This window comes from Lucilia sericata, unplaced genomic scaffold (genome assembly GCF_015586225.1).
Source record: "Lucilia sericata isolate MDLA Ls3-8-SP2 unplaced genomic scaffold, ASM1558622v1 Contig000330F_arrow, whole genome shotgun sequence".
NCBI lineage: Eukaryota > Metazoa > Arthropoda > Insecta > Diptera > Calliphoridae > Lucilia > Lucilia sericata.
This window is the reverse complement of record NW_023994351.1, coordinates 161,107-233,195: the sequence shown is the minus strand read 5'-3', so window position 1 is coordinate 233,195 and position 72,089 is coordinate 161,107. Positions and strand designations below refer to the sequence as shown.

Sequence of the window (72,089 nt, the reverse complement as noted above, 5' to 3'; positions counted from 1 at the left end):
GAAAACTTTTTCTATTGAATATTTCCAAACTATTTTAATTTAAATTCCATTTTTTATTTGACCCACTGCATAATATTTTTTCTCAAACAACATCATGTTTAGTAATCACGATTTTGATTTGTTGCTAAATTTGTACACATTAAATTGTAGAAAATGAAAAAAAAAGTTGGTGAAGCAAATAGAAAATTGAAAACGTTGCAAGTGAACGTGGTGTGATTTTTCAGTGAAAATTTATTTTTGTTATTTTTGTTTTTTGCAAATAATGGAAAATCAATCATTTGAAAGTGTCAACTAAATGAAAAACAGTGCAAATATTGATAAAAAAAGGTAAATTGAAAATAAAAAACTCAATATTCAGCTGCAAGAGATTTTAGATTTAAAAGGTTTTCTATTTAATTGATAAAAATATATATTAAATTTATTTTTATATAATATAAAGCAAAACTATTTTAAAATTGATTAATTAATAGGTAAATAATACTGAAATTCTGTTTTTTTTTTTTTTTGATTTTTAACAAATTAATAGAAAACTTTGCCATTCAATATTTTATAACAGTTATAAGTTTTCCTTTAAATTACCCATTCACACCAGATAAATTTCAACATTTTTATCATAAATTAAAAATAGTTTTTCCAAATAATTTATTTTATTTACCCCCTCTAATGTCATTGGAAAACAATCAATTTCCATTACTTACTACAAATAGAAATAAAGCAAATACCACCAAACTAACGTATAGATAACTCAGACTATAGAGTCATTTAATTTTAGCCTTGAATATTTATAAGATGCTAAACTAACTCTGATGTCTGCATCAGAAATTTTATAAACTATAAATTTACAGTCTTTGTCTTCTGTTTGTTAGTTTTGGAATAAATAAGTAGTAGGCTAGTTCAAAAAATTTAAAAATCATCAAAAAAAAATTTAAATTATTTAAAACTCAGTCAACCAGATCGGCTAAAGACTGATGATGGTTACTGGTTTTACTTAGATAGGAACTTCGATTCCTGTCTAGAATTACAAAACATTACAATGGCTGTTAAAATAACAATTTTGTTACAATTTATTTATTAAGATTTTTTGTATTAGTCTAATTTAGAATTTTCATGGTCTGTTTTATTGTAGTGTTTTTGATATTGTAAAGAGGCAAAATTAATTAAATCAATAAAATATAATAAAATTTATGGAAAACCATAAATTGTTGCTCAAATAATTGTGCAAAAACATATGCCAACGTTTAAAACTTAAACTATAAATATCGTCACCTGAAATTAAATAGGGAGTAATAAACCAAAAAAAAAAGAAAATTCTTGATTGAAAATGTATGTTGTAAACAGTGATGCCAAGTGTAGGGATTTTTCCCTTTTTGTAGGGATTTTTTTCAAAAATTTCACGTGTAGGGAAAAAGGGAAAGATTTCTTACTATTGTCAAATTGTAGGGATTTTTCAATTTCATAGTTTTTAACAACTAAAAATATACTCTTTCATGTATTAAACTTTTAAATTAAAAATGAAATCAGTTTTAAGTGTATCGTTAGTAAAAATTCCGCTTGTAATTTCTACAATATATGTATGTACCTACATATCGCTACAAGACTGGCATAATCCAAAATTCGGCTTTCTTGAACTAAGGTCTTTAAAACATGCGACATACTAAAATCTTTCATATAGATTTATGAAATTTCAAATATGTCTATTATTTTCGATGTGAAATCGATTTTTTGTAAACGTAAAAACTAAAACCCACGTTTTTGTGAATATTAGACAACTAAAAATTTAATTTCAATTTAGATGAGAAACATATTAACCTCAACTATCTGAATCTGAATTTTTAAAACCCCTTGATTTGTTTAAAAGTTATTAAAAAAATAGTTAAATGTCATTAAATATTCATATCCATTTTTCTTGAAACGACTTTTTGGATTATGCCAATCCTGTAGGGCGGTATATTCTGACTCCTTATAGATAGAGTAGTCGGGGGCTTAATGCAGTAACTCAGGATTGAAAAAATGAATTTAATGTTCTGAAAATTGATAAAAGTAAACCGCAAAAAGTAAACGCAAAAGTAAACCTTATTTAAAATAATTATTTTATGAAAATTTTTTTGTTGGAGGCACATAAAATACATTTTTATCACGATTCGATATACTGCCATAAATCTTTCAATTGTTTTTTTTTTTTAATCTTAACTGAAGAGTCGGGGTTGGAAGATTTGTATGATGTAAAATTGAAAGAAAAAAAAATTAAAATTTAAATTCTAGAAATTTCATTCCTAAAAATTAAAAAAAAAAAAATACATACATATATGTATATTATAAAACGGAGCTAATATTTTAGTTTTTGATGTTATTTTTTTAAGATAAACTTTGAAAAAAATGGAAGAAAGTAGTGTAGGGAAAATAAAAAGTGTGTGTAGGGAAAAAAGGGATTTTTTCTCATAAGCGTAGGGATTTCTGAAAAAAATCTCCTGGCATCACTGGTTGTAAACAATATTTAGAACCTTATTTATATGTAATTCAAAAGCATGTAACAACAAATTACTTATTTCCCCAAGCCAAAAGTACAAAAAAGCTAAATATAAAATATAATAATTTTATACCATACATCGATATAGTGGGGTCCTATGCCCACCTGTCTGTAGGACCCCACTGTCTGTCTGTCTGTGTGTCCACGTGTGTCCTTTTGCGTACGCTGTCGCAGTTCTCAAGATATTTAAATGGAATTTAGCACAATCTTTTCTTGTGACCTAAGGACGAATCCTGTTGAAAATTAAGAAAAAAATTCATTTTTAAACACCAGTAACACGATGAAATTCTAGTTATTTAGTTAGTTAGTTAGTTAGTTAGTAGTTAGTTAGTTAGTTAGTTAGTTAGTTAGTTAGTTAGTTAGTTAGTTAGTTAGTTAGTTAGTTAGTTAGTTAGTTAGTTAGTTAGTTAGTTAGTTAGTTAGTTAGTTAGTTAGTTAGTTAGTTAGTAGTTAGTTAGTTAGTTAGTAGTTAGTTAGTTAGTTAGTTAGTTAGTTAGTTAGTAGTAGTTAGTTAGTTAGTTAGTTAGTTAGTTAGTTAGTTAGTTAGTTAGTTAGTTAGTTAGTTAGTTAGTTAGTTAGTTAGTTAGTAGTTAGTTAGTTAGTATTAGTTAGTTAGTTAGTAGTTAGTTAGTAGTTAGTAGTTAGTTAGTTAGTTAGTTAGTTAGTTAGTTAGTTAGTTAGTTAGTTAGTTAGTTAGTTAGTTAGTAGTTAGTTAGTTAGTTAGTTAGTTAGTTAGTTAGTTAGTAGTTAGTTAGTTAGTTAGTAGTTAGTTAGTTAGTTAGTTAGTTAGTTAGTTAGTTAGTTAGTTAGTTAGTTAGTAGTTAGTAGTTAGTTAGTTAGTTAGTTAGTAGTTAGTTAGTTAGTTAGTTAGTAGTTAGTAGTTAGTTAGTTAGTTAGTTAGTTAGTTAGTTAGTTAGTTAGTTAGTTAGTTAGTTAGTTAGTTAGTTAGTTAGTTAGTTAGTAGTTAGTTAGTTAGTTAGTTAGTTAGTTAGTTAGTTAGTAGTTAGTTAGTAGTAGTTAGTTAGTTAGTTAGGTTAGTTAGTTAGTTAGTTAGTTAGTTAGTTAGTTAGTTAGTTAGTTAGTTAGTTAGTTAGTTAGTTAGTTAGTAGTAGTTAGTTAGTTAGTTAGTTAGTTAGTTAGTTAGTTAGTAGTTAGTTAGTTAGTTAGTTAGTAGTTAGTTAGTTAGTTAGTAGTTAGTTAGTTAGTTAGTTAGTTAGTTAGTTAGTTAGTTAGTTAGTTAGTTAGTTAGTTAGTTAGTTAGTTAGTAGTTAGTTAGTTAGTTAGTTAGTTAGTTAGTTAGTTAGTTAGTTAGTTAGTTAGTTAGTAGTTAGTTAGTTAGTTAGTTAGTTAGTTAGTTAGTTAGGTTAGTTAGTTAGTTAGTTAGTTAGTAGTTAGTAGTTAGTTAGTAGTTAGTTAGTTAGTAGTTAGTTAGTAGTTAGTTAGTTAGTTAGTTAGTTAGTTAGTTAGTTAGTTAGTTAGTTAGTTAGTTAGTTAGTTAGTAGTTAGTTAGTTAGTTAGTTAGTTAGTTAGTTAGTTAGTTAGTTAGTTAGTTAGTTAGTTAGTTAGTTAGTTAGTAGTTAGTTAGTTAGTTAGTTAGTTAGTTAGTTAGTTAGTTAGTTAGTTAGTTAGTAGTTAGTTAGTTAGTTAGTTAGTTAGTTAGTTAGTTAGTTAGTTAGTTAGTTAGTTAGTAGTAGTTAGTAGTTAGTTAGTTAGTTAGTTAGTTAGTTAGTTAGTTAGTTAGTTAGTTAGTTAGTTAGTTAGTTAGTTAGTAGTTAGTTAGTTAGTTAGTTAGTGTTAGTTAGTTAGTTAGTTAGTTAGTTAGTTAGTTAGTTAGTTAGTTAGTTAGTTAGTAGTTAGTTAGTAGTTAGTTAGTTAGTTAGTTAGTTAGTTAGTTAGTAGTTAGTTAGTTAGTTAGTTAGTTAGTTAGTTAGTTAGTAGTTAGTTAGTTAGTTAGTTAGTTAGTTAGTTAGTTAGTTAGTTAGTTAGTTAGTTAGTTAATTAGTTAGTTAGTTAGTTAGTTAGTTAGTTAGTTAGTTAGTTAGTTAGTTAGTTAGTTAGTTAGTTAGTTAGTTAGTTAGTTAGTTAGTTAGTTAGTTAGTTAGTTAGTTAGTTAGTTAGTTAGTTAGTTAGTTAGTTAGTTAGTTAGTTAGTTAGTTAGTTAGTTAGTTATGGTCGCCTAGAATGCTCAGATTACCTTGGGTCAACTTCGACTGTTCCGATTTCTTAGGGGATATCACAACATTTTCCATAATTCCAAAGCTAAAAATATCGATTCATCAAATTATCCTTAAAATTGTGGCTTACAAGGTTCACAAGGACAAGATGTGGATGTACAACATTAAATCCTCTTGGAAAATTATTCCACACCTATTATTATACTTTATGATGGTTGCAAGACCAATATTTGTTGTTCCTGAGTAAGGATGCAAATAAAGAAATAGGAACTTAAAATATTTTGATATTAAATACATATTTGTAATTTTTATCTTCTCAAACTATAGATAACAATAAGGAACTGTATTTTCCTTTTCTTTTTTAAAAACATTGATTTTAAAATTCCGTTTTTAACATATTACAATATTGATTGTAAGACACAGAGATATTAAGTAGTGTTTAGTTTAAAAGGGTTGTTTACCAAGGTATATGTATATCCACTCGGAAGCCAAAGGATCCATTGTGATTAAAGTCTTAAAAGTAACTTGTGCAACATTTTTCAAATATTACTCGGGTAATTCTAAATATTTGATATTCAATATGGAAAAAATTATTTTTATTTAATTAGTTATTTAAAGACAATTGTAAAATTGGTTGTTATGATAAAATGAATCTAATAAAATCGAATGTAAAATTTTTAGAAATTAGATGAACTAAATAAAAGTTTACTTGAATAGAAAAATCGGTAACCGTATTAAAATTGATGCTTATTTCTAAGACGTGACACATGTTACTGTGGGTTATATAAAATTCGTCACAACCAAATCAAAAATTCTTATTTTTTTTTACATTTTAAATGTCTACCAATATTTTCTTTTATATTTAAAAAATCTTTAGTACTATAGTCTTTACGATTTCTTCTATTTTTTTTTGTTGCTCTTGTTGTTTTATTGCTGTTTTTGTCATTTTTTTGGTATTTTCAATATCATTGTTTTGTCTTGTCTACATAGTTATATGAGTAGAAGTACTATTATTGGAAAAATGTTTGAATGAGTTGTTTGTTATTTATTTAGGTATTTGCATGACTGAATATAAAATATTGAAAATGAATTTGAAAAAAAATGTGTTCATCTTCTTTTTTTGTTTTTATGTCATTTTCTTACTCTTTGCCTATTTACATTACCGAAGACAGCTGTGACCCAAAGTTAGTAATTTGAAGTATGCTGGTAAAGGGGAAAAGGGGGCAGCCTAGAATGATAAAACATATTTATTTATATTATTGTTATTTGTGAAAATATATTGAAGCAGAATAATTTATTGTATGTAGTTTTTATTTAAAGGGCTAAATAACGTTTTTCTTACGAAGTTTGGGAAACATTTTATGTAAAAATTAATTCATAATGAATTCTTTAAGATTCTAACAATATTGAAATACTGGTGTTGACATTTCAAATATATAATTTCAAAAACAGTTTTATATGATTTTCAAAGGTGTTCTGCAGTTGAAAATGTAAATTTTATAATTTTTAAAATTAAAAACACAACTATTTATTAAATCTGTTTAAAGTTAAATGCAAATTAAATTTTGTTAATCGTTTACATTAAGGTTTTAAACTTTAATAAAACGTGCTAAAATGTTTGTTTCCTTGTGCTGCATTTACAAACACAAATATTTGTTAATTTAATTAGAAATTATAAGAAATCTTTATAATTACAAATGAGGTCATGGCACTTTCAAAACTCGTAATATTTGCAAAAACAAAACAAACATTTATAGTCTTTAGCAACCATTTTGTTTGCTGGCATTTTGTTTAGAAGTTTTACTTCTTCTGTGTGAGTGTGTGTGTGTTTTGTTATAATTATCTAAATTCCACGTTTAACATTATTTGAGGTCTTTTTTTGTGTTGTTTCATACAAAATACATATAATCACAATTTCGACCCTAATTTTAAATGACCCCCAAAGTTCAAACAAAAGTATGAATGTACCAGTATGACTTTTTCCCCCCTTCTTACTGTCCGAATTAAAATAAATAAAGATGTTTTTGTTTTCTTTCGGATTTACACCCAAAATGTAGGTACAAGATACAACAGTGAAAAACGAATTAAACTTTAAAGGCTTAAAACACGTTCTATATTTTCTTTTTGTGTTAGCCAACTCTCATGTTGGCCAAACACGTGCAAAGATTTTTGTTACTTAAAAAAAAATATTAAAAAACAAACAAGAGGAAATTACTTTAAACTGGAAATAGTTTTTTATTCGGATGTTCCGTTATTTAAAAAAATATTATATTTAATTTTTTAAATAAAAAATTTTATATTTAATTTTTTAATAAATATTATGTCTTTTTCAAAATTTGCGAATTTTTTAAAATTGTGTTTTTAGTTAATTTTTTTTAATTTAAAAATTTTATCTATTAGTTGTGACAAATCTTATAAATATATAGTAAAAACTAAACAATAAAAACAAATGCTATATTGTTGTAGTTTTCAGCCATTAACTGTAACTGGGTATAAAACTGTATCAACAACATATAACAATTTGTTGTGCAATGTATATGTATTTTATGATAATATTTATACCCGTTTATAAAACAACAAATTATTCCACTAAGAATCATAAAAGTATATATCCTGGATCTAGCCATGTCCGTATGTCTGTCTGTCTGTCTGTCTGTCTGTCTGTCTGTCTGTTAACAACACGATAGAATACAAATACAAGCAGCTAGCGAGCAGAAATTTTGCATAGATATTTTGTATTGATACAGTTTGTTTGGTATTGAAAATGAGCCACGATTCGCCTGGCCCCCATATAAGGTCCCCTTAAGAAAATGACTTTAAGGCTCATAACTGTCTAAAAGAAGCATATATAGCGATGAAATTCGACATGAACATATTCTATAGAAACCTTAATCGCCTTGTAAAATTTTATACGGATCGGTCCATAATTGATCCTATCACCCATATAACGTCTCTTCAGAAAATGACTTTAAGGCTCATAACTGTTTAAAAAAAGTATCTATAGCGATAAATTCGACATAAACATATTGTAAAATTGTAAAATTTTATAAGGATCGGTCCACAATTGACCCTAACCCCCATATAAGGTCCCCTTCAGAAAATTACTTTAACGCTCATAACTGTATAAAAGAAGCATATATAGCGATCAAATTCGACATGAACATATTCTATAGAAACCTAAATCGCCTTGTAAAATTTTATAAGGATCGGTCCATAATTGACCCTATCCCCCATATAAGGTCCCCTTCAGAAAATGGCTTTAACGCTCATAACTGTTTAAAAAAAAGCATCTATAGCAATGAAGTTCGACTTGAACATATTTCATAGGAACCTTGATTTTGTAAGGATCGATCAATAATAATAAATGAGAAAATTGAAAATGACAGAAGCATCGATTCTTAAATAGAACGGCACATCCGAATATAACACTCTTACTTGTTTATATATTGTTTCGGAAGTTATTTATAATCCGATTTTGCTGAATTGAGATTTCGGTCCCGAAGATATAATTTGGGTATTTAGAAACATAATTTCAGCAGACATACAGACATACAGACAGACAGACAGACAGATAGATAGAACTCCGCTATCTAAAGGATTTGCATTTTGTCATTGAAAATCGTGTCCGAATATATTTGGATAGTAAATTTATTCTGCTATAGGTACTATAACTGGACTAGATAATGTGTAAATATTTTTGTACATTTCCTATGGCACTTTAAAGACAATAAATAGTTTTTCAGTTTAGTGAAAAACTTCATTTTTGTTGGTTACCTTTATACTCCTGTTATTGTGTGTGTTTTTTTTTTTTTTTTTTCATTTCCTAAATATTGTGTAATTTTCTTTTTATTTTTATCCTACTTTGTTTCTACTTACAGCTGCAGGTATCAACTTCTTTAGTTAAAGTTTATTTTAAAACAAAAAGGAAAAAATCTTTTACACAAATGTATAAAATTTTTCAGGTTTTTCATCTACTAGTTAAATAAAAACTTTTATTGTTGCTGCTGCTGATGCTGTTGTTTTTGCTGTTTTTTATGGTCAGTATAAATGCTGCAAAAAGCAGACAACATCAACACGAATAACAACAAACCCAACAAATTTTGATGTGCGGTCAAGATAAGCATCACACGAACAATGTTTATGTCACTTAAAATGTTTTCAAAATATGTTTGTATGTATGTATGCTTGCCTGCCTTTACGCTATTTAAATTAGTGTGTGTATAGGTATTTATGTATGTGTTTGAGGAGAATTATATGGAAGTGTGTAAAACTATTAGGGTGTACTTACGAGTTAACGTTTCGAGTTCGATACTCATTTAGTGATCTGCGAACCCTCAGAGGTCCGTAGTAACATTCCAGGGGATTCCAGGTATATCATAATATTGATGAAAATGTTCACTCAAAAATATGTCTTAAAATGGATACAAGTATTTTCCTTCACTTATTTGAAATTTGTGGCAAAAGTCGAAGAATGTGTAATTACCCTAATCTATGTATATGTTAAGTTCATTATGTTGGTATTTTGTGCATGCAGTATCTTGATTTTTTTCTTCTCTGAATGTATATGTTTGTTTGTAAGTGAGTGTAGCTGAACTTTTAACCTCACGGGCACCGTAGTATATGAAAGTTAAATAAAGTTAAAGTTTTTCCCATTTTTTTTTGGTTAATTTTTTATTTAGTTAAATATTTATATATTGTTATGCTTTAAGTAAAAATTCTTTGTGAAAACCCATGTAAAAATATTTAAACTAAAATTAAAATATTTTGTAAATTTACTAAAGTTTTTATCCAACTTAATTTAACTAAGAAATTTGTCTTTTATAAATGTTAGAGATAAAGTTTAGGCTCATTATATATAAGACAGGATAATTTCTATTTTTGTTGAATTTAGTTTAAGTAATTTTTAAAAGATAAAAAAATAAATATTTTGCTTTTTGACATTATTAATCAAATGCAGGGAAATATTGTTAAGTTAAAAGATGTGTAATGCTAGTTACTCTAAAATTTATATACATGCATACATATTCTTGTAAAAAGCTCTTAACAGCAAAAGGTGGTAAGGTTAGCAATAGCAACTTTATATTAAAGCAAACACATTAAGTTGTTTTTCTTTTCTAATGAATCTAAATACTTCATTTACTCTTACTTGATTTCAAAAACTAACAAGAATTTTTAAATGCTTTCTTTTTAGGGCTATTTTTACATATCAATTTACACACATAAGATTCATACATAGCAGCTATTTATATCAATTGCCTGAATTCTTTTCTTTCAAAAAAACATTTTGAATAACCTCAAGCATTTGCTAAATGCAACACATTAATGTTTATAAACATTTACAGTTCATTTTGCAACACACACACACAAATACATTAAATAATCTAGCAAACGCAATTAATGGAACATTTACACTCTTAACATTCTTTTTGGTATATTCCTTGCACATCCTAGTTGTAACCACATTTCATACTAATGCAATATATCATGTTATATAGGCATGCCTTTACGAGACATTTGATGTTTTACTCTGTGTTCTGTTTTAAAGAAAACTATCATTATTAGCCTTTTAAATTGAAAACTGTATGCTTATGGTTGTGAGGAATTCTCCTATTGAAATTTTGCATATTTTGTGTAAAATAAAAATAAATAAAAAAAGGAAAATATCCTTGCTATAATTTTAGGAACAATTTTGGTATGTTCTTACTTAATGTGTGCATGTGAGAAATGCTGAAATTATGGGTAGTTTTGCAGCGAAGTGAGAAAAATTGTACAATTATGATATGTTTAGGTTAGGTATCGAGGTCAGCTGCTTCATAAGCAGTACACTTGAGTCCATTTAAGTTGGATTCATTTATGAAGCATAGGATATTCTTCAGACCTATCCCGGAAAGCTCCTCCATGCTTGACAAAAAGGGAGCACAAAAGCGATGATCCCTGCTTTCAGTGAACGCAACAAATATGCTCATCTTTTATGACAACTTCTTCAGTAGTCATTATATCCAAGGCCTAGTCTCCTGGCATGGATGCCTATTGCACAGTGTCCTGTAATTACTGATACAAACCTTCTTATCTGCTCTCTACGAAAGCTCATTATCAGTCTTGATCTGAGAGCATCATATAGAGTCCAGATAGACCTCGAGATCGGACAGGAGGTTTCACTGAACTACCTGATTTGAGCTTTCTAATATAGTTCATTAAGAACAAGTTTCCTGCAACTTTCCGCGATATAACATCGCGCTTTTTAGGCCTAATTCATTAGCTATACTGTTACCCTGACATTTATCGTGAGCAGACACCAATATTAGCGTTATCCTAGTATGTCTCGCTATCTCATTTAGAGATATCCGGCATTCTATGATTAACCTTGATGTCGTGAAGATACCCGCTAGATTTTTGATAGCAGATTTGCCGTCAGTATATATACCTTCATCCCCTGATATGTGATAGTACCTTCGCCAATTTGCTGCTTACAGTTAGAAGAAATAGATTTCATGAGTAGCATGTGTTTATTCTTATAGATAGATACATTAAATATTTGCGTATACTTGATATTAAATAATCATTTTAATAAATATTAATCATACGCACCCAAATCGTTTGAATACCTCAGAGAATGGAATACTGACATATTATGATAAAACTCTATAACATTATTATCATATTTATTATCAAACCGATAACAAAGGTCCATAAGTCTACAAGATATCCATAAAATACATATAAAAAATAGTTTAATTTTGAAGTAAAAAGTTCTTTACAAATAACAATACAAAAAAGGAAAGAAAAAGGAATAAAACTGTCGATACAAACGCATTTAAAATCTTAATGTTTCCGCGTAACACAACTTCAATAAATCCTTGATTAAATACAGCCACTTAAACAAAAATTAGCCACATATATATGAAACACCCCAATTGTAGTGATTGTAGATGTGTAAAGTAAATAAGTGTGTATGTTTCTTTTTGGAAAATTTTTATAGTTCAGAATCGATTTTGATGCGTTCATGCCTTTGCATTGACATCTTTTGTATTTTTTTCTATGTTTTTTTTTTGGTTTATCCTGAAAATGCCGTTAGGCCATTTTAGTACAAACATATAACCATCCATAAGTTCCATTATTTGTTCTCAGTGCTTTATGGTTTGTTGGTTTAACCCTTAAAAATCGTATACACTACCCAATAACCACATAAATATTCTTATGGTCTTTGGAAAGGATAGATGGATGTATGCATGAGTGTTGTATGTGTGAATAGGAGAATGTAGTTGATGTTTTTTATTTATTCTTTTGTTTGTTTGAGTGTGAGAGAGTATATATTTTTTATATATCTTTATTACTTCGTTATTTTCCTTTTTTTTGTAGTAGTAGTAGTGGTGGCAGTTGTTTATACCCTGCAAGTTGTGGTAATTGTCTCTATTTAAGAATCTTCGTGCTAGATATATAATAGGAAGACGGACGCATTTTTTTGATCATGTGTCTGTTTTTTGAGGAAATCAAGAGATAATTTTCGCATCTATTACAAAGGGGCAATTGACCTTGTACTTAATTTTCCTCTTCTCTGTAATATTTTATTTGGTAATTTGGGAAAGTTCATTATAAACGGGTTAACTGGAAGTACCAGTAACACTGCTGAGTATGTATGAGTTTATATTTTGGTTGTTTTTATTTGTTCCGTTGTGTTGTGTCTATATTTTTGTGTTGTATTACTGTTTTTTCAGACTTATTTTTAGTTATTTTAACCGATAGCAGCAATTTCTTTGTTAACAATAACATTTTCTTTTCACACATCATAACATTTTTTTGTTGCGAATCTTCTTGCTTATTTCTTTTTTTTTTTTCATTTTCAATACTTTCATTTTATTTATTCCAATATATTTTGCAAATGTAGTGATTTTATGTACGAATTTATTTTGTGTACAATTTTTTTTTTATATTTTCTTGCTTCTTTTAACAATGTGTTAAAAAATTGTGCTGTGTAGTATAGTTTATATTCTTTTTGTTTCATTTATGGCCAAGTATTGCTGTTATCTTGGGATAAAAATTGTTGACAACTAAATTTTTTTCCTAGCTGTTGCCAGCAATTGTTTGTTTAATAATGGAAAAAACAACTCCACAAAAAACCAAAGATCAACAATTTTGCCTTTGCAGTTAAAATTTTGTCATTAGTACTTAGTAGTATTGTTAAATTAAGGAGCACATGTAGTAAATGGTTTTGTTACAATATTAAAATACTAAAAATATGATAAGTATAGTAATATATAGTTACTCCAAAAGAATCTTTTGTAATCTATAAACAATTTGTAATAATATTTTGCTGATAAATAGATTTATACAATGCAATATGGGCCGAATAAACAGTATTTAACCCTTTTTTAAGAAAATGAAAGATCATCGAAAAGTAACATATAGCCTAAATAAATGCAGTTTAGGTTTATAGCATTCAGGCATAGCCACGAACCTATTTTTAAAGGAACTTTAGCTGATTTTAGATACATACATAATTATCAAATATTGTAATTTTTCTCCCAATTAGAGCCTTATATATGCAAGCATCTCTAAAGTAACAACCAAAATTAAAAAAGTTTTAACTTCAAAAGCTACTAACTAATTTTAAAACATGCATTCAGACAACTTAAAAATAGCATAAAACTTAATTTTGTCAATAAACTTTTCGAAAATAAACACAGACACTTTAAATCAAACACAAAATCCATTAACATTGGCATATTAAAACAGACACACACAGTCAACGAGCAGCACAAATAAAACTCGACAAAAACAAGCCCAACTTTATGAAAATGAAAACAAGTATGAAAGTAAAATTGGCTATTAACACTGCTACTTAACGAGTATTTATTTTTTTCGTTACTAGTTTTTATTTTTTTTTTCAATAAAATTTCGTTTGGACCAATGTGTGTTTTTTGTTTAATTTAAAAGCTCATGCTTCGACAACAACAGCCTACTGTGATGATGCTACAACCAATGAAAACATATTGCAACATCAACACAACTGCCACTGTTGGCATCGACTCTATATAAAATTTGGGCTAAAGAATTGCATTTGTTTCATTTTGAAATATGTTGAGTGTATTAATGTGGACATGTGTTGCATAAAAGAAAAATAATATACTCGTATGTTGCAAATATGTGGAAAATGCATTCAAACATCAACAATAATGGTAGCCAGTACAATGACAACAACAATTTTATAAAATGAAAAGAAAAAAAAAAACGATTCATACATAAAACACAATTGTGAATGTGTGTTGGAACATCAAACAAAAGTACCAAATATAGGAACAGTGGTTTGTAGTATTTTTGATATCAAAACATTAGTCAATAGGTTAGTCCATAGACTTGTTCATAAGCAGTTCAATAGACTAGTTCATAGATCGACAATACTAGTCTATAGTCAATAAACTAGCAAAGTGGTTAGTCAAAGTGATTAGTATACTAGTCCTTTGACCATCCCAACGACTACTCCATAGACTAGACAACAGACTAATCTATACACCACTTGATGGTCATGTCAACAGATTAGTCCAAGTTCTAGTCAATGTATTAGTCCAAAGACTAAGTAATACACTAGTTTTTGAACTGTGGATGTGCCAATATATAGGCTAGCCAATAGACTAGTCCAAAGTTTAGTAAAACTACTATTGACTAGTATAGACTAATGAATATACTAGTACATGGATTAAACAACAAACTTCACCATAGACTAGTCAATATATTAGCCATAGACTAGTAAATGGATATGTTAATAGATGTGTCCAAAGAGTAATCAATTACTGACTTACTGATTCATCATCCCACAGCCCAAACGGCAGAACCTGGAATCATGAAATTTTGACAGTAGATGTGTTTTTGGTTAAGTAGATCCACTAATGAGGGATTTTTGGAAATTTGTACATGTAGGGGTAAAAAAGGGAAAAAACGGGTAAATCAGGTTTTCTTAATTATCTTACCTAATATTAGTGATACAAGAAAAATTTTAAATGCACCTGTATCTACTCTTAAAATAAGCAGATGGGTGTCTGGTACTTTTTTGAAAATCGTACTTTTTAGGGTTGAAAATGTGTAATAAAGGTGATTTGGGTACCTTTTTTGACCCTTTATAATCATTTAACTAATAAACAAAATACAACTTTTTAAATATTTTGAATATATCTCTCAAAATGAGGAGACACCTGTTTCGTACTTTTTTAAAATTCAGTCCTTTTTGTAAAAGGGAGAAAACTGTATTTTTGGTCCTTTTTTTGTACATTAAGAAAATTTTTTCGTTTTATTGAAGTATTCCTATTAAATTATGGACCAACTCTGTAATATTTATTGAAACAACATTTTTGCTATTTCACTGGAGAAAAAAGTACCAGAAAAGGGGAAAAACGGGAAATTTAATTTTATTCAAACTCATTGAGCCTATTTTTTAAAATTTGAAAAAGTTACTTACACAAAATAAGCTATTGGTATAGTATTTTGGAATTCGAGTACTAAGGCCTATATAGGATCAAATTCGAGTAAATTGTTTGGTACTTTTTGAAAGCACAATTTTTCTGGAACAAATGAATGTAGATTTGAATCGTTTGAGTTTTATCTGTGATATAAATACGGAACATTTTGTAAACTTAATCCTTAAAAAAGTATATTTCTAAGCGAAAAGGGGAAAATTTGTATTATTTTTATTAGTGCTTTCACTAAGGTAGAATTTATTCCACGTTTGCTACCTTTTTATACCCTCCACCACCATCAGTGGTGATAGAGGGTATATATAACTTTGTCATTCCGTGTGTAACACCAAGAAATATTCATCTGAGACCCAACAAAGTATATATATTCTGGGTCCTTATCAAATTCTGAGTCGATTTAGCTATGTCCGTCTGTCCGTCCGTCCGTCCGTCCGTCCGTCTGTCTGTCTGTCTGTGTAAAACACGCTCACGTTAAAACGAAGCAATATAATTTAACCAAATTCACCCAAAATATTCACTATTATCCGGTACAGTTTGGTATTGAAAATGAGCAAAATCGGTTCACATCGGGAAAAGTTATGAATCAAAATTTAAAACAACTCCGAAAAAAATAAGCATTTTTTACACATTCTGATGTAATTTTCTCGAAAACTATGCAAGGTAATTCCATGAAAATCACCATACATTCGTTTCTACACAAGAGCTTGATCCCTGCTGAAAATAGCCAGAATCGGACCACAATTTCATATACCTTCCATACAAAAGTACATATTCCCGGAAAATGGGTTTTTTGTTAATAACTTCCGTCAGAATGTTGATATCTTCACAAAATTTTGCAAATTGAAATCTTATGTCAATAGAAATCATTCAGAGAAAAAATTTTCTGGCTCGGTCCATAATTGGACATAGCTCCCATACAAGGTTCCCTCCCGAAAATCACTTAAACGCGCATAGCTCATTACTAAATTAAGATATCCATATAAAATTTGGTATAAGTAATACTCATATACACAAAAATGTTACTGTGAAATTTTTTCCCGATCGGTTCATAATTGTTCATAGCTCCCATACAAGGTCCCCTCCCGAAAATCATTTAAACGCGCATAACTCATTACTAAATTAAGATATCCATATAAAATTTGGTATAAGTAATACTCATATACACAAAAATGTTACTGTGAAATTTTTTCCCGATCGGTTCATAATTGTTCATAGCTCCCATACAAGGTCCCCTCCCGAAAATCATTTAAACGCGCATAACTCATTACTAAATTAAGATATTCATATAAAATTTGGTATAAGTATTACTCATATGCACAGAAATGTTACTGTGAAATTTTTTCCCGATCGGTCCATAATTGGTCGTAGCTCCCATACAAGGTCCCCTCCCGAAAATCACTTAAACGCGCATAACTCATTACTAAATTAAGATATCCATATAAAATTTGGTATAAGTATTGCCCATATGCATAGAAATATTACTCTGAAATCTTTTCCGATCGGTCCATATTTGGTCATAGCTCTCATACAAGGTCCCCTCCCGAAAATCACTTAAACGCGCATAACTCATTACTTAATTAAGATATCCATATAAAATTTGGTATAAGTATTACTCATATGCATAGAAATATTACTCTGAAAGTTTTTTCCGATCGGTCCATAATTGGTCATAGCTCCCATACAAGGTCCCCTCCCGAAAATCACTTAAACGCGCATAACTCATTACTAAATTAAGATATCCATATAAAATTTGGTATTAGTATTGCCCATATGTAAAGAAATATTACTCTGAAAGTTTTTTTCGATCGGTCCATAATTGGTCATAGCTCCCATACAAGGTCCCCTCCCGAAAATCACTTAAACGCGCATAACTCATTACTAAATTAAGATATCCATATAAAATTTGGTATAAGTATTACTCATATGCATAGAAATATTACTCTGAAAGTTTTTTCCGATCGGTCCATAATTGGTCATAGCTCCCATACAAGGTCCCCTCCCGAAAATCACTTAAACGCGATTAACTCATTACTAAATTAAGATATCTATATAAAATTTGGTACAAGTATTGCCCATATGCATAGAAATATTACTGTGATTTTTTCCCGATCGGTCCATATTTGGTCATAGCTCTAGGTCCCCTCCAGAAAATCACTTAGATGAACAATATTCATTACCAAATAATGATATAGATACAGAATTTTGAAATTTTGTGTTTATATACACAATTGGTAATAGCCCCCATACAACGTCCTTTTACGAAAATCTCTTAAAGGCACATTACTCATTACCAAATAAAGCTATACTAAATTACGATATAGATACAAAATTTGATTGAAATATAGCTTTTATGTACAGAAATTTTGCTTAAAGAATTTTTTACGATCGGTCTATAATTGATCTTATCTCCCATACTAGGAACTGCCCCTAAAAGCGCTTTAACCTTATTTAACTATTTGCATTATTAATTTGTGTAGAACAAAATTATATATATGTATGTATTTTCAAAATCCTTAAATCTTTCACACACATGCATACGTGCAAATTATCAAATATTGCTAAGCACTATAAAAATATAAAAGAATATGGCGTTTATAATGTTCAATGAATCTTGGAATTGTAATAGATCTAAGCTGTTTAAATCTTGGGATTTTTCTATTTAAGACATGAGAAGACTTATTTCTACAAATATTTGATCAATTAGAAAAGTATTAATATAAAAGTAGCTGGTGGAGGGTATTTAAGATTCGGCTCAGCCGAATATAGCACTCTAACTTGTTCTTTCTTCAAATGATACTCTGTATGCTCTATAATATGAATTCAAAACACATGATTATTAAACACGGTCATTGAATAAGATCCTTCAAAAGAGAACTTTTTAGTACTTTTTATCTAAATAAATGATAAAATGGTACTTTTTGAATTTTCTAAAATACTCAACCTAGGAACATAAATTTTAACATACATGGTCTTGACTGAATACTATTCTGTGGGTACACTTTGGTACTTTTCCATTCTTCAAATGGTACCTTTTGGATTCTCTATTATGGTTAATCGGAACACATGACACACGGTCCTTATTAAATGAGAATTTATTGAGAGAGATTTTTGTACTTTTTTTCCGATGGTACTTTTTTTACGATATTGAACATAGAATTATAAAATTTAAAATGTAGGGACCTTTGGGACCTTTGGGACTTTTGGTACTTTTTCATTCACCAAATTATATTTTTGTAAATTGTCTATAATATTGAACACAGAAACATAAAATTGTTGATTAAATGAGAATCAATAAGAGGTATTTTATAGTACTTTTTATTCAAATAGTACTTTCGAAATTTTCTATAATGTGGAAGCTGAAAAAATTGTAATCAATTTTAAATTTTGTATGTACATATGTATTTAATTTTGGTTAGGATAGCGAAGTACCCGGTGTATTTTAGTAGTCTATGAAATAGAACATACCCAAGTCTGCCGAATAGTCAATAGACTAGTCTACAGATTAGCCAAAAAAATAGCCTATAGAGTAGTCAATGGATTTGTCAATAGGTTAGACAATAGACTACATCTATGAACTGATCCAGAAAAATTACAAAACAAACAAGGTAACTATGTGGATAGGAAGATATGTATCTAGACATAGGCAGTTCGGTGGATGTCGATATCCAAATTTGCTTATTCACTTTTATATATTTATAAAAAAAAAGTTCACCGCCTTTAAATAAAAGTTGATTTTTTGCCTTTTGTAGTCAGTATTTGAAGCGACAAAAGTTGTCAATGAATTGCTGGAGAGTGAAGAAGTAATTCTTTCTAACCACCATGAATTTTACAGATTTTTTTATATACTACATATATACATGTGACACTTTTAATCCATGTATCAAATTCAAATTCAGTAAATGTTTGTTGCATTAAATTATTGCAATCTGTACAGTCCTACCGTGTCTGTCAGGTAGCCAGTCAGTTCGTTAGAACTACATACATAGTTGTTGTTTTGCAATAAATGATGTTGGACATTTAAACACAAAAATGCTTTTAAATATTTGTATTAAAACAATTTTATTTAGCTAAAAATAAATTCAATTTTTTTCTTTTGTATAAAAATTTATTTTTTGCATTAAATTTTTGTTTTTATCATTTTCATTCAACGAACTACTTGTGGTTTTAACTGTTTACAAATGTCATACATTTTTTCGAACGAATTTTCTTTTTTTCATGGTTTTAACGGAATTTATGTTTGATAGTAAAACTATTTTCATTGTAGTCTGTGTTTTTTTTTTTGTTTTTGTCGGCAAGTGATTTGCATTTTTATTTAATATAAACGTGAAAATTAAGCTAAAATGTCAATAACTAGTCCATGTTAGTTTACCGAAAAATTTGTGTTAAAGTTTTTTTTACTGAAAATATGAAAAAATTTAATAGTATAGAAATTGAATTAATGAAATTTATTTAAAAATTTTTAAAAATAAATTATTTAGATTTTTTTAATATACAAAAATAATTTAATAGAAATTTTTTTGATCATTTCAGTTTTTAATAAAAAAATTTCCAGTAATTTTGACCCTAAGGCAGTACAACTTATAAGTGATTTTCATAGTGATATGAATTTCAATAATAGCAAGGTGAGGACATCGCAGTAACGATTTGAAGCATTAGGTCCAAAAGAAATTAGTTCCAAGATTATTATTTTAAATGTGATATTTTGTTTCAGAACTATATTTTTATTTGGATGATCAGCAGCATTAACGCATTATACACAAATTCAAAAAATCATTGTAATGTTTAAGCAAATAAATTTTAATTCTTTAAATCGTAAGCATTTTATTTAACTCAAAATACTAACACATTTCTTTACTTAATAAAAATATCAAACTTTTTACCTTTAAAATCCAACTTAAGCAACCAGTATTTATCACTTATATCCTGTAATTTCAACAACTCCACACCTTATTTTTTAACAACAAACACACACAAAAAAGGTATCAAAATTATCTTAAATATGACATTTAATGCTCTTAAGTTATTACTTAATGTATTTACAAAGCTTTAACTTTTAGTGTAACCAAAAAATATTCTAGACATTTTTAAGTAGAAATAAGTTTAGAGAAAAAAACATTTAAAAACTTTTAAATAATATTAAAATTCTACATACGATACTAAGGACTAAGACTACGTCTAAGTAGTAAGTAGTTGGGGGCTATTATGTTGGTCTTTTATGTTTGAATTTTATTATTCTATTCTGTTTTTTTTTTTAAGTTTTCAAAGGAAATATGTGTGTTTGTGTGAGAATTGTTTGTGCCCAACTCCCCTGTTGTGTATGTATATGTTGGCTGCTTTTAGCCAAAAGTTTAATAGTTTGTGAAATTTGTGTGACAAAGTTGGTTGGTCGACTGGCTGCTGCTGGTGGTGTTAGTGTAATTTTGTATTCCAGAAAAAAAATTATATATTTTACAACAAAAGGACTTATTAAGTAGTATGTTCTCTACTATTCTTTTACAACTCATATACAGGAACTGAAATGTAAAATTTTTACAAAAGAAAAAAAAAAAATGCTGAAAAAAAAACTTTTGTCAAAGCATAATTTGTTAATTTGTTGACATTAATACATATGAGTATCAACATTGTCCGTCACACATACACAATATACTCACTCTATTTATGACATTAAAAGTTTTTAATTTTTTGGTCTGCTGTTATTTACTTTTTGAACTGAAGATGTCAGTGAACTTTTAAAAGACCAATAGGAAGATTAAAACCACATAGAGAAGAGTATGGTACTGAACTATACACAAAATGTTAGTGACAGGCAGGCTCAAGCTCAGACAGACTAATATTCACACACACATTTATAAATAAATACTCAGTGACACATGTTACACATATTGGTAAAAGCAGAGATTTCAAATAGTGTTCTCATCTATTTTTTATAGCCCACCAGTTCAGTCAGTTATCCTGAACTAGATTTTTTACTCACATCTGATGCAAATTAAGCTTCGTTCGGTGTGACATCAAGTACAAAATTCTTAAATTTTTCGATTAATCAGTAAGTTTTTTATTTGCATGTAAAATGTCTATGATTTATTTATGTATATCAATTGGATTTTTTTGAATATGATATAAAAGCATTTTTAAGCTTTGTTAAACTTCAAAAAATGATTACATCCTTTCATAATTCACGCACAGATGTACGGTTAAATATTTATGTTTGTGCATTTTATTTCCGTCAAACAACAAAGAACCAGGAACCAAAAAAAAAAAAACACGAAAAAGATCACTGAACTTTTATGAATGGCCACAAAAACTATTTGCTGTTTTATTTTCTGTTTTGTTAACATTTTTAAAATATTTTATATTTTTTTTTATTTAGTTAGGAATTTTACAGCTGTGAATAAATAAAATAGTTTATTATATTCGTATACAATAACTTAATTAAAATGATAAACATCATTATCATCATCGACATAATTATCGTTCTTTTTTGTTGTTGCTCTAGTTGTAGTTGTCGTCGTCATCGACAACGACATCAGCCTGGACAACGCCTACAACTTTTATTTATTTTATAAAAATAAAATTTATATCAAATATAAATTTTAAACTGTGTGTGCGTCTGTGACGTAGAGTATATGTATTACATACTTATAAAATGTAAAAATATTATATTGTTATAAATAATTAAACATACACATACATTTTATATATGCCTACTTAAATTACATACATACATATCGCTCATTTACTACGAGACAGGCATATCTTAAATTTAGCCTTTTTTAACTTAAATTCAGAAAACTTTTATTCCGATTTTAATTTATCTATTACTTATTTATCTGGTTACGTCGTCATCGACAACGACATCAGCCTGAACAACGCCAACAACTTTTATTTATTTTATAAAAATAAAATTTATATCAAATATAAATTTTAAACTGTGTGTGCGTCTGTGACGTAGAGTATATGTATTACATACTTATAAAATGTAAAAATATTATATTGTTATAAATAATTAAACATACACATACATTTTATATATGCCTACTTAAATTACATACATACATATCGCTCATTTACTACGAGACAGGCATATCTTAAATTTAGCCTTTTTTAACTTAAATTCAGAAAACTTTTATTCCGATTTTAATTTATCTATTACTTATTTATCTGGTTTTATGTTTATATATGGTAAAAGATCACTAAACATTTAAAGCGGGTTTTCTCTAAATATTTTTTATGATTATACCAGTCTTGCAGTAAATGTAGTCTTCTTTGTGCAAACAATATTCTGAAAATTAAAAAAAAAAAAAATAATAATTTTACATCAACGTTGATATATTTTACACATACAATTGAATTGTCTGAAAGTCTGACCAGAGTTATTGTCCCAGTGAACTTACGATTCAGACTGATTAAATTCAAGTTCTTTCAAGTAAATACGGACTGAACTAGAACTGAACTAGAACTGAACTAGAACTGAACTAGAACTGAACTAGAACTGAACTAGAACTGAACTAGAACTGAACTAGAACTGAACTAGAACTGAACTAGAACTGAACTAGAACTGAACTAGAACTGAACTAAACTAAATCCGAGTTAATGCAATAAGCAATAGAATTATAATTCTTAACTTCTTGGTTTGTTGGGTAATTGTGTGCATGTGTTGAATTATGTTTGTATGTATTCATTTGGTAAAAAAGTATTTACCGAGTATGTTCTGTATGTTTAACATCAATTTTAATTAGTTTTTTTTTTTTTTTTTTTTTTTTTATATTTTACATATTACAATGAAAATAATTATTATCTCTGTTGTTGATAAATAAAATTAACATACTTCTTATATTAAGATGTGCCGACTGTGCAGTTAATTAACGGTTAAACTAAGCCGAAAAATATTGTTTTGAACTATAATAATTGAAATTTAAATTACCAAAATCTGCTTGGCACACCTTAATTTTATTTTAATTCTCATCTAAAAATATAAACTTTGATATATTAAATAATGTTCTATACCTTGTGGTACAATTAATGTTAATTTTTTTCCTGCCAATTTTTTGTTGTTGTTTGCAATTGTGTGCATATTTCTTTTATGATTATTATTATTGTTGTCGTTTTAGTTTTTTGTTGTTGTTATAAATCATTTGCTATTGCTTTTATATTCTCTATTATGAGAAAAGAATGTAACTATTGTTGTTGCCAGCCTGTTGTCATTGCTGTTACATGCAACAGACACACACTTTTGAAATAAAGACAACATACATTCGTATTGCCTATATGCATTTAATTTTTGTATACTACAGATTGTATGCGGCATTTTATTGCTGTTGTTGTAGTATTATCAGAATAACATGTTGCAAGAAAAAAATGTATGTCATATAACAGTTGGAATGTGTAGCATCAAATTTGTTGGCTTTTATGACTTTTCTAAACAAATTATTTTGTGTTGCTCTCCATCTGTCGTATGATTTTATCTATGATATTGTAGTTTATTTAGGAAAGAAAAAAGATTTGAAATAATAAGCTCAACGGCAGATATTATGCGAAATAAATTAAGGAATGATAAATTATGTATATAAAAAAACATTAACAATGAAATAAAGAATTTAAGAGAAATTAAAATTATAAATTATTTTTTGTCTTTGTAATATTGCAACCACTATTTTAATTACAGATTATTGCACTCATTGAAGATAGAATCCTGAAAATACCACTTTAGTAACCAGCATTTAGCTTTAATTTTGAATCGTATTTGTTTTTAATACACTCTTCAAAACATTTGTCGACCTTAGTTTAGTTTTCTCTTTATATCTATTAAGCCTTAATTTACCATTTCTATTTTTAGTTTTATCTCTGGCCCATAATTATAAATTATTGTTTAATGTTATTACGCTGTTTTGGCTGACTGTTGGTACCTGTGGTGAAGCTAAACATTTCATAAAGATTGTGGCCCCTTCGGCAATTTTAATTAAAATTAATAAAGTTTCAAGTGTTTTGTTTCAGTTTATTTTGGCCAAAAAAATTTAATATTGCTTGGTTTAAACTGAAATTCCATTACCATAGATTATGGCGGATGAAACAGTTAAATAATAGTTAGAATATTTGTTTAATTTATTCTTCTTATAGCTGATTTACTGAAATTTAAATTAATTAAATTTTTAAAAATAGTGTACTAAGTTAGATTTTTTTATAGATTTTTCAAATTGATTGATTGCACATCTTTAGCGCATAATAAGTATTAGTTCTAGTTCAGTTCTAGTTAAGTTCTAGTTCAGTTCTAGTTCAGTTCTAGTTCAGTTCTAGTTCAGTTCTAGTTCAGTTCTAGTTCAGTTCTAGTTCAGTTCTAGTTCAGTTCTAGTTCAGTTCTAGTTCAGTTCTAGTTCAGTTCTAGTTCAGTTCTAGTTCAGTTCTAGTTCAGTTCTAGTTCAGTTCTAGTTCAGTTCTAGTTCAGTTCTAGTACAGTTCTAGTTCAGTTCTAGTTCAGTTCTAGTTCAGTTCAGTTCTAGTTCAGTTCTAGTTCAGTTCTAGTTCAGTTCTAGTTCAGTTCTAGTTCAGTTCTAGTTCAGTTCTAGTTCAGTTCTAGTTCAGTTCTAGTTCAGTTCTAGTTCAGTTCTAGTTCAGTTCTAGTTCAGTTCTAGTTCAGTTCTAGTTCAGTTCTAGTTCAGTTCTAGTTCAGTTCTAGTTCAGTTCTAGTTCAGTTCTAGTTCAGTTCTAGTTCAGTTCTAGTTCAGTTCTAGTTCAGTTCTAGTTTCGTTCTAGTTCAAGTTTCATAGTTCAGTTTCTAGTTCAGTTCTAGTTCAGTTCTAGTTCAGTTCTAGTTCAGTTTCTAGTTCAGTTCTAGTTCAGTTCTAGTCAGTTCTAGTTCAGTTCTACTAGTTCAGTTCTAGTTCAGTTCTAGTGCAGTGCTCTAGTTCAGTTTCTAGTTCAGGTTCTAGTTCCAGTTCTAGTTCAGTTCCTAGTTCAGTTCAGTTCATGTCTAGTTCAGTTCTTTTCCCTTCTAGTTCAGTTTCTAGTTCAGTTCTAGTTCAGTTTCTAGTTCAGTTTCTAGTTCAGTCTAGTTCAGTTCCTAGTTCAGTCTAGTTCCGTTCTAGTTCAAGTTTACTATGTTCAGTTTCTAGTTCAGTTCTAGTTCATCTATAGTTCAGTTCTAGTTCAGCTTCCTAGGTTCTAGTCAGTTCTAGTTCAGTCTAGTTTCAGTTCTAGTTCAGTTCTAGTTCAGTTTCTAGTTAAGTTTCTAGTTCAAGTTCTAGTTCAGTTCTAGTTCAGTTCTAGTTCAGTTCTAGTTCAGTTTCTAGTTCAGTTCTAGTTCAGTTCTAGTTCAGTTCTAGTTGAGTTTTTGACCCGCTTGCTGGTTAAGCCAGCCAAGCACCAAGTTGTGTTTTTTTAGCTTTAAATTTAAACAAATAAAATTACTTTTTTATCTGCAGTTAACATCTCAAAGTTATAAATGCTCTTACAAGTTATCAAATTATAATAGATGACATTGAACTTTCCTCAATTTATTGTAGACTTAAAATAAAAAGTTTCTGTTAAACCTTTAGGTTAAAATGTGCAACATTGAATGAAACTTCTTCTGTCCAAAAATTTTATCTTAGGTACTAACTCCCTATACTTGGACTTTAAATCAAGTGTTGATAAAAAACTTAAAGCTGCATAAAAAGAGAAAAGGAAAAACAGAAGCCGAAAATTAAACAAATGTAATTTATAAATTTATTTTTAGCACTCAAACCAATGAAAACGTACAAAAAAAAAAAAAAAAAAAATTGGGTATTCCAAAAAAATTCAACTATTGCTATCATAAGTATGTACATATATCCGTTATAAAAAGTCATTCCTTTAGTTCGTGGTGAATATCTCGAACTAAAGTTACTCTGGGAAGAGAGCAGTCAAAAGCTCTTCAATTCAGATATAAACGGAAATGGTAAAAGAACTAATTTCTAAGTTCTGTAAAGAAAGGTATTAATAGTTGTTACTCTGTAGATTATTAAGGACATTAAAGAATGCTTGATTTGCTGCTGGATTATAAGAAATGTATGAAGTAACCAATTGACTTAACAAAGAAAACATTCATATGAAATTATCAAAGAAACACTTTAAAATGTTTTAGAAAAATAATTAGAGGAACCTTCTGCCATCTTATAAAACTGCTAGGTATTTTTTACAATATAAGTTTGTATCTGTCTACAATGCACTTGCATAAGCAAATATTTGTATATTGCTTATGTGGTAGTAGATATACATATATTCGCAATTGGTAGTGGTAGTTGTGAAATAATTTGTATATGTGTGTATGTAGTGACAGCAATTGTAGATATTGTACTATATGCGAGTATAGACAGAAAACAGGAAACTTCGTAGCAAATGTTCAAACCATTAATTATATCTGTCGCACGCCCATTGCAATAAACTAAAATATTATTATTTTTTTATTTCTTTCTTCTCTTACCTCTCTTCCATGCTCACTTTTTTGGTGAATTTATGCATGTATGCAACGATACATGTTCATATGAAAATGGAATTTAGTATCCCTGAAGTTTAACGAGAAGTTTGTGTATCCTTCTTTTTATGGCATTTCTTTCCAATCATTACTTTTGTGTTCCCAAGTAGTCTAAGAAGACATTACTTTAATTCTTTTTTTTTTCTGTAATTTATAAAATATTTATTAGCAATCTCAGTAATATCTGATGAAAATCTATGGATAACTATTCAGTTTACTAATTTTCTTGATCCTTTCTAAAATAGTAGGAGAGCCGCTCCGAACTACAGGGTTGCGTTTGCATACGTACAAAAAAGTCTGTGCCATTTTTTGCAATTTCTATAAAAACTTGAAAATGTTGCTTGAGTTAAGCGTGTCTTCATATGAATATAATTTTTTTCCTCTCAAAATAAAAATAATTTTGTTAAAAGTAAAATTTAAACAAAAAAATTATATTTATTTAAAGAAGATAAAATATAAAATGAGATGCCATTAATAATTCTTTTATTAAAAAATATATAACTATTTTATTTGTTTGAGAGTTTTATGTTAATGTATTTGTGAGATATTCATTTTTGTCAGACAGTTTTTATATGAAGGATTTAAGTCTAAAAAAAAAAAAATCAGTAGGTAAGAAGGAATGACACTCTTTCAACTTTGAAAAGTTGAACCTATATATGAGCTATGGACAATTGATATTTTATTCGAGTTATAGCCAAATTTGCATCGATTATAATTTTGGTATATAATGCTCATTTGTGTAGATGTATTTTTATCACATTGCTGAAATCGATCAGGAGAAGCTTTGAACCGATTTCAGCTACATATTTTCACAGTTAAATTACAAAGTTTTATATGCTGAAAATTTCTTTCTGTGTCTATTTAAAAATATGAACAATATGCAATTATAAATATCTATTTATCTTTATGTGTTGATATTTTCTCTTTTTGAACATTTATTTAAGTACGGTCCATTGCATGTCCTAATGTTTAAAATGCATAAAAAATTTCACTTCTAATTGGCTTATATACATTTCGAATCATAAGTATTCATATACAACTGTTTTGGATTAATTTAGAAATATTTGAATTCTGTTTGAATATCCATACAAAGAAAATAAATAAAACAGAAGCAAAAGTATGATTTATTTGTTCATGTTTTTATATCCTACACCACTATAGTATTATGCGTATATGCTGATGTCTGTAACTCACAAAATAATGGGCCTACATCTTCCTTATGTATCAATCTCTGTATTCGAAGCTCTCTCCGTCCAGCTAGCCTGCTAGCCACCGGTAATGGTTCCAATATCCTTGATGCCTCTATAAACATTAGTAACACAATAACATCTGGCAACTAACATTTATATAAACTAAAAGTATAATTAGGATCGGCCTATATTTGACCCAAGATCCCATAAAAAAGCATTTTCAGAAAATAAGCTTTTCGTCAAACTGGTATAGGGTAAAATATGATTGGCCATGCTCTAATATTATTTCTCACTTGTTTATTCCCAAATTAGTGTTCAAAAATCTAGGTTAGTTGTTTATGTAAACAAATTTTATAACATTTTGTGAAATTATAAACTTTATAATATAAAGCAATATGCAGTTGGGGATTGGATTATAAAGACAATGGTTTTCAATCTAGATATTAGCAGAATAATGATAAACAATTAAAATTAGAACAATTAACAAGAAGTTGAATTATTACTTTATATTATTATATTACAACACTATAGTTGCGAGAGTATTATGCGTTTGTGCAGATGTCTATAATACACACTAATATTGGTCCAATACTTAGCTTAAAGTATATCAATCGGGTTAGAATATCTGCCTCATCCTGATTTAGCGTTGTCCGTCCGTCTGGCTGGCTGTGCGCAAGGTGTATGTCGAAAATTTTCGAGATAAATTCACTCGGTTCCTTAGGCTCATTATTTCACCTAGACCTCATACAACTGAAACCCCCGAATCAAGCCTTATTTAATCCTAGCTTCCATGCAAAGCCCCCTTCAGAAAATTTTTTTTAAATGTCCACTATTCACTCAAAATTGTAGGTGGGTCAATCGTTGCCCTAGCCTCCATATCAAGCATCTTTCACACTTAAAGTATATCAATAGGGTTAGAAAAACATTCTGAGCCTTATTAAGCATTGTCCGTCCGTCTGGCTGTGAGCAATGTGTAAGTCAAAAATTCTGGACTCAAAAGCCCTGAATATTGATCCTTACTTCCATAGAAAATGATATAAAAGTTCACTATTTACTTAAAGCTATATGTGGCTCAATGTTAGCCCCTAGCCCTCAAATAAAGCTTCATTCAGAAATTTAGTTTTTCAATAAATTGCTAAAATATATCGAAACCATTTTTTTGAACTCGAAATGGCGGAAATTGATCTATTATTTCAATATATTCAGCTTAATAAAATAATGTGAAATAATACTGGTTTAGCTTAAAACTAGAATCCTCAAATTTTGCACTAACAAATTTGTCATCCATGTGAACATTTGGGTAATAAATTGGCGAATTAGAAATAGGGGCGTGGCACCTCCCATATGAATAAAATAATAAAAAACGTATATCTACGAAAGTATAAGAGTTAAAATTCTAAAAGTTTGTACGGGCAACATTGAAATCCAAATAAAAAATTGACGAAAAAAAATGGGAGGACTAGAAATAGGGGGCGTGACACCTCCCATATGAATTAAATACAAAAATGTGAATATCTGGAAAATGCTTAGATCTAGAATTCCTAAATTTTGCAAGAACAACTTTGTCATCCATGTGAACATTTAGGTAATAAATTGGCAAATAAGCAACAGGGGGCGTGGCACCTTTCATATGAATTAAATACAAAAATTCTAATATATTTATGTGGGACATCATTGGAGCTAGAATCCTCAAATTTTGCACGAACAGCTTTGTCATTCGTGTTAACATTTGGGGAATAAATTGATGGACTAACAATAAGGGGTGTGGCATCCCTCATATGAATTAAACACACAAATACGTATATCTGGGAAATTATTAGAGCAAGAATCCTCAAATTTTGCACGAACAACTTTTTCATCCATGTGAACATTTGGGTAAAAATGGGAGGATTACAAATAGGAGGCGTGGCACTTCCCATATGAATTAAATACTAAAATTCCTATGTCTAGGAATGCATTGCAGCTGGAATTCCTTTATGAGCTATTTATGTTGAACTAGCAATAACGGGAGTTGCACCTCCCATATAAGTTAAAACTAAAATTCGTATATCTGGGAATCTATAAAAGAGAGAACACTAAAATTTTATATGGAAAATTTTATTACATACATATAAATATTTAAGAAAATTAATGTACTTTTTACACAAAGTTAAAAATGTGTATAGTAGTAGTGGTTTCATTTATAATTAATTAATTTCAAATATTGATAACAATATACTTATACATACATAATAATTGCAGTATACTCAAACATAAATCTTAAATAAATAAGTTATAACCATAATTTCATCTTAAATAATTAACTTAAAATATAGATTTTCAGTATTATGTTTAAAGGTCATACAATAAATCAAAAAATGTTCTTTTTCCATATAATTCCAAAATTTTTAACCTCAACAAAAATCTAACACATCTAACAATTGTATCATTAACGCACTAAGAGCGGCTGCTATGCTCCCTTTAAACTGTAAAAATAAAAAACATTTTAATTTAAATTTTTAAACATTTAACAAATGAGTGAATAGAAAAGTGGCAGTTTAAAGTCCATATGCTTTACAAGTGGTTCTTAAATTGTGTGTAAATCTGGACGAATGAATGAATCTGTGAGTGAGTGCGTGTGTTTGTGGAACGTGTGCACTTGTATAACCATGTGTGTATATATGTAAGTGTGTGTAAGCCTCTGGCATAAAATCATAACTCTAATAATTCGCACTTTACTAAAGCTTTTTGTAATAATTCTGACCATTAACACTACATATACAAACAACAAACACACACACACATATATACGCAAACGTTTGTTAAATGGCCAACAAACACATACTTACTCAAACATATTGTTTTCATGTTTAAAATTTTGTTGGTTTGTGTTACATAAAGTCTATTTGAGCATATAACACCACACACTTAAATACATTTCTATGGATGTTTGTATGTATATATCTATGTATGTATATTTGTATGTGGCACACATTTACAGATGTTTAATGTTTGGTCAATTGGCACTTATGTTTAAAATTGTACAAATGGCCACCTAATAAAAATTTTAACTGAAATCCCTTTAATGTTGTCTCTGCTAGTATCGTTTCTTTTTTTTTTGTTTTTTTTTATGATTATAGACTAAAGCTAAATAAAATGACCAAATAGTTAGAAACAATAATCAAATTATACAGTGAACATGAACATTGACTTTTCCAAAGAACACTTTCTGAACAGAGAACAGTTTTCAAGAGAAATTTTTGTGAACAGTTACCTTTATAGAAAGGATTCTACGAGTAATTATTTATTACTTGAACAGTTTTCTGTATACAGGAAAGAGTTTTCTATAGAAAACCTTTTTAACGGTTTTTCTACTGAACTTATTCCTTATCTCGTCCCACTGTACAATATGTTGTTCAATAATAATAGAAATTAAATGAAAATATTCTCATGAAAAAAAAAACATTTAAATAAAAATATTAATTAGTTTTGTGTGAAAGTAATCTAAATGTTTTCAAAACAAACTGCAAAAAAAATACTTTAAACAAACGTACAACAAAAATCTATATAATTTTAATTGCTTACATAAATCATAATAAAATTAAATTGTTTAATTTTTGCTTACATTTAAAAATTCAATTAAAAATCATTAAAAAATAAATACAAAATCAAATAAATTATAGCAGAAACCATACAAAAAGCTTTAAGTTATTCTAATGTTTAATTTTTTTTACACAAATTATAAAATTATTTTTCAATAATTGCCTATAATTCATTTAGGCCCAATATTATTTAATTTTTTTGCACATAAATAATTTTCGGCTACAACTCTTTACTCTGCTATGAGTTCCGTACTGTTCTGTCGATTAATTTGTCTGAACGTAGTACATATTTATGTTGTGTATTCAAGGAATTTCGTAATTAAAATTCACATTGAAAATAAAAGAATTTTATGTTCATTTTTGTGGTTAATATCATCGCATTAAACAAATAACCACGTATACAAAATTAATCCACCAATACCTCTGTTATAAATTTTCGCATATACATTTTCTTTTATTTTACTCTTTTATACATTTTTTTGTACTTTCTCTGATTTCCTGTTTTCGCTTACATTTCTGTTTACACGCATATACACCTGGAAATTCATTTAGAGTTACCTTTAGTTATAGGTTCAATGAGAATGTGTATGTGTTTGTGCAAAATACCATGAGGTAACTAAAGGGGGGAAAAATTTCCGTAGTTAATGAATTTGCTATGCCATTAGAGGTGTAAACCTTTAAAATATATTTATGTTGGTAACACCAGGGATTGTTAGATCCATATTGTCCAATCTTGTACCCGGCAAATGGAAAAAGAAAAGTTTTCTAATTTTAAAGAAATTATCTTTTATAAAAAATCATTATTTTAAAGAAATGTTTTTTGAAAACTTTCTCTTTGATTGCATTTTTTATACAGAAAATTTTCGAAATTCTCTTTATCTAGAGACAATTTTCGAAATTTTGTATAAAATTACATAATTAAAAAAATCACTTTTTTTAACAATTATTCTAAAACTTTTCCTTTGATTGCCTTTTTATAGAAAACTAGCAATACCCAGTGTGCTTTGCTACCCTTAAGTCAATATAAATAAACAAAACCCAAACCCCTATTGAATTCCCGCTAATTTATACGCAAATGTTCACATGGATGTCAAAGTTCTTTGTGCAAAATTGAGGATTCTAGCTATGGGAGGTACGAAGACCACCTTATGAAAGTCCGCCCAGTTTTCTCTTAAGTATGCACATGGATGTTAAAGGACTTTGTGTATAATTTTAAGATTCTATCTTCAATGGTTTCCCAGATAAACGAATTTTAATATTTAATTCATATGGAAGGTGCCACGCCCCCTATTGCTAGTCCGCCCATTTGTTGTCCTAAACATGTTGATACTAAAGTGCCTCCGAAAAAATGAGGACAATTTAAGATTTTCTTTATATGGAAGGTGCCATGCCCATTTTATTCCCATGTATTCATATGGATGTCAAAGTTGTCCATTGTGTGCTCTTAAAATTTCTGAGAATTGCGACTTTTAATTTTGCATGTAGGAGTGGCACGTCGTCCACTTGAAATTTTGTAGTAAAATGTAACCCATAGTTCCTTCCAGACATACAGGAAGACATTGTGAAAATTTCAGAAAAATCGGTCCAGCCGTTTAGCTGTCTATAAAGTACAAACATACAAACACATTTATTTTCATATATATATATTCAAAATTCTCTTTTTCTATAGAAAATTATCGATATTCTTTATTTCTATTAAATTTTCGAAATTTTCTCTTTTTATTCAATTTTTGAAATTTTCTTTTTGTATTGAGAATTTTTGAGATTTTATTTTTTCCATGTAAGATTGTCGAGATTTTTTCTGTAGAAAATTTTCAAGATTTTCATTTTTTATAGATAATTTGGGCAAATTTTCTTCTTATATAGAAAATTTTGTGAATTTTTCTATTTATATTTATAGAAAATTTTGGGAAATTTTCTATTTATGAAGAAAATTTTGGGAAATTTCCTATTTATGAAGAAAATTTTTGGAAATTTCCTATTTATATAGAAATTTTTGGGAAATTTCCTATTTATATACTAATTTTGGGAAATTTTCTATTTATATAGAAAATTTTGGGAAATTTCCTATTTATATAGAAAATTTTGCAAATTTTCTATTTTTACAGAAAATTTTGGGAAATTTTCTGCTTTTATAAAAAATTTTGTAAAATTTCATGATTTTATAGAAAATTTTGGGAAATTCTCTAATTTTATAAAAAATTTTGGGAAATTTTCTGATTTTATAGAAAATTTTAGGAAATTTTCTGCTTTTATAAAAATTTTTGTAAAATTTCGTGATACTATAGAAAATTTTGGGAAACTTTCAGATTTTATAGGAAATTATGGGACATCTTCTGATTTTATTGAATATTTTAGGAAGGTTTCTGATTTTATAGAAAATTTTGGGAATTTTCTGATTTTATAAAATATTTTGTAAAATTTCGTGATTCAATAGAAAATTTTGACAAATTTTCTTTTTATATAGAAAATTTTGTAACTTTTATTTACATAGAACAAATTTTGGGAAATTTCCTATTTATATAGAAAATTTTGGGAAATTTTCTGATTTTCTTTGAAAAAAAATTTGGAAAAATTTATTTTTTTTTTAAAAATTAATATTTTTGTACAAAAATTTTTTTATAGAAATTTCTGAAATATTTCTCATTTTACAAAAAATTTTGTAAAATATCTATTTTTATAGAAAATTTTCGAAAATATCTATTTTTTTATAAATTTTTTTTTTTCTAAATGTTTCTGTTTTTATAACAAATTTTCTAAAATTTTCACTTTTTATATAAAGTAATCTGAAAATTTCTCTTTCGATAGAAAATGTTTATTTTTATAAAAATATTTTTCAAATATTTCTTTTCATATATAATATGTTCAATCATTTTTCTTTTATTATAAAAAATTTGTTAAAATCTTGCTTTTGTAAAAAAAAAATTATCGGAAATTTGTATTTCTATTAAAAATTTTTCAATCATTTGATGATTTATATAAAATTTCTAAAAATTTTATGATTTATATAAAATTTCCAAAAATTTTTGTAAAATTACTCCATATTTTAGAAAAATTTCTCTTTTTTATAAATAATTTTCTAAAGATTTCTCTATTTTAGAAAATTCTTTTTTTGTATAAAATAATCTGAAAATTTCTGAAATTGTTTCCCCTGATAAAAAATATCTTTCTTATACATATAAAACTATCGAAAATTTTTCTTTTATTGTAAAATATTTGCTAAAATTTAGCTTTTTTATAAAATTTTATTGAAAATTTCGTTTTCTGTAAAAAATTCGAGAAAATTTTATGATTTATGGAAAATTTTCAAATAAATATATTCTCTTGTTTAGAAAAAGAATTGTCAAAGGTTTCCCATTACCGCTTTAAACACAGCTGATATGCGTGTACAAAAAACAAAAATTATATTTTATACACACAACTCTAACAAAATACTTAACTTATGTTGCAGTATGAATGCAGTTGAATTACAACAATATACTGAATAAATAAAACGAAACAGAAGAAGCACAAATGTATAAAAATCTAAAATATCACAAAAGAAACAGAAGAAAACACTAAACACCAAAATACAAGAAACAGAAAAAACACATTAAATGTAGAAAAAAATAGTGCGAAAAACTTCCCAAAAAATAACTTACATTCTTATACTATCCAAGGTAAAACAGAAGTTCAACTACAAGAAATATGTAACAAATAATAAAAAAAAGTAATAAAATAGTTAAACGTGCGTAAAAAGTAAAAATTTATGATTTTAAACAAAATATTTGTGGCAAAATTTTTTCACTTTTTTCGCCACTTTATATTACGCTGTTTTAAATTAAAAATCAACAAGAAAAAAAAAAAAAAAAAAAAGAAGGTTTATTAACCCTTGTAAATATTGTTTTACCTTTTTTGTTTATGTTGTTTTTCTTGTTTTTTATTTTTCACATATTTTAAGAGATTATCACACTTTGTTTTTGCCTTCGATAAGATGAGAATTTTGTGGGCTAAAGAGCGGTGGGTATGAGGAAATAGTTTGAGATGTAAGATGAAGTGCATTTGCAAGAAGCAAACAAAAAAAAAAAAGAGTTTTTAAAAGTCTGCAATCTGTCTTTCATAGTTGGTCTCTATCATCTAAATGATGCGGAAATTTTTAATAAACAAACACTTTTTCCCCGTTAACTTTGTTTTGACGACTGCGCAAGCGTTCTATTATTCTCAACATAAACTGTTATAGTTGTATTTTATCATCAAATTGAACTACAAAAAACAGCAGAAAAAAACAACTGACCGGTAACTTCAAAATGCATATTTTACTCATTTAATGTATACATTTCAGTAAAAGAAGGTTGACTTGGCTGTTTTCATGTTCAGTTCTTTTTTGTTTTGCACCGTTCTGTTTCGTTTAGGTATCTAAAGTTTCGTCTGTGATACTTTTATTTTATAGTTCAACATACGTTGTTAGTGTGGCCAGATGTTGTTTTCTTCATAACTTCCAGGGAAAATGTGACACAATGGAAACTTTTCCTGAATTTTTTTTATAGAAAAGTTTCAAAAATTACCCTTGCTATGGAAACATTTTTCAAAAATTTAGAATATTAGAAATTAGAATATTTTCTATAGAAAATTCTTAAAATAATATTCTATAATAGAGATAATATATTTTTCCATAAATATTTTCAAAAATTTCTCTTCCTATAAAATTATTTGGAAAATTTCTCATTTTATAGAGAATTTTATATTTTTTCCTTTTTAGAAAATTTTCCAAAATTTACCCTTTTTTGAAATTTAATAGAAACTCTCGAAAAATTATCTTGTAATAGAGAGATTTCGCTTTCTATAGGACATATTTTGAAAACTTCTCTTTCTATAAAAATTTGTTGACTTTTTTTTAATTTATTTTCCTATAGCATATTTTTGAAAATATCTCTTTCTTTAGAAATATTTCTTTTTGCTTTCCATACAAAATTTTGTAAAATTTCCACTTTCCAAAAAAAATTTTGTAAAATTTCTTTTTTATAGAAAATTTTATAAAATATCTCGTGTTTTTAGGAAAATTATTCGTTCAATAGAGATTTTTCAAAGTTTTTTCGTAAAAAAATTTTCACTTTTCATAAAATTGTTTTTAAAATTTCTGTTTCTATGGAAAAATTTCGCTTTATATAAAGAATTTCACAATTTTTTGCAAGAAAATTTTTCAAAATTTTTTGTTTTTAAACAATCTTTGTGCAGATATTTTACGAAAATTTCTTTTTCTATAGAAAATTTTTTTAATTTATTTTCTATTTCTAGAAATCTTCTAAAAAAGCTAAAAAAAGCTAAACAATCTGGTTATTTTTATTTCTTTGAAACATAAAAGTCGCGTGACTTGATGATGTTATAGTTTTTGTAATTGTTATTGCATAAAATTTAGTTTAACGTCATTTTTAAAGCGTCATTATAAAAAAGAACAAAATAATGTTCTCACTGTCTCTCGCTCTCTATTTACATTTTACCGTTACACTTTTTTAAAAAGCTTTTTGGTTTAACCGGAAAGCTTTTTAGGTCTTTAAAGGAGTTTAATTGCCTAATAGAATAAGAGAGAGTCAATAAGTGCAACAACTCGGAAAAGAAAATGCATTAGAAATATACATATGTATACATATGATACATTTAAGTTAAAAGAAAATATTATTTAAATTATTAATTAAGGCATACAACATTTAGTTAAAAGAGAGAGAGAGAGAAAGCATGGGTTTTGAGAAAATTTATACTCTCACTCTCTCCCAGTCATATTGCACTCTCCCTCTCTTATTAACAAACTCTCTCAGTACTTTATGACTGCATTGCATGCCCTGAAAATCCAGACCTACATCAACATTTTTGAACACATAGAAAACCGAAAAAGAAAATTATGCCAAGCTGAAAATTGAGCAGAATAGCAGGATTTTGTATACAAAATAATTGCATACACATACATAAGCACAGACATAAAAACCCGTAAAAGTTCCAGGCGCATCTTTTTCGAAATTGTGTCAAATACTAACAAACAACAACAAAATCATATGCATATACATATAAACATTCGTACAGATACACATACAAAGAAAAACTTCAAAAAAATGAAGTATACGCAGAAAATTATCTACATACTCAAACATTTATTCCGGAATTAATGGCATTTTTTTTTTCCAAAATAATTGCAATTTAATTTGTCAAACTCTTAAGAAGTTTTTAATTTTTTGTTTTAAATTGTGCTATATGCATATGTAAAGCTTTTTTGTTTGGAATTCTGCAATTAATAAACTGTAAAGGCAAAAACATAGATATCAGTTCATGCTCATCTTGCCTTTTAACGTCATCATGATTGCATCATAGTGTAACCTCAAAATACTTTTAAATACTAGATACGAGCTTATTGTTAAAACGTCAGAGCATGAAAGTATCAAGAACTTAACATCACCAGCAGCAACAACATCATCATCATCATCATCATCAGTGACATCGTCATCATGTATTTAAAAGCTGCTAGTAGCAGTATTAAAAACAATAAAAGAGGAAAAGCCATCATAATTGCTTATAACTAAGGTAAAAAAAAATATAACACACACTTTAGCTAAAGAACAAAAAACCAAACAAAAAAATTGAAAAAGAATAAACAAAAAGCTATAAAATCCAAAACAAAACAGTACAGAAAAGTAGAAACAAAAGCCAAAATAAAAGTTTCTAACCTTATACTCAAACTCTCATTTAAATGGTAAAACAACCGGGTTAAACAATCAAAATCTATACTAAGTACTTTTTTTAGTTTATGCTGCCTATGCAGACATACTAATAAAAATGGAGCTAAATAAAATGAAACTGTCATAATATTTATCTAAAACTCTAACACTTCCTCTAAAACTGCGTTCATTTACTCTTTGACTCACACTACCACTGCATTCTATCTCGGGCTCATGCATTAATTTGGTTTTCTTTTTTTTTGTAATAGAAATAAATTTCAAAATGTATATAAAAATTCTATGTTCTGTAAAAATTTCCATTGTTGTTTAGTTATGTGTGTGTGTGTTTTTTTAATTCATTTATAATCAACGTTTCAAATTCATTTAAAAACTTACATACATATAAACATACATACGTATGTATATCTATATAAATGCATGTTTGCATATAGTAGATTTTATTTTGTTATCATTCTATACTTTTTTTTTCTTTTAAAAATATATATATTATACATTTTTATCGTCATAGTTTATGGTGTGAATGCCTTCTGCACAATTTTCGTATATGTCTAAAATACCAGAAGAAAACACGTTGCACTATTGCCAATTTTTGCAGACTAACACACATATACATTCATATATACACGCATACAAACACACACTTACCGACATACACATACGCAAACACTTTGGTAGAAAAATAATAGTTACCGGAAAAATATATTATGCAAGAGATGATTATGTCTATACAATAGCAATTGTGTGTATTTGTGTGTGTGTGTGTGTCTTGGTGTATGTGTGAAAATAGGAAATAAATTTTTCACCAGAGTGTAATTGTTCGAGAATGTCAGAGAAATATAGGTAGGCAGAGAATAAGTGAGATACCGTGTTGAGTTTTCTTTTTCAGAGAGAAACCTAGTTCTAGTTTTATTGGGAGTAGTTCATATTAACAGTGTACTGGTACGTATGAGTAACATAGTTGAGTATGAGTAATATAATGTTATGCATGAAAATCTGTTAAAATAATTATGTTTGCCATTAGTTATGTTAAAATTAATAAACATATTTTGTTTTCGAAAAGTTGGAAATTTTAATTAATTATTACCCAGTGAACAGTAACAGGTTTATAAGACAAATTTTCGTACAAAATTCGTTCTATAATTCGTATAAAAAGCCTGTTTCGTTGGCTAAATAGCCTAATCAAAATACTAATATAATTCATAAACTATTCGTTAGGCAAGTCCATGGATTATTTAATAGACTATTCCATAAACTAATCAACTGACTGGTCCATAGGCTAATAAAACTTCTAGTACATAGAGCAGCCAATAGATTAATTCGTTGGCTAGATCATTATTAGTTAATGGAAAAGTTAACAGACTAGATGGTAGACCAATTAATACACTTTTCAATAGATGAGTTCATAAACTAGTCTTCAAGTCAATAATTAGTTAATAGCTCTAAGTCGATGGTTCATACTCTAGAATAGTTTATACTCTAGTCAACTGACTAGTCAATATAACTATATGATACTAAACAGACTAGTCCATAAATCAGTCAATACCAGGGATGCAAAATGGAATTTTCCAGTTCTAAAAAATACCATTAAAAATTGTACTTTTTTGATTCCGATTGTAAAAAAACCTTTTTTTTTGGAAATTTATATTAATATGAAGAAAAACTATCTCAAACCTTCATCGTTAGTCCGTAAACCGGTCAGTAACCTAGCAAAAACTGGGTAACAGCTTTCAATTGTAATTACTTATCTAAAAGCATACTTTTCAATGAGTGCTACATATGGTCTGGATTACATAGAAGTAGTCTAATAAGGTCTTATTAATAATGTGTTATATAAATACCTTCTAATTTATTAGTCATCTTGCCAGTAAAGATACAGATAGATGCTGTATGTGTAATTTCATGTGATTTACAATGACTACTTTTTCTAATTACTTGTAATCGTTTGTGGTAAGTACTTGCCTGAGTAAGTACTTTTCTGAGTTCATTAAGCTATTTTCAAGATAATTGGATGAAATTTGGCACACACGCTTTTTTTGGTCCATTATGTCACCTAGCCCCCACACAACAGAACCCCCTGAAAAGGGCTTCTGAGCTCATAATTATGTTAAGTATAACTGTATATCGATAAAAAGCGGCACAACTATGTTTTATACAAGCCATGATGATCTTGCCAAATTTCATATAGACCAGGCACCCATACAAAGTCCCCTTCAGAAAATTACTTGAATGTCCAAAATTAACATATAAACACAAATATCGCGATGAAATTCAGCACAAATAAATATTATATAAATATATTCACAAAATTTTAACGGGCTTGGTCCATATTTGCCCCTAGCCCCTATATAAAGGCTCTCTCAAAAAATTAGTTTTTCATCCATAAATTGCTTAAATGTTTCGGAACAAGTTAATATTGAAGGTAACAACCTTCCAAAGTAGGAAAGTATAGTCGGGCATGGCCGACCATATAATACCCTACACCATGAGTATATTTAAAAAAAAATATTTTTCATAAAGAAACTTTTATTTTGAATTTTACCTTAATTCCAAAGTATTTAAGCAATTTTTTCTAAATACGGCTTTATATAAGAGTATAGGTCAAACATGGGCCCATCCTCATTAAATTTGGGTAAAGGATATATTTTTAAATAAAGGAACTAGCTTCCCCACCATCAATATATTACAGTGAATTTATTTAAAAAATTGGGGTTGAAAGCACGATAAGAAACTCTTTAACTTATTTGGGAAAACAATTAGTTATGTTGAATTTCAATGCGATACAAATGGTTACAAGTCAATTTTTGACGTTTAAGACATTTTTGGAAGGGGGGTTTGTATGGGGGCTTGGGTCAAATAAGGGCCGATCATTACAAAAATTTGCAGTGTCATTTATACTTACATAAAACTTATTTGTGCCAATTTTTAGAGAGATAATAGTATATTTGACGTAATTATGACAAATCGGAAGGTACGGTGAAATTATGGACCAATTTCAACCATTTTCAATAGCGTTCGTCCCTGTGCCAAAAAAACAGGCTTGGTCCAAATTTCATCAAATTATCTTCAAAATTGCGGCCTGTACCTTGCGCACAACGTTTACATGGACAGCCAGCCAGCCGGACGGACATGTCTTAAGGTGGGTGTAGGACCAATATTTTTGTGTTTTACAAACATCAGCACAAACGTATAATACCCTCCCCACTATAGTGTTGTAGGGTATAATTATTATAATTAAAGCAGAATATACTTCAACATTTCTAACAAATGTGACATTTCAATTTCCCTCACAAAAACTTAACTATAAACAGAAATACAGAATACTGAGAATTATATAAACTCATTTCAGCCCTGCCAGCACTTTTAGGTGACTCTTAGAAATGATTCTTTTATGAGCCTCCAATATTAAATAAACAGAAAAGTAAAAGATTGGATTTAAATAACAACATTTTTGTTATTCTTTACATACACACAGAAAACAGATCGATGGGAAATCGGTTACCATGATAAATATTTAGTTAAACTAATTAAAATTGTATCGCTGTTATTGAAAAACTGTATACTTAACTGATTTTCTATATTCAGTATTAAAAAATAATAATACTAATCGAATTGTGGTTTTAACAATTTCTAAATTAATAATTTGAACTGAATTGTATCGGTTATTAAATTCATTTGGCAATTCAGTAAATGCAGCCGACTTTTATTTAGGATTAAAACGTAAGAACATCAAATATTAGTCGCTACAACCGAAAAACAGTAGAAAGTAAAAAATATTGAGCACTGCAACCAATTATCAATTGAAGTAATTATTTAAAATTTAATTACGGTTAAAGGAACCAAATTCGATGTTCACAACCGATTAATTGGTAATTATAGTTGACGTATACAAAAATAAATAAAATAAAAATAATATAAAAAAACCTAATTACATTTGAGGATAAATTAATGCAGAAATTTGGATAAAAAAGGTAATGTTTGGTGTATTTTATATCTTATAATCTATTTTGTGTTATTTTTCTATAATTTTTAATAATTTTACACAGCGGAAAGGCGTGGAAAGATAGTGTTCCTTTGAAAATGTTGAGCAGAATCAAGAGCAAAATCCCTGTTTATTACCATGAAAATCTCAAAGCAAAAGGGGAGAAGTTATTTTATATGTATACGTTTTGTAAGTTTATACATATTTATATTTTATTGTAAATACTTTACACAAAATAAATATATTTTCAAATACACATAATCCACAAATTGTTTTTCTATAAATAATATTTCAGTTGCTAATACCAATAATTTCAATCCAGATTACCGAATAATAATTAAAAATTTTTGTGTACACCATATATTCAGTAATACTAACCGAATTATACAATAATTACAATCGAATTTTGGGATAGTTGTTAGAACCGACTGAATTCGATTGGAAACAAATTCGGTTATCACAACGAATCTGTTTTCTCTGTGTATCAATACAGGAGAAGTATTCCTTCAATTATTCAGTGGCAAGAACATAAGTACTTTATGTTAAAATCTATGCTAATAACATTACTCTGTTAACATGAATTATATACTCTCTCGTTTAAGTATTACAATAACCTACTGCATTTCTATGTTTCATTTCCATGCCATAGCTAACATTGAGATACACAGAACGGGAAAAATACTAAACAACTAAACGGAAAAAGCTTTTTTTTATCATATTTTAACACTAGAACTGCAAATCTTGTAGCACGTTTTTGTGTTTCACAAACACACACACTCTTTTAGATGAATTTTCTTCTCTCCTAATGTTCTAAATACACACGCGTTGGCAATGGTGAGAACTTAAAAGAGTAGTTTTTCGCTGTAGTGTTGCTATTGTTGTTAACGGTGGTGGTGTTGGATTTTACAGTTCTGTTGTTTTCTGTATTGATGCCTTGGTATGTGAGTGAGCTGTGCTGTGATTCCGGTAGAGACTCTAAAAAAGCCAACAGCACAAGCACTTGGTGTCAGCATTGTCGGTATATCGTACAGCATTCGTGTGCGGCGTTTCACTGCTACTTGTCGTCGTATAGAATACAGCTCCGTGGTAATAATTCTTTACAAAAAAAAAAGGAAGAAAAAAAAAAAAAACAAGAGAAGGCATGAAAAATACATGTTTTTTATTAAACATTTTGTGTGTATGTTAATTTTTTTTTATATTTTTGGTTCATTCATTTGGTGAAAAGTGAAGCAAGCTAAAGAAAATAGAAATACAAAAGGAAAAGCAAAGTGAAGAAGAAGTATAACTCACACATACATGCCTGCATATATATACAAACACACATTAAAATGAAATAGTGCTTGTTAGTGTGCGGTAATGTTAAGAGTGTCAGTGAGTGAGTGAGTTAGTGTCTTCTGAAACGGTGTTTCAAATCTTTGTGTGTATGAAAGTTGGAGATAATGATGATAGGTTTGTGTAAGTGTGTGTGTGTGATGGCATTTGAACTGGAAAACTAGAGGCAAGAAAAGTTGGATGAAGAAAAAAAATCAAGTATTAGGAAAATGTTAAAACCAACACACGAATAAGATAATAATGACTATGAATATGACGATGTTGGTAGTGATGATAATGATGAATAATCTAATAATGATGATGGTAATGATGACAACAGCGACAACGACTGCGGCGACGACGACGACAACAATGATGAAGAAGAAGACAAGTAAGACCTAGAGTTCGATGTGCAGCAGTGGAACAGTTTACTTTTGTTTTTCCGCGTGCTCGCACACGCGTTTATATTACGGAAAGACGGTTATTAATAAAAACAAACTAAAAACATAAAAAAAATAAAGAAAGAATTAAAAATACAAATTAACTAAAGAAAAAAACAAAAATAAACGTTAGTATATTTGTTTTCTCTAATTAAATTGAAAACAATGGTTTAAATTTCAAAAAATAAATTTAAAAAAAGTAATTAACTAAGACAAATGCAAATAAAGTGAAACAAATTTTTAATTTTCCTTTCCTTATTTGTAACGAAAACGAAACTTTATTTTTTGCAAAACAGCAAAATTATACAACACTTGAAAACTACTATTACTCCACTGCAACAAGGCATTCAAAAATTGGCAAAAAAATAAACGTATAAAAACAGCTTAAAACACAAGACAAAAGTTACAACAATACCAGGAAAAATAAATAAATAAAATAAATTTATATATACCAACCAACCAACCGACCTCTTTATTGCACTGGCAATTGTTTTTAGTTGTTGTATTTAAAAAGTTGCATGGTTGTTTTTGGTTGTTGCTGGCGGTTCTAGTATTGTCGTTCTCTGTATGTTCTATATTTCTGTTCCGTAAAATTGTTGTAGTTTTTGTTTTAGTTTTTTCTCTGTTTTTGTATTTTCTGTTGCAATGCCAATGCAATACCCTTTTTACAACTACGATTTGCCTGCTGCATACACACAACGATACAAACAACAGCAACAATAACAACAACAATTTTTAATGCCATTTAAAAGTTGGTTGCTTGCTTGCTGGCTTTACGTGATGATGGTCTTGCCACTTGCAACTGCTGCCGTTGTTGTTCTGTGTCAATGAATTGAATTGGATCGAATGAATGAATTTTTGCAAGTGTGTGCGAGTGTAAGCTGTTAAGCAGCGGAAATGGAGTAAAAGTATTTTGTGTTTGTGTGTCTGTGCAAATGCAATAGAAATAAATTTTGAGCTTAAACAAAAAAGTATAAAACAACATAAAATAAGTTTAAGTAAGAAAAAGAAGAAAAAAAATCCATAAGAAATATTACAGCTAAAATAGTGCATAATTGTGGAGTGGGGCAGTTGTCATCATTGTTGTTGTTGCTGTTGTCTTTTATTTTCCAACGCAAAACGAAAAATTAATTATGTTTTAAACACAATTTCAGTGCTGCATACATTAAATTAAAATTTCACCATAAAAACGGAAGTTCTAAAACCATAATTCATGTCATAACACAAATGTATAAAACGAATAATTAGTAAAAAGTCATGGCTTAAGAAAAGTTATGTTTATGCTAATCTAAAAGAAGAATAATTCCAACAAAATACATCTAAATAATTTAAATTACAAGCCAGTAGAAAAAAGTTTTAATAATAAAGTTTATGTTGCAATAAAATAACCAAAATGTTTCAGAAAACTCAAAGAGTTCGCATAAAATATAAAAGCAAGTTTATTGAAACTTTAAGGCATCATCAACATCACTGTCAGCAGCACCAGCATAGAGATAATGTTAATAGCAGCAAGTGTATGAATTGCTAAAATAGTGCAACAAAAATAATGGTGTGTATTTTTTTATGAAAATTATTTTTAATATTATAAGATTTTTGATTTTGTGTTAAAAAAATTTTCAAAAATTATGCTTTAGTTTTTTTTCAAAAAGTCTCTATTTACAAATATTTAGGTAAAAGTTTTGGAAAAACTGTACTATTTCTTTAAGAATATTATATTTTTATAAAGCAAAAGCATACTTTTTGTCTCAAATTTAAAACTTTTGACTTTCAGATTTTCTGAAATGGCTAATATGTTTTGACTTTATATCTGACAATTAAAAAGAAATATTAAATAATATTAGTTTACAAGGATTTAGAACCTTCATATATTACATTATTTTGGCATTTTATCTCGGGGACGTCAAACTTTTGAAATAATCATTAAAAATATGAACAACATTAAAAAATGAAGGATATTTAATTATTGTTTTCATACAAATATACCACTACAGCACTTAGGCAATAACTTTCTTTTCACAAAACATGGATCATTCTTTCAAATTATCTTAAAACTCAGAGAATAGGTGATAGGTTCGTAACTCATTCTTCCAGGGATATATTTGCAGCCATATGTTTCTAATTCGGCGATAATTTGTCAAAGCTTACAAAAAATTAAAAAAAAACACATTAAAACCTTTTTCTTTTGGAAATTGCAAACATTTTATTCATAAATGGAATGAATATTGTAACAAATAGATTCATACACTTCCCAAGAAATCTTTACTTGCCCGGTAAGTAGGCAAGTAATATTGAAGAAAAGTGTAAGTAGTTACTTTTTGGGTGAATAACTACTTATTGTTGTTCGACGATGACCAAAAAATAACTGGTTACAAATGTGCTTACCCGATTTTGCCGGATTTATAATTGGATTTATAGTTTTTATGTTTACTAGTCTATTCTCTTACTCAATGCTCCATTAAAAAGTTGTTTTATCATTCTATCTGGAATATTTTTTACACAAATGCAAATATCAACACAAATGCAAATATCTTTAAAAAACTTCTAATATCGACTAGGGTTAGAACCACAAACTAATTCCTTATTAGACATACGCTATAGACAATTGACTACAAATCCTATTCAAAAAATTTAATTAATGTTATTCATAACGGCCACTCATTACTAAGTAATGTATGAAATAACTACATTACCAACAACACTTATAACTAAAATTTGAAAATATTTTACTGGGTTTTTTCAGACTAAAGCTATGTATACACGGTTGTTAGATCTTACAAGGTTGGCAGTGAAATGTGCGGAAAATGTCTAACAACAGTGTCATCTTACAAATTTTGTCTTCCTACATTTTCAGAAATGCTTTTTGCAAAAGTAAAATTGTAAGTTCACACGATTGTTAGACATTTTCTGCACATTTTACTGACAACGTTGTAAGACCTGGCAACCGTGTATCACAACTTTAAGACAAGTTCATAAATAAAATGTTATTGCACATAACGTTTTTTACTTGATTATTTCCATATCGTCACCTGAAATGCAAAAAGCGTAAGAACACAGGAGAGACAAAAAACTAAATAAAACTAAAGCTATTTTTGCTATAAAAACGACATTTTATTATAAGTATTGTATCCCAACATCAATAAACAGGGTCCCGTTTTATAAAACGAACCGGCAAACGTTCAAACAAATTTGTATGGAAAAAATTCAAATTTTCAAAAATTTTCCAGTATTCTTCATGCAAATTTTTTACGTTAAGGAAAGTTTTGTTTTATAAAATGAGGGGAGGTAAGATTGTCTATTATGTTACTTTTTAGGACTTTCTTACTTGTGGAAATGACTAATTTGTTGTCACGCCCTTTTGAATTTAATTTCAACAAAGTCCATGTTTTTGACAATAGAGTTTTAAAAATTTGCAACAACATGTATTTTGATGCATTTTTAATCAAAAAGTCAATTTAAAATTTTTTGGTTGTTACGCGTTTTTGCATTCCATGTGACGATATACATATTATCGAATTTTAAAGATAAATAGGAAAAAATAAATGTTGAAAAACAAAAATATGAAATGAGAAAAAACATTAGAAAAATTTTGAAAAAAAAAAAATCATTCAAAATTTGTAAAAAATATGCGAAGTGTCAAAAAAGGCAAATGACAATAAGTTTGTTTTCGACTTTTTGTCACAAGCTTTTGAGCTTTTAATAATTTTGGCCTCTTAAAAAAATCCAATAGATTTTCGAATTTTTTTGAATAAAATGTTAATTTATAACACAAAGTCTATTCGACTTACGGAAATGGATTTAAATTCAGTAAACGATTTCTATACTCATCTGCTAATTAAATAAAAATTCCCTCATTTTCCTAAATTTAAATAATTTTTTAGAATTTATTTTTAAATAAAATTTTACAGTGTCTAATTTATAAGAATATTTTGTAGTCAAATTTTCATTGAAGACTTGCATAGTTTAAAGGTTATAAAAAGTGAAAGACCTAATGTTTTTCTAGACTCGGAAATACAGCACACACCAACTGGACTTGTAAAAGAGGACCCTTTACTGACTGGAATTTTATAATTTTCAGAAGCTCTTTTTTAACCTAAATTGTATAATTAAAATCTGAACACAATTAATAACGATATAAATTGTTTAATAAAAACTGATCGAGGTAATAATTAGTTTTGTTTTTAAACAATCACGTGATTATTTTATATCAATTTCATTCTCAAAACGGATACTTGTTCTGATAGATGTATATTACTTATACGTCAACGTGACTCATACTAATTACTTCGCTTGATTTACATATTTTGAAAGAAAATTAGAAAATAGTTAATCAAAAATATAATAGAATAAAATTAAGAATAAATTTGTAATGATATTACTGATTAAGAGTGAGATCTTTCAATTTCAATACAATAACAATTTTTTGATTTTTATTTTTATTTAGTGCATTCGGATTAGAGATATAAAATGTTTAGTAAAAAGTGATCGTATTTTAACAATTAGTTTTTTAGAACAATCACGTGACTAATTTATATAAATTTCTTTCTCTAAACGGATACGTGTTCTCATTGATGTTTATAACTCATACGCCAACGTAACTCATATCAATTACTTGGTTTGAATTATTTTGAAACCTAATAATTAGGTTTAATTATTAAATAAATTCCAAATAGTTTTAAATTAAATAATATTAAATTTTCTTTTGAGATAAAGGTCAATTCTTTGTAAAAATTTGAATTCGGATTTGAAATTGAATTTTAAACCAGTATACAAATATGCTGAAATTCAGTCATATCTGTTATGTTCGAAAATTCTAAATTCAACTAAAAAATACGATATCAATATTGAGATGTTCCTTAAATTTTGGTTCCATTTACATTTTACAATTTCATTGCTAAAATATTTAAAAATAATTATTTTCTATATATTTTTTTAAATTAATATGTTTTTAAATTATCTAAAAATTTACAAATAATAATTTGTAAGTTTTCAGATAATTTAAGATTTCAGATTTCAGAAAATGTTTATTATTAAACTTGTTAAAATAATTCCTTGAAAATATAACAAATCATGCATGGAAGTGAATAACGATGTTTAAACAATTTTAAAAATTTGGAAACGATTTCGGTTTTAATAAAATAAATTATTATAATAGAAATGTTTTTAATATATACAAAAAAACTTCTTCAAGATTTTGATTTTTTTATATTTTATAAAATTTTTATTTTTTAACTTTACATTTTCTAAATACATAGACAAACAAATCTAAATTTTAAAAAATGTTTAAAACTTACAAACGTTTATAAAAATGTTTCTTAAATAGGAATATTGCAATATTTTGTTAACCATTTATATCACTTTTCTGTCATCAGTATGTTTTCTTTCGTTTTTACAATTCTAAGCATTAGTTGTTAAATTATCGATTAAACATGTCTGTTCAAAGAATTAATCAAATATTCAGCCATTATTAACGAATTGTTATAAAACTACATAAAAAAACAAATAGTAACCGTGTTTTTTTCGCTGTAAATTTTATTGACATTTTCTGATTGAGGTCAATTTGAAGTCGTAGAAATGTAAAAGAACTTGACCAAGAATAAGGCCATAATGTAAAAAATCTAAAAATGTTTATAAAATTTTATGGAAAATAACAAGAAATAATTTTGTTTGTAGATAATTATTTTAAGAAATCACAAAGTTAAAGGAGATAATATTTTGAAGAATTTTTGCGAAATAATATAAGTTTGAATATGATCAAGTTTTAGCTTTTAAAAAATTATATTATATATTTTTTTCTCATTTTTATGGGAGCGTATGATTAATGTGAAATGATCTCAACAAGGTTTGAAAATAATCGAGTTTTAGCTATTAAAAATGTATGTGGGCAATTTCGTGTCAAGTAACCCAACTTTTAAAAAGTAATAACAAAGCTCTTAAAGGAAATGGCCTAAGCTTTCTTTTGTGCAAAGAAAAAAACAACAAAAATGTGAATTTTAAAAAAATATTGGAAAATTAAGTGCCAAATATTGAGAAAAATTTTATTCTTGAGTTCAAATTCTTATTCTTTTGATAGATATCCCACTAGCATTCCATTATGGGACTATAAAGCCTTTAAAAGAAGTATAAGCTTTCATTTGAGAAAAAAAATTTTTGAAAAGAAAAATTATTTTCTTTTTTTTAATTTAAAATTTTTTTTTGGAAACAATGAAGAAATATCTATCTGAACTCCTTTGGACAATTTTCGCTAGGACCAATAGGTGAAAAGTTACACTCATTTGAATAAAACCCTGTATGACCAAAAGGTGCAACTTTGAACTTCTAAGTCCGGCAGTTCATAACCGATAGAGCTAAAAATTTATGTCTGGCCTACTATCCAATAGTACTAACTATGGTGCAAATTTCATCCATGTCGATATTTTGAGTTGGGTCACTTGACAAAAAATTGACCATATTAATATTTTTCTCGTTATATGATATAACATGGGAGCGTATGATTAATATGCAATGATCTTAACAAGTATACTCATATTGGAAAAATATGTAAAAGTCCACTGAGTTTAACGCTTTAAAATACCAAAACAAAACAACAAAAAAAACAAAAACAAAATACAAAAAGCAATGAAACCAAAACTTATCAAAACATGCGTATTTTTCAATAAGTTCTTGTTGCAAAAAAATGTTTTTTTTTTATTGAAATTTTCAGAGGTTGTCTCGGATTTTTGTTAATATCTCCGTTATTTATGAACGGATTTTGCTGATTTTAAATAGGAAACTTCTCGAAAGTATGCCTGACAGAATTATTGAAGATTTGAATCCCGAAGATATCTGGGATCTTCAGAAAACTGACGGACATGGCTTAATCGACTGCGCTATCTATAAGGATTCAGATTTATGGGGTCGGAAAATTATATTGTGAAAATTTCAAACGGAATGACAAACTTATATATTTTCATGAAGGTGAACGAGACAAAAGGTATTATTCATCACTGTGATCCAAATTTGTGATCACTCTATCAGGCGTACTTTCAACAATGTTTGATGGGTGATATCTCGAAAACCATTACATCCATATTAAAATTTATATTTTTTTTAATAATTTGGTGGTAATTTTCGAGTTTAAAGAAAGATAGAGAGTTTTGCACTCAGATTTTTTTGTCACTTTTTAAGACAGAGAAATTTCAAATTCCTAAAAATGTCGAAATTTTTTGTTTATTTTCAAAATTTATATCGCAGATGTGGGATTGTTTGTTGAAAATTTTGCTATCTAAAACTTATTTTCATAAAAATAAGATATATTGACTTTTGAATATTGTCTCTCAAGTTGTTGTTTTCAGCAATTAACTTCATATGTATAAACGTATAAAAATAAGGTTTGATGCCAATATTATCATAGATTGTTTGCTCATAACTCCATTATTTTTCAAACAATTTTGTAGATTTTTAACAACGATTATCTTAAAAAAAATATGAAGATTTAAATTTAAAATTTTTGGGAATTTCTAAAATTTTTGCAAATTTCTAAAATTTTTGGAAATTTCTATAATTTTTGGTAATTTTTTAAAATTATGGCAAATTTTCTTACAAATTCTTACGAAGTTGAAATGTATAAAAATGTTGAAAGAAATACATAAGTATATTATTCTTACCTTTTACTTTTCAGATAAATTTCAAGTTCAGTGTAGTAGTGTACCACTGTATCATAAATTTAAAATTTAATTTTTTTTCTAATTGCTTACTAAGTAATGCAGACCATTTAATTAACTTTTTTATTTTAAATGTGTCAGTAGCAGAATTTTTTACAAAAATGTTTCTATTCGATATTTAAGATAGAATACGATTAAAATAATCTTATGTAATATTCATGATAACCTTCTATTAAACTACCATTTCATTAAAACTTCATAAATTAAACAATTTATTATAAAAATACATTATAACAAAATAACTCAACATCTTAACAATTTCTAATGACTCTCAAGTGTACACTTAAAGACAAGAAATTGTATTATAAAAACAATATTTAAGGTACATTTTTTTTTTCTAAATTTCTCTAAGAGATCTTTTAAGTAAGTGATAAGCGTTTTATTTTCTTCTACTGGTATAGTCAGTTTATATATTTAAATTTATAAATTGCCAATTCCTTAAATAGCATTTAAATGAAATCATTTTTTAAGAACATCAAATAAGTTAAGAAATCTATAAGCAGCTAAAAAATAAAGAAAATATTTTAAATAAATAATACAAACAACAAAAGCGTGTTTGTTTGTATTTGTTTAGTGAGAAACAGAAACAAAGAAAATCAGTTGGTATAAAAAGAAAAACATTTTACATAACATTATCTTAAATTATGCTAAATTTAATATAAAGCAAATTATTTTCCAACTGACCTACTAACCAAACAGTACATAAATTATTTGCTAACACACAAACACATATAGATATATGCATACACATCTGCATATACATACAAACAATATTTGTGTTTTGTTTTGTTTCCCCTAAAAATATACTATAGAAAAAAAAAATACTTTCTTATGATAATTTTTGTTTCTTTCATTTGTTTGTTTGAGTGTGGCTGGCTGCTTGGGTTCTACAAAAAAATATCCTTCTTCCTTGCCATTATTTAAAGTTTTTTCACTTTGTTGTTTTTGTGTTTTTTTTGCTCTCTGATTTTGTTTGTGTAAGGAGTACAAAACAAACAATAAATGTGAAATTCACATAGACAAACAAAATGAGTAACTAAAGATAAGCAAATTAAAGTTTATTTATTTTACTTATTCGTTGTTGTTGTTGTTTTTATATATTTTTAAACAGTGTGTGATTTCTTTGTGTTTGTTTAGCTCACACATTTGTATGCTATATTTTCTACTTTTTTTTGTTGACTAAAACAATTTATCAACTTTTTTTCTGTATTTCCTCATATTTCCGTGCAAAATATAAATTCACAAATATCTACTACTACTACTGCTGCTGTTCTGCTGCTAACAATCAAGTGAAAGACAAGCAGTAGCAATGTTTTGAAAAAAGAAAAAAATTACAGCTAAACTGAACTAACTTTTTCCCTGGTTTTTTTTCCAACACTTTATGTTGGTAGTGAGTGTTTTATAATAATATTTAATGTAGACTATTAAACATGGCAACACACAGAGTGAAAGAAATAATCTAGAAAAAAAAAACGAAACTCTCTACAGGAATGAAAAAATTATATTCATTTTGTTAATAAACACTTACAACTGACACCAGGCTGAAGTTTTTTTTTCTATACATATTTTCATTCCTTCTCCCATTTGGTTACACGTAAATGTATAGTTGTATATTTTTTTTGTAGTTTCCTTTTTTAATTCTTGTCTATTAGATTTCGTGCTTATATTCTTTATAGTACAACACATGTAGGTCAGAGGACGTTACGTTTACTCTGCGCTCTGCGAAAATATTTACATATTAAAGTATTATAGAAATGAGAAAAAAAAAATTGAAATGAATGAATTCTAAATAGTTTATATTCCATTAGATTTGACGTTATTTGAATCTGTAGCATAAATTCTATTATAAATAGAGTAAAATAAATGAAAGAATTGTTAAAATATAAGGTGTGTGTGTATATATATATATATATAGTTTTTTTTTTCATTTAAAATGTTATTTTATAATTTATAAATTCTACAATTTTTTGCATATTAGGCAAATTTTCTGTTGATGGAGGGGAAATATGTTTTAGATATTTTCAAAATGAGGACAGATTTTTTATATAGTTTTAAATTGATAACAGTAAGTGTAAATATGATAAGATTTGCAGGAAATAAGTTTGTTATTTCTTAAAGGTACAAGTAGAATAGTATAGAAGGAAGACCATATTTTAGGATATGTTTATCTTAAATTTCCAATGGACCCATTTTCGCAAAATTTTATATAGGTTTTAATAGTGCTATTGAACTTATTTTAATCGAATATCATACCTGTGACTCATGAATTAGAAAAGGAATGCAAAATAATGCTTCAGCATTTATTGATATTAACTCAGCAACCAACGTTTTAGCTCTTGTCATAAAGAACAAAAATGTTAGTGGGGTCACAAGATCACCCTGTATGATGTTAATGAAGAAGATGGAAGACAGTCTGGAAGTAACGTGCCTGTGGACATCATAAGTTCTGAATAAGAGTAAGATTCGGACGAAGATTTGCGTCCACAACTTAAAAGAGTACAATTTGCAAGTCCAGGTCCATCAACATTATAAACATAATACTAATACTTTTTTCTATTATTTTTGTAATAGATAGCATTGTATCTCAATGTTAAAGTAAAGAAAAAACAAATTAAATTAAAAAATTTTCTGGAAACTTTTCACTTTTGCGACTTACCTATCATTCCTAGGAAGTTCATATGTTCTACAAAATTGTTTATTGAGATCTTAGTAGGTACATTTTTGTTGATTGTTTTCTTAAATTTTGAACGGTTTGCTACTTATAGACTTGAACAAGGAAAAAATTTTAAGAAAATTTACTTTTGGCGATTCTGATTATGAAGATAACGTTTTTTTGACTTCATATGTTCACAATTTTTGTTCTTTGTGATAAAAGCAACAACATTCCCTCAGAAAGTAGATCAAAATTCCGAACGGTTTGCAAGATATTAGCGTGAGAAAATTATCAATTTTTTCAAAAATGACACCAAGGCCCCAAATCTTTGGGGGCCTATAACTAAAAAAGTACATGACTTTGGGCAAAACTGGAAGACACTGGTCTTCTTATTTTTGGTCTTTTATCATATAGTGGTGTCCGTATATTGTTATTTTTTCCCGTTGCACTGTGTTATCTATACCTGGTTTCATTTTAACATCGATTTATGAAATCTTGCACAAATTTTTTCCACAAAATAAACCCTCTAACACTGGGCTCAAAACAGTCGATGGACTAATCAACAGATAGGAAAGGGACTCGACAATAGACCAGCACACAAACTTCTCAATAGACTATAGAATAGACTACTCAATAGAATAGTCCATATAATAGCCAGAATAGTCATAGACTAATCCGCAGACAAGACAATAGACTAGTTAATAGGTTAGTTAATTGACTAGATTATAGACTAGTTTATAGACAAATCAAAACATGAGTCAGTATAATAGTCAATAGAATAGCCAATAAATCAGTCGAAAGAATAGTTTATGAATTAGTCAATGCAGTAATCTGTGGATTAAATTAGCCAGTAGACTTGTCTGTTGACTAGTCCATAAAGTAATCTGGTTATTAGGCTACTCAATAGACTAGTTATAAGGCAAGTCATTATAATCTAGTAAATAAACCAGTCAACAGAATAATAGTTAATCGATTATTTGATAGACTAATCAGTAGACCAGTCAGCATACTTGAAAATAGACAAATTATTGTGAAAGTCTAGAAAGTCTAGTCTAGTGCAGACTAGAGCATAGAACTTTCATTAGACCAGACCAAAGACTTTATATCATACCATAATCTTAAAAAGTACTTCTTCTCTAGAAGTCATTGGAAGATCATAATAGCTTTAAAATAAACAGAAAAGATATATCTTTGTATAAGTACTTGAAGAAGGTTCTAAGGAACTTTAATGTTTTGAGTACGCCCCAGTTAAAATACTTCAAAACTTATTTATATTAATTATAAAAAAATCCTACAAATCAATTTATCACTTCAATACATCTGGGTTAATCATTTTAGACCTACTAAAAATCTTCAACCAATATACTTTGTAATAATTGCACAACTTTACTATATTTTAATATACATATATTTTATTTTCATAACCTTTAGTAGGTCAAATATTTATTCCATTCACTTTATACACCTGCAGCAATTCAATCAAAAAAGCTAAATTATTATTGACTTACAATTTAATCAAAAATTTCCACAAACTTGACCGAGTTTTATTTTTTCTCTTTCTATATATTGCATATTTGTTATTCACGAAAATGGGTTGGTCCAATTTATTTCGTTTTTCATGAAAATTAAAAAAAAGGGAAAAAACTAGTTGGTATTTTTTCCTTTTTTTTCATTTATGCCAGTATTGCACAAAAATGATTGCTCTTACAAACTAGTGCTAAATTAAATAAAACATTTAAGTATTTATTATGGCAAGTTTGTTGCAACAAATAGGACAAAAAGTAAAACTACCTAACAAACTCATCATCATCATCATGTTTATTATGGTTGTAGTTGTTGTCTTTCATTTTCTAGAACAGCAACGTGCAACAAAGATTTTACAACGTTTAACTAAAAGAATTATACAAAAACAAAGAATGAAAAACGAAAAGGCAGCTTTATAAAGTTGGTGATTTTTTTTAGTTTAAACGTGCAAAAAATACAAAACAAAACTTTATGGCAAATTTTGTTGTTGTTTTTCATGGTGTTTTCATTACTATTTTGCATATGATGCCAAATATGTATATTCATTTGTGTGTTTATAAAGCTTTATATTCCAAAAACACAACAACAATTGTTTTTATACATTATATACAACAATATTCGTGTTTTAGTGAGTGTAAGTAGCAATGCATGTACTTTGGCCTACTGTGCCAGTGGTATTTGTGGAAAGCATGAATGGCAGTTATAATGACGTTACCCCACATATATAGAAGCAGCTATGAGATACAATACATACATACAAACTCCTCTACATGCATTCTCAGATATGTTTGTATTTTAAATGTCTGTGGATCTAGCTATTCAATAGTGTCTATATAAAATACTATTGCACAGTATGTTTATAACAAAAAAAAAAAAAAAAAAATCGTGAAAAATATCTTGTACGTTATTGCCAAACTACCACCATTCAGGCCGAACAAAACCAATGCAATCCAGCCAACCACACAAACACCGAAAACGGCCAACAAACTTACTAACTGATTCACTGGCTCACGAAACAATCCGCCATATAGTCAAATAGTCTTTTAAACTGGGACATCAGTATTTTTTCCAAACACATACTTTGGCATAACGTTTATTTATTTAGTTTTTTTGTTTAAATACACAACAACTACAAGAAATAGTGACGCTTTTGCTATTAAACAAAATAAAAAAAAGAGCGGAAAGAAACTAAGAAAGATAGTTTGATAAGGGACATTTAAAGGAATTTATTCATTTTTATCTAAAAATTTAAGAGGATCCAAAAATTTTAAATTTTCAAAAATATAATTTTTCGACCCTATAAGTTATATATGTATACATATATTCTGGATCCATATAGTCAATTAAGCCATGTCCGTCCGTCTGTCTCTCTGTCTGTCTGTCCGTCTGTCTGTCTGTCTGTCCGTCAGTCTGTTGAAATCAATTTTCTGAAGAGCCCATATATCTTCGGCATCCAAATCTTAAATATATATATTCTTCTGAGAAATTTCCTAAAATTCGTCCATAAATAATGGTGATATGAGCAAAAATTCGAGAAAATCTCTGAAAATTTCATCAGAAAAAGACAATTTCTTGCATGCTTTGGCAGAAAAGCAACATCATCATTGCTTATTGGAACAAACGTATTGTTTGGATGAAAAACGGTTTTGATATTTTAGAAATCTGACAGTGGCAAAGAAATTGCTCCAGAGATTCAATGTCCTCTTCAATTTAGAGCATGTCTTCATTCGTCTGAATCCGCACGTCCAATCAATAGATGTGCTCGTAATTCTGTGTGTCCACTCAGAATACGTACCATCTTACTAACCTCAGACTCATTTTAAGGTGATTTCTCGTGTTGCTCTCATTAGGGTCACCCCATAGGATCTTTGTAGTTTTATCCATTGTTTCATTATTCCAAGAGGCCTTACTATCTTACTAACATCAGACACATTTTGAGGTGATTTCACGTCTTGCTCTCATTATGGTCACCCCATAGGATATTTGTGTTTTTATCCATTGATTCATTATTCCAAGAGGACTTATGGGATTCTCTTATCCATATTTTTAATTCAGCTTTTGTTTTCTCGAAAGGTTTAGCGTTCGTCAGGTTAACTACCTCGAGTTCCCTTCCCTTTAAAACTATTACAGTAGCCCTTTCGTTGACGACACGTCCTGAGTGGCGTGGTATCCTATATGATGTAAACCTTACCTCTGGCAGAATATTCAGTTAAAGTTTTCTTACAATCGAATAGAGTAGATTTAATTCTATCACCTGATATCATTTATCAGTAAATGCGAACCGATTCCGAAATTTGAAAATTTCAACTTAATGACTCCAGATCATTCATTTCGACCACTGAGAAGTGGTGACTGTCAACTGCGTCTACTAAAAATTTTCACCATAAATCGATTTTTTTAAATAATTTAATTTTTTTAATGTTTAATTTTTTCTGAAAATAAACTTTAAACCTGCTTTCTTTAAAAATAATTATAAAGACTTAAATGAAAATATGTTCTCAAGTTCTCAAGAAATATTTGATTTATCAATGTTAGAAACTTAAATTTCTTTAAAACATTAAACAATTTCATTCTAGTCCTTTTGCCTTCCTATAATTTCATTTGGCTTTCTAAAATATGTACTTTAACTTTTTTTACTTTTTTTTTGTATATAAGTTAATTAACTTCTTTTCCATAATAATCTCTATTAGTGAAGTATTTTATTTTTATCATGATATTGTGTAATATTTTATATTAAGTTCAACCAACTGTAAATTTCTTTTAAATTTCTAATTTAATCTTATTAAAGGCTTGTTTAAGTCAAATTATATTTTTCTCCCCATAGACATATTTAACGCAGTGATAATTGAATTAAAAACATAAAATTGTTAGGGTAATTTGAACAAATTATTAATTTGTAATTATTGAATTGAAATAAACAGTAATTAATAACTTAGAAAAAACAAACCATTAGACACACACACACACGTAGAATATAAGGTTTTTAACAAACTTCACAAATTGGTTTTCTAAAGTAGACTTTGTTGTATGGAGGCTAGGAGTCAAGTGAGGTCTGATCACAACGATATCATACGACTCATTTATGACGATTATTGTAGATATACTAACATAATGAACATACTTATTTAGGGGCTCCAAAGCCCTATCTGGGGGTATTTTGTACGCTTTTATACGTATTTTAATACATTGATTTCTATTTAGCCATTAAATAAATTAAATAAAATTTAAACAAATTTATTGTACTAAGGCTTAGTCCTTGAAAAGTATTGTTATATAAAAACTAAAGAATTAACAAAATTAATATAGCTCCTTCTTATAGGTCTATTATAAAATATTTTAAAATTTATTTATTTAACTCCTTTTAAACTCTGGCCTATGAGTCTCATGCATGTGTCGTTTTTTTTTTTTCTTCTATTTTATGTTGTTTTTTGTTTGGTGCTATTGTTATTGTTATTATTGCATTATTTCACTTCTATTATGCCCAGCAGTTTCTGTGAAGTAGATGTCTTCCTTTTTGTTTTTTATTCATTTCTTTTATAAGTCTTTCACTAATTTAACATTTGTTCTTTGTAATGCAGGGTGTAAACAATCTAAGTTACGCAGATAGACGAACCATTTTTTAATTAATCTGTTTAAGACTCATTTACTGTAGTTGCAGCTTTTGAAGGATTAGTTTCCCGGAACATAAGTGTTGTAAAATCGCTCCTGCTGGTCAGTTGCCCCAAACTGCAGGTTATATTCATATATAAATACGTTATTTTTATAAATTTATTCTTGCAGTGTTTTCTGTTGTTATTTTTTTCTATATGTATTTTCTCGAATATACATACATATTTTATAAACGTTTACTGTCTTAGTCGTTTATTTCTTTATTTATACTTTTTTGTTCTCTTCTTTCGTTTAATTTTCGATGGCATTATACAATATAAAAAAGTAACAATGAGCCAATTTGATATCAACATATACAAATATACATGCTATAAAGATTAGGGTGGACCCAAAATGCATGTTGCTGATGTTACCACCGAAATGAAAATTTTGTTCATTTTACGATACCATTTTTGAATTGTGTTGTCCTTACGACAATACTTGTTTTGTTGAGCTTGATCAAAGGATAAAATGCTCCTTTTTGAGGTTTAAGTATATGATATTTTTCACATTTCTTACAATGAATATATACTGAATTTTGCCACCTTGATATCAAAATTTCATATCATTCCTTTGAGTGAAACTTGAAGAAAATTGGAAAATCCCAAAAAAGGATATTTTTATTCTTTGGCCAAAACCCAGGACAAAAAGTTTGAGAAATTCTATCTTAGAATGAACTTGAGTTTTATTTTCGGTGGAAACATCAATAACTTATTTTTCCTCCACTCAAACAGGCCGACCCTAATGTACATACATGTATGCATAAATTTGTGCATGTTGTTAAAATATTTTATATATTTATAGCAAAAAAAGAAGAAGTACATACTTTCAAAGAAAATTTCAAATTACCCAACAGATCGTCGAATTAGCACCACGATCTGATGACTTCAGAAAAACGCTATTAAAATCAGGATATATTTATTTTAATTTGAATTCTCACTCAAAGTCTTACTGTAAAGCAGTTATAAACAGAACAATTTTACATCTCAAAGTTACATCACGTAAAGACACTATATCGCTGTTTCTGAAGTTTTAAGGTGTTCGTCATCATGCTTTAAATAAGTTTAAGTTAATCCGACAAATAAAAGAACTACAGCGTTTGTGCTGATGTTTGTATCGCCCAGAATTATGCCAATCGACTCCGAATCACTTTCTTTTCTGAAACAAATAATTAAGCTATGTCCGTCTGTCTGCCCGTCTGTCTGTCTGCCTGTATGTCCATGTAAATTTTTGCGATGAAATTTGGCACATACTCTTCTTTTGATTTAAGGTCGAACGCTATTAAAAATGGTTGAAATCGGTCTATTATTTCGTCTAGCCCTCATGCAACCGTACCTCCGGAATAGGACATTAATCGGCAAATCTTGGTTTTTTATAAGTTTAAATGATACTGTCGATTTTCGTAATGAACGGGCCTCATTTGACTCCAACTCCCATACAAAGTCGCCTTCAGAAAATTACTTGAAGGTGAAAATTCACCTTTAAACACTAGTATCGTGATGAAATTCTGCATAAATAACTATACCCGACTATATAGTCTTGCTTGTTTTGAAATAAGTTTAACTTCAACATGTCATCAATACTACAGGGATTTTACTTATATATAAATAGAAACATACGATATATGTATGTATATAACAGATATTATGTATATACATAGACATTTTTCACTTTGACTTTTGTTGTTTTTGTTGTTTCTTTATTATAAGTAGTTATCATTATTTGGGTTATTATAGTCATTATTATTGTATACTTGAAAGTGATTTTTCTAGCTTATTATGCATGTATGTGTTTTATAAATACACTACATGCTTGTATATAAGTATAAAGTGTTGAATTTTATTAGTATAATTATTAGATGAAATTATGTATTTATAGAAATTTAATATGGTGTAATTTTATTTAGATATAGAAGACACAATATATAATGCGCCTTAAAATAGACTTTAATATGGTTTATAATGAAAATTAAATTTTATTAAGTAGGCCATATATAATGAACTAGTTAAATTTTGATTAAGAATATAAAAAACAAATTTTATGAAACCTTTAAGAGTATATTAATAAAATTATATTTATTTAAAATATAATGAGGAGTTCATTCCAGAGTTTTGAAAGTTCATAGCAGTAGTACTTTCTGCATCGAATCAATATCCGTCTCTTTGCCCATATAAATCTATTATTGAAGTTCTTTAAACATACATGACATTACTTAAATCCTATCTTATCCGATTATCTATATAATTACAAGAATTGTAACTTTGAACTTTGCAGCATACTTTAGGGCAGTATATAAATACAAAATTTAAAGTCTATTTTAAGGTAAATCTAAAAATATGATATTTTTAAATTTTTGTTGTATACTTTAAGGCAAATCTAAGTTTTCTTTACATTTGACTAACTATTTCTACATATTACTTCCTTTTACTTTCAAAATTTTAATATAAAGTTTTTGCTATAATATTCTCTTTCTACTTTTGCTTTATATTTTCAGAATTTTTTGGAGCATGAACAATTGTTGGAATTGAATGAACTATATGTGCAAATTCAACAGAAGTCATAAAGAATAAAAAACTTTAATAAAAAAAGGGGAATTGCTAGTAAAAAAGGTTTAAAAAAAGACTAAAACTTAAACCTACAAAAAGAAAATTCATAAAAATATTCAATATTTCAAAAGGATTTGAAACCACAACAATAAAAATACATATAAAACCAGAATAACAAAAAATAAAAAGAAAACCTAGTAATAAAATTGACAAAATAAATAATAATAAAATAAAGAGAATAACAATAGACTGAATTAGAGTCCAAATATTTATAAATAAAAACAAAATTATAAAAACCAAACCAAATATTAAAACAAACGAAGGAAATTCTCAATTTAAAAATTATTTAAATAGAAAATTTTTAATAATAAATGCAATTAATTTAAACATATCATAAATTAATAAACATAATAATATAGAATTTAAATAATATTTAAACAACAAAGAAATATAAATAATATACATTGCATTTAAATTAAAAGCAATACCAATAGAAATTCAAATAAAATAATAATAAAATATTCCATTATTCAACAATTCTTGTATGAAATTTACAAAAATAAATTATTAACAAAACTGCCCTTTTAAACAAGAAAAAAGTGAAAAATTTAATTAAAACAAAAAATATATTTACTTCTGTAAACCAACATTGCCACATATTTCTGGGACAGACAGACACATACATAATATACAAAGACAAACAACATATTAATTTATTAAATACTAACAACGAACAGTTAATTAATAAAAACTATAAACATACTATTATTACAATTTTGGTTTTTTTTGATACCCTTAATTAAAAATAAATAATTAATTATTAAACAAATTTAGCAGAAAGAACAAACAAAAACCAATTGACAAAATTTTGTCATAAATTAAATATTTAAACACTTGGAGAAGTGTTAATAGTACACAATAAACAATACATAAACCAAACAAAAAAAGTGAACATAATAGATTCATTTGTTATTAAACAATAACAATTTCATACTAAAACTAAAAGAAAAAAAAAACTAAAACATCAAATTCATTGTCATGCAAAAAATCACATGTAAAAAAGAATGAAATTCTAGGAGAAAAAATCATAAACATTGAGAGTGAGAAAGCAAAAAAAAAAAAAAACAATTAAAAACCGGAAATAAAAACAATTTCAATTCATAACACATACACAGAAAATTCAAAAAAAAAAAAACAACATTCTATACAAATACTTTATCAAAGACAAACAAGTGTTTGTTTTAGTGAGCGTTTAAATATTAAACAATAGAAAAAATTTAAAAAAAAACTATTAAAAATTTTAAGTGTTTAATTATACATCAATTGAAAAATCTTAAATTCATCATTTTACAAACAACGTTTAACAAAGCTAATATTTATTTAAGGTAAGTGAATTTTTATTTATTTTATAAATCAATTGTTTATTTTAAATTACATTGAAAACATATGTTTTTTTTCGTTGAAGAAATTTTAATGTAAACAAGCGGCCTTGTTTGATTTATTTTCATATTTATATTGATATACAAAGTGTGCTTGGCTGCACTGATATAGATTTCTAAATTCTTGTTGAATTTTCATATTTAGCCTATAAGTCCTAAACAGTTTTGCATACGTTGGAATAAATTATCCCGGTCTTGGAAACCAAATTTAGGGATTCACATGTTTTATTTTTTATGACTTATCAATATGCTCTTTATTTCGAACAAAAAACGGAAACATGATCGTTATAATAAAAAAAACGCCTATCGTAAAAAATGCAATACAAAATATGTTGAAACTTTATTTTAAATATTTTACTGCATTTTTTACGATTCTCTACAAAACAATTTAATCACTAAAACTTTATTAAAATACTCTTTTATTTTTTATTTTTTTGTTTTCTCAAAAATTTTATTTACATTATTTACGACATTTTAATTAAATAAATTTTTCTGCAAGCGCACATGTTCAAGAATTTCTATAACATTTCCATGTACAAATGTAAATCAACTGTTTTAAATACACATCAAATATTAAATAAACTGAAACGTTTTACAATAATAAAAAAAAAAAACAAGAGACATATAAACACAAAAACATTCCCTTAGGATAAATAAAAACAAAGAAAAATATGTTCTACAACATTATAGCAATAAACAAAAATTTTCTAAAGAAAACAAATCAAAATTCCTCTAAAATAAACTTGAATAACATTTGAATGATGCTGATCTATCTGGCTGCCACCGATGTTGCTGCATCTTTACGGCAAAACATATTTCACATACATACATAAGAGTAATAAAACTGACTGTTAAACATTAGAAGGCAGTGAAGGGTATATTCTAAAAATTTCCATACAAGTGTTTAGACTACACTTTCACGCTTAAAATACAAGAATATATGCAATTATGTTATATAAATATCGTGGCCCTCACTGTTGTAAATACAAAATATGTAATACAAGTAAACACACAGCTTTACATATTTCTCTTATATGGCAGCAACATTAATACACAAATATGCAACATTGAAAACATGTACATATGTATGTCTAAGTTGATTTTAGTACTTTGTTTGTTGTGCTAAAAATAACAAATCACAACAATATCAAATCAACCACTCGCGCTATTGTAGCGGGAACATACGACATGTCTCAACAAAACCAAAACACAAACAACAACAACAATGACATCCAACAACTTCCTTTTCCTCCAATTCAAACATGTCATTCTTTCACTCTTTTGCTCTTAGAAAAAGTTTTTTTTTCTTGTTTATTGAATGATAAGTGTTTCAATGACGATGATGACTAAAATGTTTTTGTATGAACACAAATATTATATATTAGGGTGGCATAAAATTGTTTTTCAAAATTTGTTAATTGTGCTGCTTATATTTAGAATATATTAGTGCTCTCTACGTTCCTCAATTGTCCCCTAACTCGTTCCAATGGGAAGATAATTATTTCAAAAGTTGTCTGCATGTGCAGAAGACTAGACTAGAAGACTTAGACTAGCTTATATTTACAATACATTAGATCTCTCTACGTCCCTTAATTGTGATTATAGACCAGATTATAGTCCAGGCTGAAGACTAAACTGTATTTAATGCCTAGACTGGCCTATAGTCCAGACTATAGACTAGACTATAGTCTTGACTACATATTAGACTACAGTCCAGAATATAGGCCAGTTTATAATCAGAGTATAGACTAGACTCTAATCTAGGATTGTCCAGACTATAGCATAAACTTTAGTCCAGATTATACATACATACATTGGATTATACTATATATATATATATATATATATATATATATATATATATATATATATATATATATATATATATATATATATATATATATATATATATAATCATTATAGTACATACCATAGAATAAACTGTAGATTAGATTATAGACTAGACAGTTCTATAAGTGCAAACTATAGAATATATGTACTATAGTCCAAGCTATAGAGTATACCATAGTCCATATTATAGTATTGCCCAGATTACCGAATAGACTGTTTTCCAGAATATAGTTCATACTATATAATAGATTATAAACCAGACTATAGACTAGCCCATATTCCATACAAGTCAAATAGAATATACTACTTATAGTCCAAGCTATAGAGTATACCATAGTCCATACTATACTATAGCCCAGCTTACCGAATAGACTGTGGTCAAAACTATAGTTCATAATCCAGACTGTAGTCCAGCCCATATTTCAGGTAATAGGTTTGTACTTTAGTCCACACTGTAGACTAGAATAAAGACCAGACTAAATACTCTACTTTAGACTGTATAATCTATTCTAGACTATATACTAGAATATAGTCCACTGTATAGTACAGCCTGTACTACACTGTACTACATACTACACTAAAGTCGAGAGTAGTAATCATTCTACAAACGGCACCAGTCTAAAATAATATGTGCATAAAAATGTGTTTAACATGAGAAAAAATTAGCGAAAATTTTTTCTTTATATTTTTCTAAAAAAAATTCTAAAATGACGCCATTGTTAGACTGGATGCCCTGAGCAACAAAATTACATAGACAAAGATTAGACACTGACATTAAATTTTTATTGGAAAATTACTCAGCGTGAAAACCAAACAATAATAATAAAATGTTTCAACACCACATTTATAAATGTGCTAAGTAGTTTTTAGCTTGTGGACTATTACAGTGGATAGTGGATAAATTGAATTTCTAAATGAAGATAAAGAAATGGAAATTCATAGTTCCATATGTTACATTTCAGTAGAAGATTTAATCCCTTTTGATAGCCTTTAAATACTCAAAACTACCGAGTTAAATTTTAACATAATTTTATTTTCATTCCCAATTTATACTTAATAAATCATTTCTAACTTCTCTGCCTAAAAAAACTGTCACACTGAAATTTTTAATCCAAATAGATTCAGATGTCACAAAAACCGCTTAAAATCACAAATATTTATAAAATAAATTATCGAAAATATTTAATTTATTTAATAGCTGCAGACATATAATTAATCTTAAATTAGCTGACATAAATTTAAAATGACATTTCCAAAAGTTAACATTAAAATGACAACTCTTTTATTGTCAACTGCAACACCATTTGAATACTTTTCTAGGAAAAGTATTCCCCCTCAAAAAAATAAACTAATTTCAAATTTTCGTCTATTACATGCATAATATCCTCTATTATTTTATTGAATTTTTGTTGTTGCTGTAGCTGCTGTTGTTTATATTTAGTTATAAAAATAACAACAACAACAGAACACACAAAAATAAATATATTATTTTTAGAATGTTCATCCTCTAAATATTCAATTTCCGAAAAATAAATATTCGTTCAATCGAAGGTGTGTTCACAAGTGTTTATAGTGTATTTTTTGTGTTGTTGTTGTTGTTGGCTGTGTGTCTATTTGTTGTTGATGTAGTTTTTCCAACCCTTTGGCTCATTTCAATTTATTTATATTCAAAATTTCATTTCGTTTTTGTTGTTTTTGCCGTTATTGTATTTAAATAGCAATCAATTTATTTTTGGGAATATTTTTATTAAAAATTTTATTTGAAACATTTGTGTAGCGAGTTCTTAAAGTAAATTTCTTTATTTTTTTGTATAAAAATTAATATTTCTCATATTGTAAATTTTAATTAATTTTCTGAATTGATTGAACAATATTCGTTTTTCTATGTTTCTTTGAGTTTGTATTTTCGTTTCTATAATGTTTCCAACTTTAATTTCATTTCCTATAAACTTTCTACACATGCACAGCAAGAAAGCCAAGAAAGCCTTTAAATAAAATAGGGTTCTGAAAATAGTTCAAATTTTTAATAAAACTTAAGTTAAATTAAAACTCTAATTTATATAAACATTTAACCACATAATTAATTGCATCACTAATTATGGTTGGAATATATAAAAAAGGGAAAAACTACTAAAACCAGATAAGCACAGGAAAATTTAATTTATAAAAGTTGAAGCAGAAAAAGCATATTTCATCTTCTATAATTTCTGGTATTTAACCTCTTTTAACTTTTTTAAATGATAAAAATTATTTAACCACAAACTTAAGACATGTGTTACGCAAAGTTTATCTACGTCTTCTTTAAACAAGTTTCATATTTCTTAAAAAGGTATATACATACATATATGTATGTATGTACGCACTTGAAAATAATAAATTCTTTAGAGAACTGTTTAAAATTGATATAGTTTAACAGATTCTTGAAGAGGTGTATAAAAGTTTTCATTCTTTCGTAGTTCTACTTCCTTTTGTTAGCACACATGTGTGTGTGTGTGTCTTTTTATTGTGTATGTGATAAAAGCTTTAGGTTTTACCCAGCAAGTTTTACAAGGACCTTATTAGTATAAATTAACCTCTTTTGTCGCAATTTTAAATACTTAATTGTCGCGTAAGTGTCTCTGAATAATCTAACGGGAAGACAGCCATCACTTAAGTGTTCCTAAAACCTTTTTAAAGTAATCTAGTTCAGAGTCAAAGGGTCGAACCCCATGTCAAGTGTATATGATACAGGATAAATATAGGGGTATGCGGATTTTAACCGTCCGTATACCCAGAGTGAGTGTATCGGTTGTTGTTCTCTATGGCTTGTCGAATGAATAAGAAGTGTGCTGGGTTGAATGGTGATGGACGAAAGGTATCTTATAAGCTCTGGTAAGCTCTGTTCATACCAAATTTTCCACAGTGAGTTCTGTCTGAGTAAGAACAAAGTCCTCGGCTTATTTGATAGATTAGACTACAGTCCAGAATATAGGCCAGCTTATAGTCTAGACTATAGACTAGACTCTTATCTAGGATTGTCCAGACTATAGAATAAACTTTAGATCTCATTATAGTCTAGACCATACATTGGATTATAGTATATACCATAGAATAAACTGTAGATTAGATTATAGACTAGACAATTTTTTAAGTCCAAACTATAGAATATATGTACCATAGTCCATATTATACTACTGCCCAGAATACCGAATAGACTGTTGTCCAGAATTTAGTTCATACTATATAATAGATTATAAACCAGACTATAGTCTAGCCCATATTCCATACAAGTCCAAATAGAATATACTACTTATAGTCCAAGCTATAGAGTATACCATAGTCCATACTACACTATAGCCCAGATTACCGAATAGACTGTGGTCAAGACTATAGCTCATAGTCCAGACTGTAGTCTAGCCCATATTTCAGACAATAGGTTGTACTATAGTCCACACTGGATATCATTGAATTTTCCTTTCTTTTCTCGGTAAGCTCTGTTCATACCAAATTTTCCACAGTGAGTTCTCTCTGAGTAAGAACAAAGTCCTCGGCTTATTTAAAAGATTAGTGTTTCGGTCTACCGAGTACGCCCCTATGTGCTGACTCAACAGAGGTCATCCGATCTGCGTGTTTCTTAACGGATGTGATGTTTTTGAATTTCGGAAGTTAAGTAACGGGCCAGCAATGGTCAGAGATTAGATAGCACGAGTGCTTGAGTAAAGTGTTTGTACCTAACCTAATCTATATCATTCCATAACTAAAAATTTAAATTTAATTCACTAAATCGAAACAGTCACCCCAAACTGCAGGGTTGTTCTCTTAAGTAAAAGTTTAAATAGGCGAAAAACATCTTTAGTTTAACTATTTACTTGAAACTCATAAATTGTGGATTTTTTCTTATGCTTTGTATATAATTAAAAAAATAAATGTATATAAATTAAGAAGTTTTTTTGCACTAATTTTCAACAAGATATATTCCTTGTTGGGGTTTGTCAAGAAGAAATCTTTTTAAAAAGCTGTTGATGTTCTTGCAGTTAATTTTATTTTGGCTTTTAAAAAGGAGTTTGGGAAAATAAGTGCAAACAAGTAATTTTTTTGCAAACTTTCTAGTCTAGTCTTTTTATAATATCCTTTTTATAATTAACCAGTAAATAAATTTTACTTTGGCTGTTTTGTAAAAGAAAATTATATTTTAACACTTTTGTTAATTTAAGTTAACTAGTTGAAAAGATAGTAATAAACAATAAAGTTAATTAACATCTTTATGTGTTAAACAAAATCAAGTCTTCTTAAAACATTTAATGTAAAAACTTTGTATGGGGGCTAGGTGAATAGGGAACCAAAGATTATGAGAATTTGTATACTTCACTTTAGCATATAAAAAGCCTACAATCATGGTTCTCTAGCGATTGCCGTTGATCTTTTTCAGCTGATTTACACTTTCGGCCACAGTAGCCACGTTCTCGACGACAAGTACCGTATGACGTCGGGTATTATTAGAGTGGCTGGAGGCTGTATATATGGGCTGGAGGAAAGTACGGACCGATCCGATAGTGTCGATTGAAGCCAATTATTACAAAAATCGAAAGGTTCGGTTGTTAAGGGGCTAGGTGAAAGAATGATCCGATTTCAACTATTTTCAATGGACTTTGCTTTGGTTCAAATTTTATCAAAATATTTGATAAATTGCCGCCTGTACCTTGCGAACAAGTTACATAGACAGCCAGCCTGCCGGACGAACAGACGGACTTGCCGACTTAATCAACTCGGACTTAATCGACTAAGAAAATGATTCTAAGGCGGGTGTAGGTCCAATATTTTTGTGCGAAACATCGGCACAAACTCATACTACCCTCTCCACTACGGAGGTGTAGGGTTAGCTTTTCTATGTACATTGAATCAAAATCAAAAAACCTGGCTGTACTCTCTTAATGTTTCTTATTTTTCCAAATCATAATAATTTACATATTAACTCATTGATGACGTCACACACTCAACTTTGGTATTCATTGAAACACTTAACACTTAATTCATGTAGTAGTTGTTATTGTTTTACCACATAAAGAAATAAACAAAAAAATAGAGATCTTGATCTCTTACTCTCATTTTTACAAGCAAACTCATTAAAAATAAATTCAAGTCTGTAATCGATATTTTCCTTTCTTTTTAATTAGTTCATTTTTGCATTTGCAAAAGCGTGGTTTAAATTCGTTGATCTAAGGAAAGTGTTTTAGAAAAGTGTAAAAATGTTAAATTTAAAATAAATAAATTTTAATAAACTAAAGAAAAATATTAATTAATTAATCCTTGTGTCGTGATACGTGTCACAAATATAGTCGGGAATTTTTTGTCGGTTTAGTATAAGTAAGTGAAGTGAAATAAATTTTAAAAAAATTAACAATTTTATATAAAAATTAATAAAAGTAATATTTTTTTTGAAATTATAATAAAGTAGTGCTTGTTGTTTTAATACAATCAATTTAAAAAACTTTTTGTTTATGTAATAATCTTTTTTAAATGACTTTTTATTGCAATTATCTTCGTGTTGTTGTAATTCATAATTTCATGTTATTGCTTGCTTTCGTCGATTCCTTTTTGATATTTCGACTTTTGTGTTTTTTTGCAACAAAAAAATTGTAAATAAGTATCATAAGAGAGTATTGCTTTCATTAGAGAGTTTTTGTTAGAGAATTTTATTAAACATGTATATAAAATCAATGGTTCATCGCTGTTACATATTTTCCATCTATTTTAAAGGTGAGTAGAGTTTTCTTCAATTTATTAGCTAGAGAATTATTTTATTAAAATAGTTATGTTTAAAACAATTTCGGGAACATTGTGAAAGTAATTGCACTATATTTGCAATCCTAAATGTTAAGATGATGATTGTGTCGAATATTATAAACCCCCATTAAAACACTGTCATATATTGATACTATTATGAGGCTAAAGAAGATTTTCGGAAAAAGGACGTTTTTTGGAGGGCCTTAAGTGAACTTTGGACTAAAGAAGTCAAGAGAGTCATTAATTTTAAGAAATCATCCTTGTCGATTTTTTTGATATATTTTTGGACTGAAATTTGATACAAAATCTTTGGTTTACATAGAACTGGACCATATCGAATTTCATCATTGTGATGAAGAGATTTGGGATCTTATAAAATTTGTTTATACCAAAGTAGATTGTTATATCTGTAATTTTAAGCTAGTTATGAATGTTAAAGTGCACCATATGTGGGGGCTAGGTCAAATATGACACGATGAAAACTTGTCCAAAAAGAAAGAATTGTAAAAAAACCCAAAAGTACCAGTCATAGAACGAAAACGTACCAAAAATCCTTTCCTACAGATTAGCATTAACTTAACTAACCTCTTAATGTTAAATTTTATGTTTATTGGTGGAAAGTGGAACTCATTGATCCAAATTTTAGAAAAATTTTAAAAAATAGTTAGGTAATTTACTCACACAAAATAAGCTATTGCCATATTATTTTGGACTTCGAGTACTAGGCCTATATAGGACCAATTTCGGTTAAATTATCTGGTACTTTTTAAAAACAGAATTTTTCTGGAACAAATTAATTTTTGGTACTTAATCTTTAAATTGAACATAGAAACATAAAATTTAACATGACTAAATGAAAATCTATTAGATGTGTCTTTTTGGTACTTTTTCCTTCTTCAAGTAATGTATATTCTATAATATTAAGCCAAAATACAAGATTATTGAACAAACAGTGAATGAGATTTTTTAATAGAGTACTGTCTGGTACATTTCTTCCTTCTATAATATTGAACATGCAGATTTTTGACTGAAAAAGAATCTCCAAGGGGATACATTGGTACTTTCTTATACTTTAAATGAAAAAGTACCAAACGTTTTGAAGTTTCTA

At 27.8% G+C, this 72,089-nt stretch overlaps 1 long non-coding RNA gene across 1 annotated transcript; it reads left to right on the top strand.

Annotated features, from left to right (window-relative positions):
- The first annotated feature begins 43,139 nt into the window (after positions 1–43,139).
- Positions 43,140–62,063, top strand: LOC119603715. Its single transcript, XR_005231421.1, has 3 exons — positions 43,140–43,741; positions 45,012–45,406; positions 61,877–62,063. It is a non-coding gene; the product is annotated as an uncharacterized LOC119603715 (long non-coding RNA).
- Positions 62,064–72,089: the final 10,026 nt, after the last annotated feature.